This window comes from Colobus angolensis, unplaced genomic scaffold, assembly GCF_000951035.1.
Source record: "Colobus angolensis palliatus isolate OR3802 unplaced genomic scaffold, Cang.pa_1.0 Scaffold332, whole genome shotgun sequence".
NCBI classification, from domain to species: Eukaryota; Metazoa; Chordata; class Mammalia; order Primates; family Cercopithecidae; genus Colobus; species Colobus angolensis.
In genome coordinates, this window is record NW_012116622.1 from 1,322,812 (window position 1) to 1,394,900 (window position 72,089).

Below are 72,089 nucleotides of genomic sequence, written 5' to 3' on the forward strand. Positions count from 1 at the left end.
TGCTCTTGAAGTTCCAATTTTATTAACAGCTTGATTTTTTTTCCCCGATACAAAACTCAAGAGACAACTATACTAGACACAGAAGGAAATAATGATTTTCATACTTTCTGAATTAATCTCATTAATTCAATTGTTCGTGAAATTTTAATAGTCAATTTTTATCCTTATCTTTAAAATATAGTGGTTTCAGACATGTTCAAGCAGCAGAGCACTTAGAGAAATAACATTCTGCGAGCAGAATATTATGACACATATTAGACCTAATCCTATTTATCTCTAAAATAAGAGATAGAATGTATTTGAGTTTAAATGAATATCTTCATATGGAAGATTCTAATGTAGGTAAGCAGGAGCATGTGCCAAATATTTAACAAAAAATGTATTATTGGGAACATTTTATCAATTAAAACATTTCAAAGTTATCATTTGTTAAATTTGGAACATGACCATTCTTAGATTGGAGTTATTGGAAAAGCTTAGTGTCACCTGCATCCTTCAGAACACATCATGAGATACTTTTTTGTACTACATCCCATGTGTATATTAAACATAAGTGAAAGGGAAAATGTGCCATCTAGAATTAACTTCTTAATTATATTATAAATCATGACTTAATCCTTTCAATTGCCGAGTTTCTGACATCAACAGCCATTTCCTAAAGATCATTCATGTGTTATTACATTAGTTAGTTGAGAAAATAGAAGCAGATAACACTTCACTGGATAGTGGCAGAGAAACTGACCTGTTAAATTTCATTTCAGAGCTACTGCACTCAGTCAAAAATAGCTTAGACTAAGTGATTCTCAAATGCACCAATCTATGTTGGGTATTTCCCTTTATATTGCATAATGCCTTAGCCCATTTGAGGTGCATCCAAGCAGAGTCAAAGGGAAACTTAAAGTTTGCAAGCCAAGAGTCACTGAAATAAGATAGGAAATGCATCTGTTGATCCATCGTACTCTGCTGCTACATTACTACTAGCCAGCCTTACACACCTCACAGTCATAAGGAATTACTGTGATTTTGGTACAAAATTTTTAAAATTTAAAATTTAAAATTTTGGTACAAAGTTTTAAAGTTCAGCTCCACTTCACCATTTTTCTAAATTTCAGTTCTACTTCACTATTTCTTATTATGAACATTTATTAATATTCCAAAACTCCAAAACATTGCTTAAGCAGGATAAAATGAAAGAATTTCAGGATGCAAGACTCACCTGAATAGAGCATTTAAGAGAGGTAGACTTAAATACAATAGTTTCTTCACCAAGTTACAGTGATCTTTATACCCAAACTAAAGGTTCTTACATTTTCCTTCAGAAACAATGATCTCTTTATTTTACTTGCATATTTCATAAAGATGCAAGATATATGCATATTTCAGAAGCAAAATAGTGGCATAGCAACAAATACAGGGTTTGGAAACTCAATTACTTCATTTACAGGTGAGAAAACTATAGCTTATAAAGTCAAAGAATACACCTACAGTGATACTATTGCTTAGTGTTGGAACTAGAATCAAATCAAGCTCACTTTAAGTCCATTTCAGTTTTCAAGGAGAACTTAAATAAGTTAATGCTCTTAAAGTGTGGTCTCCAGACGGGCAGCATACGTGTCACCTGAAAACGTGTTGGAAATGCAAATTCTAAGGCCCACCCCAGAAACGCTTCGGGTGGTGATGTTTCCTGATAATTTATTTTAAGCCCTTCAAATGATTCCAACATAAGCTAAAGTTGAAAACTCCTGAAATAGTCTCCGGATTCTGTGAAAGTATAAATACACACACACACACACACACACACACACACACACACACACACACACATATAAAGTTGTCAAATGCTTTTCATAGTTGATATTGGGTTTATATGATTATTATATTCTTGACAAATAAGGGAGAAAATATAGTAAGGTTAAGTGGCTCACCAAAGATCATTTAAAATTAATTTAATCACAGTGGGTAGGACTAGATCATGTTATCTGGTTAATTATGCTCAATAAACATGTTTCCTTCTTCTCCACAGACAATGATAATATAAACAGAATGGTTAAAGGATTTAAGAAGTGTTTGGGAAGTAAAATCAACAGGAGTGACTGACTGATGAGTTGAGAAAAGTAAAGGAGATGATGTCAGCAATAGGAAGAATGAGTAGCTTGGGGATGGAGATGAAGGAACTTTTAGTTTTTTGAATTTTGTTGTTTGGGGATGGAGCGTATCTCAAATTTAAGAGTTTCTTGACAGACATACAGAGCATACCTTCCAGTCAGCCCTCGGAAATGTCAGTCTGCCTTCCATTGTCCTAATTTCTGCTCTCATTGCCTCTCATTGGTCTGGACTAGCTTTCTCGCTAGTGTTCCTGCCTCCAGTTTTTATCCTGTGAGATGTGGCCTGTATATAATTTCAGATTAGCTTTTCTGACACATAAACCTAATCACATCACCATCCCCCTCTGAAAATTCTTCCATCACATCCCTCCCCTAGCAGGCAAATTGTTCAAACTACATTTGAAACCCTCTACTGTTTGGACATTTTTCACCTCCTAGCCATATCTCTTTCAACAATATAATGTGAGTTGTCTATTCTATGAAAATGATTGTAACTCAAATATATTTTTTTCCTTAAATAAAGCCTATAGAGGAAGACAATGACTGGGATCAGTAATTGCTGTTGAAAATCAAAAGCTCAATAAGTGATAATGAACAGGAGAGAGGCAGAATCTTAGATCCTGGGATAGATATTCACATCAAGGGTCATCATTTTTCGGGTGTCAATGTGTCTGCTGATGTTGGGTGGTGCTGCCTAAACCCTACTGGGTGATTCTACTCCTTATTTCGTGTTTTTAAAATTAATTATTAAAAAATTTTCAACTTTTCTTTTAGTTTCAGAGGGTACATATGCAGGTTTGTTGCATGGATATATTGTATGATGCTGAGGTTTGGGATTCACATGATCCCATAGCCCAAGTAGTGACCATAATACACAAAAGGCAGTTTTTCAGCCCACATACCTTTTCTTTCTTCCCACATCCAGTAGTCCTCCAGTGTCTATTTTTCTCATCTTTATGTCCAAGTGTACTCAATATCTAGTTCCCATTTATAAGTGAGAACATGCAGTATTTGGATTTTTGTTACTGTGTTATTTCACTTGAGATAATGGGCTCTACCTGCATCCATGCTGCTGCAAAAGACATGATTCCACTTTTATGGCTGCATAGTATTCTATGGTGTATATATATCATTTTAAATCCAATCTACCATTGACACACACCTAGGTTGATTCTATGTCTTTGCTACCCTGAATAGTGCATCTGAGTACATGTTGTCTTTTTGGTAGACTAAATTATTTTCCTTTGCATATGTATCTATTAATGGGATTTCTGGGTTGAATGGTGGCTCCATTTTAAGTATTTTGAGAAATCTTCAAGTAACTTTCTAAAGTGGCTGAACTAATTTGCATTCCCATCAAGAATAAATAAGCATTTCCTTTTCTCTGCATCCTCGCCAGCATCTGTTGTTTTTTGACTTTTTAGTAAGAGCCATTCTGACTGGTGTGAGATGACATCCCATTGTGGTTTTTATTTGCATTTCCCTGATGATTAGTGATTATGAGGTTTTTTCAAATATTTGTTGGCTGCTTGTATGTCTTCTTTTGAGAAGTATCTATTTATATCCTTTCCCTTTTTTTTTTTTTTTTTTGAGACAGTCTTGCTCAGTCGCCCAGTCTGGAGTGCAGTGGTGCGATCTCGGCTCACTGCAAGCTCCGCCTCCCGGGTTCCCGCCATTCTCCTGCCTCAGCCTCCCAAGTAGCTGGGACTACAGGCGCCCGCTGCCACGCCCGGCTAATTTTTTGCATGTTTAGTAGAGATGGGGTTTCACCGTGTTAGCCAGGATGGTCTCGATCTCCTGACCTCGTGATCCGCCCGCCTCGGCCTCCCAAAGTGCTGGGATTACAGGCGTGAGCCACCGCGCCCGGCCTGCCCATTTTTTTTCAAAGAGGTAATTTGTTTTATACTAGCAGAATTGTTTAAGTTCCTTATAGATTCTGGATATTAGACCTTTGCCAGATGTATTTTTTGCAAATATTATCTCCCACTCTGTAGGCTGTCTGTTTACTCTGTTTTTTTTTTTTTTAATTTGTTTTTTATTTTTTATTTTTTTGCTTTGCAAAAGCTCTTTAGTTTACTTAGGTCCCACTTGTCGATTTTGTTTTTGTGGCAATTGTTTTTGGGAACTTAGCCATAACTTCTTAGGAATTCTTGACATTTGCCAAGGCTGATGTAAAGAAGGGTATTTTCTTGGTTTTCTTCCAGAATTTTATAGTTTGAAATCTTACATTTAAATATTTAATTCATCTCTAGTTAATTTTTGTTAACCATGAAAGGTAAGGGTCTAGTTTTATCCCTCTGCATTAGCCAGTTGTCCCAGCACAATTGATTGTATATGGAATTCTTACCCCATTGCTTAATTTTGTCAACTTTGTCAAAGATGGTTGAAGGTGTGTGGCTTTATGTCTGGGTTCTCTATTTTGTTCCATTGGTGTATGCAAATATTTTTGTACCAGTACCATGCTGTTTTGTTTACTGTAGCCTTCTAGTATAATTTGAAGTAAGGTAATGTGATACGTCTCCTGGCTTTGTTCTTTTGTTTAGGATTGTTTTGGCTATTTGGGCTACTGTTTTTGTTCCACAGGAATTTTAGAAAGTTTTGTTTGTTTGTTTGTTTGTTTGTTTTAATTCAGTAAAGAATGATGTTGGCAGTTTGATAGAAATAGCATTTAATCTGTAAATTGCTTTTAGATGTATGGCCATTTTAACAACTTTGATTCTTCTGATCTATGAGTATGAGTGTTTCTTTTCCAGGATAAGATACAATAATAGCTCAATTCTAAAATAAAAGTTATTGTAGGTAAGACCATGACATTTCCTAATATTTGATTTTAATACCTTGTGGTAATTTTCTAAAACAACTCAGAGGAACACATATTTACATTAGGCAGAGTATTTATGAAAAAATCTGGCATCAGATATATATATATATACACACACACACACATATATATGTATATGTATATGTGTGTGTGTATGTGTGTGGTATGTGGTGTGTATATATATGTGTGTGTGTATGTATCTCAAGATTATATGAACTAAGAAACAGATTGTATATCTTAATAGTAGTACTAGAGTGCAGAGTTTCAGGTTTGGATTTATAAATGATTTTCAAGGTGTGGGGTTTGGAAAAGGAGCAGACATTACCTTGTTTTCAAAACCTGAAGTTGTTCTCAGGACTGAAGTCAGAATCATAACTGCCACGGAGGGAAAAGGGAAGCTTTTCCCACTTTAATTGTTCATCTGTGTCAGAAAGTCCAGGATTCCTGAGATAGGAACCACTCTAGTAAGGTAGTAAACAGGTTTCTCCTAAAGGAAGATTGTTGCTGAATTATGCCTACTGCCCTGATCATCAGGCATATACTTTGCATCTTCAAACCTGATGCTTGGAAGCACCAAGATATTTCAGTAATGGTTCATCATAAACCCAACATTCTCCATCTTTATGAAATAACCTTTTCTCCCACTGCATTTCCTTATCTTTCCTTTCTTGGGATTCTGCTCTTTTATTCAAACCTGTGCTTGCTTCAGTTGCTGATTTTTAAGTTGAAAGTGACATCCTTCCAAAGGCTGCAGGATTCATATTTGTTTTGATCTTCTAGCTTTCTCACTTTCTTCTTGATTACAGGCAACTTCTTGGTATCTACAAAGGATGTATTTTCCCCTGTTGCATATTTTGCATACATCACACTATTCCATTCCCCTTCGTTGAGCAAAAAGACTTCTTGTCATTAGGAGAAAATATCTCAGCAGTAATTTTGTGCTTCTTACCCATATAGAAGGGTTTAGTGTGGAAGATGATATTTGCACTCTAGCATGTTTGGAACAATTAATATAACATTCTCCTCTTAATTCCACCCAGGATACTGTAAGGATAGACCTTCCATAGCCATTGGGGAATGTGAGAACATAATATTCATCATAGTCTAGACATGAGACACAGCCCTGCCCTATGTTGTGCACCTCAATCGGCATCCCGAGGAATTTTAATTTGGTCCAGACATGAGCACTGAACTTTATATTCTTGTTAAAATACTCAGCATAAAAGGCTGAAGTGGGTGGATGATGGGAAACCTGCTCAGCCATGAATGTTACACAGTTTTTGTAATCCCAGGGAACTAGTCCTTCTGAAACTAGTTTTGTGTTCTCTTCGGCATCATTTGGTAGTGTCCAGTGACATTGAAAAATCTCGCCCAAAATGGGATAGTATGGCTTTTTGTCAACTGATCCTTTCCTTCTTGCATGAAAGGTGGAGAGGTACCATTTCACAACCAGAACCATTCAATCCTTGTGATCCTTCTAGTCATTAATGGACACAAACAGGTCCCAGTCTGCATAAATTTCTAAAAGAGATCTTCTTTCAAGAATAAACCTTGGAAGAACTACCTTAGTAAGATCCATCCCAAGCCTAACCTGTGAAAAGAGATGCATAATAATGCTTTTGTGCTCCTCCATGAACCCTGCCTCCGCATCATCATCTCTACTATCATATGAATTGAAAACGTCAGCATCACTTGTTCCACTGGACATGGAAGAATTAAGTGATTCTGTGGTATCTGGACGTTTTAGACTATTTCCTGAGCTGCTGCTGATGTGATTACTTATAAATCTTAATTGAACAATTAAAGTTTTTTGATGACAAGCTTCAAAACTGCAAAGAAGATGAACAGAGAAAGAAAATGGAAACTCTCAAAGAAACAACAAATAGCATGGTAGAATCAATTAAACACTGCATTGTGTTACTGCAGATTGCTGAAGACGAGAGTAATGCAGAGAAGCATGCAGATGGAATGATAAGTACTATTAATTCTGTAGATACAATCTATCAACCTAGTCCTTTGGAACCTGTGATCAGCACAATGCCTTCCCAGATTGTGTTACTTCCAGAACCTGTTGTGTAAGTCAAGACAGCAGCGTCCATCTTCCCTACCAATAGGACCTGTGTTGGCTACCTTGGGACAGCATCAGACTGTTACACCAAATAGTACAGGCAGTGGCCATTCACCACCGAGTAGCATTCTAACTTCTCCAAGCCAAGTGAACTTGTCTCCAAATACAGTCCCAGAGTTCTCTTACTCCAGCAGTGAAAATGAGTTTTATGATGACAGTGAATTCCATCAAACTGGCTCATCCCCAATGTGCTGGATAGATTCTTCTGAATCTGCCTCAGTCCTGACACAAAGGAGCTTGGATGTTTCTTCTTAAATTTGTATCTTTTTTTATTTATTTCAGTGGAATTATGTAGTTCTCCTTGTATTGATCTTTAACCTCCTTGGTTAGCGGTATTTCTAAGTATTTCATTTTTTTCTCTCTATTGTAAATAGGGCTGTGTTATTCATTTGACTCTTAGCTAGAATATTATTGGTATATAGAAATTCAACCAATTTTGTACATTAGTTTTTTATCCTGAAACTTTGCTGAATGTGTTTATTAGTTCTAGAACTGTTTTGCAGAGTTTTTAGGATTTTCTAGATATACTATAGAATCATATCATCAGTGAAGAGAGATAGTTTGACTTATCATATTTGGATGTCTCTTATTTATCTTGCCTGATTGTTATGGAGACCTAGACAGCCACAAAATAATAGTTAGAGGCTTCAAGACTCCACAGACAGTGTTAGACAGCATTGAGGCAGAAACCTAACAAATAAGTCCTGGACTTAAATTTGACACTCAACCAATTAGACCTGATGCTACTTTTCTTCCACCTATTATATGGAATCAGTCTACCTCAGCTATGGTACAAATTTTGGTGAGCTTACCAATCTTTTTCTAGTTGTAAGATTGACAACAAAAGCCTGCCAACGTCCTCAACCATTTATTTCAGAAGACACAGACCACACAGTGCTTATATTAGAAATCATGCCCAGGAAATGATTTCTGAAAAATAATATTTTGATCAGATACATGTAAACAGATGATATGCAGAGCTGGCATGACTGGATCACAGAAGGCTGGAACAGTTGCAGAGGAAGTTAAATCAAAGTAAAATAATCAATTATTTATGTTAGTGTTGAATGGAATTAACAGTATTAGAATTAAAGTTTTTCTCTTCATATTATATACAGATTGAGCAGTAGCTGACCGATAGTCTTAACCAATGAGTCAATTAATTGGGGATATTTATTCACACATTTTCAACTAAAACTTGTTGAATATCTCTCATACGTCAGAGGCAGTGTAGGCAGTAAGATATAGAGGTAATTAAGAACTAGTCATCTCTGTTTCGAGAACATGAATTCCTAGGGAAAAAATCAGATAGATTACAATTCAAGGTGAAATGTGTGAAAGTGAAGAACTGTACAAATTCTGTGTGTGCACACAGCAAAGGGGAAATTAACTGCATGAAGTCAGAAAGGAGTTCACAGAGAAGGCAGCATTTTAACCCAGCCCTATATAAATTGGCTTAGTGAAAGATAATGGGAGGTAGAGTTGAAGAGAATGGCAAAGGAGGAAAAAAATAGATGTTCTAGTCTTAGAGAATAGCATGTACAAAAGCGTAGGGTGAGATAATTATAGGTTTTTTAGTGATAAATAGTAGTTTTCAGATACAAATATAACTTGTCTTTCAGTTGAAATTGGAATTATAGGTGACTTGTTTTATCTTTTTATTTTCCCCTCTCTTTTTAAATATTGACATGAACTACCTACACAGTATGAATAGCCTTCCAAATCAGGCTCTAATCTACTTATGCAAACTTATATCTCTCCTTATCTGTTCTGAAATTACAGAGACACAGGCTCAAGCTGCATTTATCAAGCATAAATGACTCTGTACCTCTCCTTTTCTGAGCTCATGATGAGGAGAGAGGCTCTTTTATACCCTAATGCCATTGCTCTATTACTGATCTGGTTTCCCTCTTTGCATCAATTGATAACCTCTTGCTACTCCAACAACACATCTCTTGAAGTCTACTTATTCCTACTACTAGGTAAAATAGCTGTCTCCTATGAACGTAGATTTTTTGTAATATTGGTTGCCCATTGAATTTCTTGGCACACATAAAATATCAATTGACTATAAATATATTGGTTTATTTCTATAAAACATTTCATAAATGGCAACATTGCTATCCATATCTATTCTAATTTCAATACCACAGTTGGGTTCCTCTAGTTTTTGTAGTAAGTTTTGAAATTGGAAAGAAGTCTTCCAAATTTGTTCTTTTTCAAGATTATTATAGTCACTTTGGTTTCTTTGCATTTTCATATGAATTTGATAATAAGCTAGTCAATCCTTTTTAAAAAAAGTCAGGAGGATTTCTTATGCACAGTTCATGGGAGTGTAAATAAATATAGCCATTATGAAAAACAGTATGGAGCATTCTTCAAAAAGTTGAAAATAGAATTACCATATGATCGAGAAATCACATTACTCCATATATATCCAAAGAAAATGAAATCAGTATGTGGAAGATATACCTGAACTCCCAAGTTTACTGCAATGCAATTCACAATAGCCAAGATATGAAATCAATCTAAATGCCCATCTATAGATGGATAAAGAAAATGTAATACATGTATACACACACATACACACCATGTGAATACTGAATTTAATACTGCTCATTCATAAAACAGAAGGAAATCAGGTCATTTGCAAAAATGTAGATAAAGCTAGAGGACATTAATGTCAAGTGAAAAAAGTCAAAGTCAGGCAGAGAAAGACAAACAACCTCACTCATACGTGGAATCTAAAAGAGTTAGTGTCATAGAATTAGAGAATAGAATAGTTATCAGAGTCTGCAGAAGGGTGGGGGAACCAGGAGAGTGGGGTCAACAGGTACAAAGTTACAGTTGAATAGGAAGAATATGTTTTGGTGTTCTATATTGCACAATAAGGTAACTACAGCTAATAACAGTGCTATGTATATATCAACATAGCTAGAAAAGAAGATTTTGAATATTATCATCACAGAGAAATGATACATTTACAAAGTAATGGATATAATTATGCTGATTTAATCATTATAAAATGTATACATGAATTGAAACATCACACTCTCCCTCCATAATATGTGCAATTATCTGTCAATTATAAAGGAATCATATTAATTTTAAAAATAAGGTGATATTTTAGTAAGGACTGTGATTGATTAGAGGATTAATTTGGGGATAATTGCCATCTTTAATTTCTTTCAATGTGTTTTGTAGTTTGCATTGTACATATCTTGCACTTCTTTTGTTAAATTTTCTAGGTATTTTATTTACTTTGATTCTACTGTAAGTAACATTGTTTTATAGTTTTTATTTTTAAATTAGTTATTGCTAGTGCAAAGAAATTCACTATACACAATTAATTTTTTACATACTGAGCTTATATATAGCAACCATTTCAAATTATTTATTATACTTAACAGTCATTTGTTTGGGGTTGGGGGGAGGGTTTCTTTGGATGATGTTGCCATGAAAGTCTCTGATTGATTAGCTTAGTAATCAGCTAATGATTGAAAAGACATTTTCTTGAATGCCTAGAACCAATAAGTTTCCCAATCTTTTGCTAAGGGACCCTGTGATGGGCATGACTTCAAGACCCAACCAGACAATTGAGAAGTGTCCTTTATTCTTCACCTTCTGCTTCCACCGAGGCTCTAGGTAAGCCAGAAGTGAGAACTTAGTGCCTTCTCTGTTACTTCTTCATAGCATGCAGAAAGTCCTGAGCATGCATGCAGTCATACAAATATATATGGCCTTCTTTGTTTCCAGGAACATCTCAGAGCTTGCTCAAAGACAATATGACACGTCATTTCCCAACTTTCCTCATCAAGTGTTTTGAATAGCCTGTTGTTGCCCCCAACTGTTATCCATTGCCCCAGGAAGCCAGAAATGTAAACAACTTATTCTCATTATTTTTGAAATATATTCCTGAGTAAAAAGGATTTTTGTAGTATGTGAGATCATAGATCAAATAAAGACAGTCTTTTTTTTTTTTTTTTTTTTTTTGAGACGGAGTCTTGCTCTGTCGCCCGGGCTGGAGTGCAGTGGCCGGATCTCAGCTCACTGCAAGCTCCGCCTCCCGGGTTTACGCCATTCTCCTGCCTCAGCTTCCCAAGTAGCTGGGACTACAGGCGCCCGCCACCTCGCCCGGCTAGTTTTTTGTATTTTTTAGTAGAGACGGGGTTTCACCGTGTTAGCCAGGATGGTCTCGATCTCCTGACCTCGTGATCCGCCCGTCTCGGCCTCCCAAAGTGCTGGGATTACAGGCTTGAGCCACCGCGCCCGGCCAAGACAGTCTTTTAAGTGGAGTTTTGTGAAGAGCTATAAAAGTGTCAGAGAATGACAATTATCTGAGAGTGAGACATTAAAAGATTTCCAGCCCCCTTTTATGCTCTCTGGAGGCTGCCATTGTGCTGGTTTGCAATTCTCACTATGATGGTGGGCTGTTGATTTTCAAGGCTACAGTGGAGCTGGAGATATGAGAATGAGAGTATTTCAAGTTAAATGCCGTAAAACTCACTGTTCTTACCAAGTTTCAGTATTTTTCTTAATTAAATACTTCCTTAATTGCTGCAAGCCTTTGGTTAACTCCCAGAGTTCTTAAAATGTTTATCCTAATAATTTTGCAAAAATTCTCCTTTATATGATATTATCTCCCTGATTTTTAAATATATTCTTTTGCTTGGATTCCTTTTGCTCTTTATGTATGTGTGTACATGTTTAGGTAATGTTTGACAAATAAGAATCTTTAGTCATGTTTCTTGAGTTTACTTTGGGAGAAAATTTGCAAATTATTTCATAAAAAGTAAATTCCATTTACATTTTGTGTATGACACATATGCTTGATTTAATTCTATTATATTGCTTTTATATCTGTCCTAATAATTTTTTTTTGCATATTTTACTGTGATAAAATATATGTGCCAAAATATTCATCACTTTAACCATTTGTAAGTATAAAATTCTGTTCATTAAATATCTTCACAATGCTGTGTAATCTTCACTATTTATACCCAAAAGATTTTCATCATTCCCCACAAAATCTTTGTAACCATTAAACAATCACTTTCTCTCTGGTTTCATAATGACTTTTCTATTTTCTGTCACTATGACTTTGACTACTCTAGGTAAGTCATACAAGAAGATTCATACAATATTTGTTATTTTTGTCTGGATTATTCCACTAAGCATAATGTTTTCAAAGTATATCCATGTTGTTGCATATATCAAAATTTTATTCATTTTTGTAGCTCAATAATATTCCATTGTATGTATATACATGTATTTTGTTTATCCATTAATATATTGCTGGACTCTTCGGTGATTTCCACTTTTTGACTATTGTTAAGAATGCTGGTATGAACTTGGGAATACAAATATGTTTGAGTTCCTTCTTTCAATACTTTTGGATACATATATTGAACTGGAATTGCAGGAATATATGTATTTCTGTATTTAATCTTTTGAGAAACCACCAAACTGCTTTCTGTTGTGGCGGTATCATTTCAAGTTTTCCTCAGGAAAACATGAGTATTCTCATTTCTTCACATCCTTGCCAACAGTTGCTATTTTTCATTTTTCAAAATTATTATTATCTTCATAATAGATATGAAATGGTATTTCATTATGATTTTAATTTGGATTTCCCTAATGACTAATGGTGCTGGGCTAATTTTTATTCATTTATTGGCCATTTGTATATCTTTGGTAAAATGTTTGTTAAAGTCCTTTACATGTTTGTTTAGTTTTACTTTAATTGATAAATAATGACTGTATGTATTTATGGAATGCAATATAATGTTTTAGTGCATGTATACATTATGGAATGATTAAGTCAGTCTGTAAACATAGTCATCAAGTCACATACTTTTTTAAAATGGTGTGAAGCGACAATTTAAAATCTACTACTCTCTTATCAGTTTTGAAATACACATGATATTATTATTAACTAAAGCCACCATGCTGTTCAATAGACCTCAAACACCTATTCCTTCTGTATGACTGAAAATATATATCCCTTCATCCATATCTCTCCATTCCCCACTCTTCACCTCCATCCTCTGGTAATGATCATTCTAGTCTTTACCTCTATGAGTTCAAAATTTTTTAGATTACACATATAAGTGGGATCATGCGGTATTTCTCATTCCATGCTCAGTTTATTTCAATTAGCATAATGTCCCCCAGGTTCAGTCATACTGTTCCAAATAACAAAATTTCCTTCTTTTTTAAGGCTGAATACTATTCCATTGTGTATAGATACAACATTTTATTCACTCACTTGTTGATGAACACTTAGATTGATTCCATATCTTGACTATTATGAATTATATATACATTTTTCCTTTTTTTTTTTTTAGATGGAATTTTGCTCTTGTTGCCCAGGCTGGAGTGCAATGGTGTGATCCTGGCTCACCATAACCTCCGCTTCCTGGGGTCAAGCGATTCTCAATCTCCCAAGTAGCTGGGATTACAGGCATGTGCCACCACACCTGGCTAATTTTGTATTTTTAGTAGAGACACGGTTTCACCATGTTGACCATGCTAGTCTCAAACTCCTGACTTCAGGTGATCCACCTACCTCGACCTCCCAAGGTGCTGGGATTACAGGTGTGAGCCACTGCACCCAGCCCTTATGAATTATATTGTAATACACATAGCAGTGCAGATATCTCTTCAACATGCTGATTTCAATATTTTTGAATTGCTGGATCAAATGTTAATATTATTTTCAGTTGTTTTTTTCTAAATCTCTGTACTGCTTTTCATAATGGCTGTACTAATTTACATTGCCATCAACGATGTACAAGGTTTCCTTTTTTCCACATCTTCAACACTTATCTGTTGTCTTTTTGGTAATAGCCATTCTAACAGATATGAGATGATACTACATTATTCTTTTAATTTGTAATTTCCTGATACTTTGTGATGTAGAGACTTTTTATGTTTCTGTCAATCATTTGCATGTCTCCTTTTGAAATATGTCTATTCAAGTTCTTTTCCCACTTTTTAATCAGTTTATTTCTTTCCTTACTATTGAGTTTCTTAGGCTTTTGCTTGTTTGTTTGTTTTTAATATTAGGCCCTTATCAGATATATGGTTGTCAAATATATTCTCTCAATTTAGGGGTCTTTTTCTTCACTCTTAATTGCTTCGTTTGCTGTGCTAAGACATTTTTAGTTTGATGTAATCCCATTTGTTGAGTTTGCTTCTGCTTCCATGATTTTAATGTTACATCAAAAAATAATTGCCTAGACTAATGTCATAGAGCATTTTCCCTGTTTTCTTCTACTAGCTGTATGTTGTCAGGTCTTACTAAGTATTTAATTCATTTTCAGTTTATTTTAGTATGTGGTGTCACATAAGGATCCAATTTCATTTTTTGCATGTGGATATCCAATTTCTCTAACATTATTGAAAAGATCATCTATCTCTTCTTTGTGTTATTTATAGTCATGTCAAAAAATTTATTATCTACAAATGTATAGGTTTATTTCTAGACTCTCTGTTACATCAGTCTATTTGTTTTTATGTCAATATCATACTGTTTTGTTTATTATAGCTTTGTCTTATATTTTGACCTCAAATAGTGTGATGCCTCTAGCTTTCTTCTTTTAGCTCTAGGTTGTGTATAGGGTCTTTTATGGTTGTAAATTTTAAGATTGTTTTTCCATTTCTGTGAAAAGTGTCATAGAAACTTGATAGATATTCCATTAAATCTGTATATCACTTTGAGTAGTATGAATATTTTGATAATATTAATACTTCAAATCCATGAACACAGTATATTTTTCCACTTATTTGTGTCTTCAATTTCTTTTATCAATATTATATAGTTTTCAAATACATAGGTCTTTCACTTCATTGGTTATATTTCTTCCTAAGTATTTTAATATTTTTGATGCTATTGTAAATGGAATCACTTTCTTAATTTTTGTCAGATAGTTTATTGTTAGTATATAGAAATGCTACTGAATTTTGTATGATTTTGTATCCTGCAACTTTACTGAATTAATCAATTATAAATAGTTTTTTGGTGGAGTCATTGGTGTTTTCTATATATTAGATCATGCCATCAGCTAAAGGAAGACAACTTCCTTTTTTATTCTTGATGATTTTTTTTTCTTTTTTTGCCTAATCACTCTGACTGTAACTTCCACTACAATGTTGAATTACAGTGGAAAATGTGGGCATCCTTGTCTTGTCTCACACTTGAATGAAAAGCTTTCAGGTTTTCACTGTAGAATATGTTAGCTGTGGATTTGTCATATGTAGCCTTTGTGATGTTGATATACTTAATTTGTTTTGAGTTACACCATGAAAGGGTGTTGAATTTTGTCAAATGTTTTATTTGCATCTGTTAGAATAAACACATAGTTTTAGTCTTTAGTTTTATTAATATATTGTATCACATTTATAGGCTTATGTGTTACTTTAAAAAAATAGATAAATTAAGTTAAGAGTTTAATTGAGCAAAGGGTGATTTGTAAATCAGGCAGCCACCAGAACTAGAACAGTTCCAGAGCAACTCTGGGGCTACCAGATGGTTGAATAACATTTACAAACACAAAGGGAAAGTGATATACCAAAAATGGAAATGAGGCACAGTGGCCGTGACTGGCTGAAACTCAGCTGCTGTGATTAGCCGAGATTCCACTCCTTGTTACAAGAATAGTTTGAAGTCTCTTTACACACCCAGTTATGTTATAGTTAAATATGTATGAAGAAGCCCTCTGACCAAATGCATACGTAAGGAGGCAGCTTTAGGCTCAACTTAATTTAACAGTTGTCGAGTCACCTTTGCATTCCAGGGATAAATCCTATTATATCATTGTGAATTTTTATGTGGTATTGAATTAATTTTTCTAGTATTTTGTTGAGAATTTTTGCATGGATGTTTATTAGGGACATTGGCCTGTAATTTTCTTTTCTTGCAGTGTCCTTCCCTCATTTTGGTATCAGGGTAATGCTGGCCTTGTAAAATGAATTTGGAAGTATTCTATTTTCTTGAATCATTAGAAGAGTTTGATAGGTACTTGTGTTTTTTAAATATTTGGTAGCATTTAGAATTTGGTAGAATTTTAAATATTTGGTAGAATTTAGGCATGATATCATCTGGTCCTGAACTTTGCTTTGATAACAGACTTTTTAATTACTGATTCAATTTCCTTACTCATTATTGATTTGTTCAGATTTTATATATCTTCACTGTCTTCATGATTCAGTTGTTTTTTGTCGTTGTTGTTGTTGTTTTTAAAGACAGGTTTTCACTCTGTCGCCCAGGCTGGATTGCAGTGGCCTAATCTCGGCTCACTGCAACCTCTGCCCCCCAGGTTCAAGTGATTCTCCTACCTCAGCCTCCCAGGTAGCTGGAATTACAGGCATGTGCTGCCACACCTAGCTAAGTTTTTGTATTTTTAGTAGAGTTGGGTTTCACCATGTTGGCCAGGCTGGTCTCAGAGTCCTGACCTCAAGTGATCTGCCCACCTTGGCCTCCCAAAGTGCTAGGATCACAGGCGTGAGCCACCACACCCCAGCCTCATGATTCAGTCTTGATAGGTTATGCTTCTAGGAATGTATCATTTTCCTCTAGGTTATCCGGTTTGCAGCTATAATTGTCCATTTTAGCCTCTTATATTTTGTGTTTTCGTGGTAGCAATCTTTGTCCATTTTGACTGGGTCATTTGTTCTGTTTCTGTTGTTGAGTTGTAGGACATTGTTATATATTCTGGGTGTTAAATGCTTATCAAATAAATAATTTGCAAATATTTTCTCACATGTAGTCTGTAGGTAGGCAGTCTTCATTTTTATGATAGTGTATTCTAATGCATAAAAGTTTTTATTTTTGATAAAGTCTAATTTGCCTATTTGTGAATTTGTTGGTTTGTCTGTGCTTTTTGGTGTCATATTCACATATATAGTTTCAGTTCTAAAGTTTAGGTCTTGGATCCATTTTTAGTTACATGGCAGTCAGTGTGCTTGACATCAGCAATTAGAAGCATCAATTCACAAGCAGAACATGGGGCCCTGAGATTTGGAGGACAACATCTGTTATTTCTCACCCTGGCTCCATCAAGCCATGGCAAATATGTGATTGCCATCCCCACAGCTGCCTTCCAAAGGGATAAAGGATGAAGGATGGATAGCCATCATGTTAATGGTAGAAATGGACTGAAATTAACAGCAATGTGTAAGCAATGCTTTCCCCTGGAAGCTGCAAGTGTTCAAATAAATTCCAGAGCTCCAAAATAGTCACTTTAGAAAAGTTCTGCCAATATGATTATTGGCCAGGTGGAAATACAGATTCCTGATACTTGCTACTATACCAGCTTCACTGACTTATTGTATATGTATTTGTGATGCATTTTTACTAAATATTCTGGATTTATTTTAACTGAAAATTTCTGTGGATATATCTGAGACCAGCCTACTGTGTATTCTTGTATTAATTTTGTGGGTTGTGTGTACAACTCTCCCTGGAAAATAGCATTTCCTTTCAGTTATTTAAGTTCAGTTTTATGATTTTAAAAATTACTATAATTTATTTTTCTACTTTTTTTTTCTTCTGGAGTATTCCAGTATTACATATGTCATATCTCCAATGGCTATTTTTGCTTTTTTGTCATTCTATTTTCCTTCATTTGTTCATTTCATATGCAATCTCTATCTCCCTACCATGTTTTCTGTTGTACTTATTTTCCATTGAAATTCTTATATTTCATCTTTGTTTCTAAGAGGGCTTTTTTCCCTTTTATTTCTTATTTAAGTTTTCTCAGTTTCTGATTCACCTTTTTTTCCTGTCAGTTCTCACATTAGGATGTCGGATGGTTTCTTCACTCAAGTTCTTGTATTTACTTTTGTGTTCTCCATTAAGAGCTGCAATTGATGATTTATACTTATTCACATTGACTGAAATTTTCCTCTGCTTTATAGCAACATTTTTCCTAACTATAAAGCAAAGGGAAAATACAGATATAGATCTGTAAGTATACGGAATATTTTGGTGTTTTATCACATATATTTTATCTTCTCTGGATTTCATCCTTTGATATTAATAATTACTTAACATATGTTTCTTCTGTTTAGACAGGGCTCCTCTGCCTCTCAGAAACTTGCCAAGCATAGGAGGACTTCAGCCTCTAGTCCAGAGTTCTTCTGATCACCACCATCAAAATATATGTCTGTTTTTCAGGATGCCCTTACCTTAAGGTTCAAGATACCTCACTTTAAGGAGGATTTCTTGTACTGTTTTGGGCACCTTTTATCTTTCCACATTTTTTTCTTTGCTGTTTCTTCTCCTCCTCTACACCTGCACTCAGTGTCAATAATCTTAATTATATCAATTCATCCTTCTAGCACCCTAGGTCTCTCTCTCTCTCACTCTTTCTTTCCCCCTTTTTTATTTGGCCACAAGATTCACTGACTCCTCTGTTCTCCAGAGTAATTGCTCTCTAATCCAAATTAGCTTCCTTACTTTCCTAGGTATTCAAGAAACCTCAAATTTCTGTCAATAACAGAACCCTCTTACAAGGTGATTGGCAACCATCTAATGTTACTTCAGCACAGTCTGTTGAGTTCCCAATATCCCTAGTTCTAAGAAATCAATGAGGAGTTGAACTAAACAGACATTACTCTCCGTAAAAGTTTTTTTACAGATATCAAGTATTTCGTGTTTTCCTACATTTTTATATTTTGACACAATATAGTAAAACAAAGATAAAATTAGAATAAAAATAGACTTAAAAATAAAGTTTTTTACATTTAGAATTTATCAACAAACTTAAGGAAACAGATCGACACAAAAATTTAAACACTGGAATTTTAAGCACGTGACTTAACACAAAATTATTTGAATTAGTAACAAATTGAAAACAAAATGGAAGACTAATAATGTAGGAAAGAACTTATGATGTATTGTTATGGGAAAATAATAGATTACAAAACAATATACATAATAGCCTCAGAATTTTATTAAATATATGCATCTTGAGTAATATATAAAAGTAAAAATGGTCCAAGATTACAGATGATTTTTATTTTCTTCCCTATATTTTCTAAGTTTTATAATACATATATATCCCTCTTAAAAAACCTGAAAAATAATATTAAATATAAAAACTACAATTATTTAAAGAACAATTTTTAAAATACTATCATTATAGGCATCATGAAAAAAGACTGATATCTTGAATAGAACGAGAAAACATAGGCTATTTAGAGTCACGTTTTCATTTATTATTTCATTTAAAAACAGGAGGCACTGGGGAAAAACACTAATTTTCATATTCTCAGTTTACTCCATGGATAATGTACATATACATTTCCATAATGTAGAAATGGTAATAGCAATATGGAAATGGTTATATAAAACATGCCTGTCTTTTATATTTTAGGTAGAGATATTATTTCCTTTCCTGTTCTTCATACATTTATACTTCCTTTCATTTATGTAGTATCCTGGCATAAAGTACATTGGGAGTTACTGCTGAAAGGCACATTCACCCTTAGGTGTTGTAAAGAGAGGCAAAGTAGGCACCAGATTGCAGATGCAGAGCAAAGCTACATAAAAGAGCAAAACGTGTGATTATGGTGTGCTGTTTAAAAGACTGGAGAGGAAATTCCATCTGGAGAATGGCAACCTGAAGATGCTATAGAAAGGGCAATCCCATGAGCTCAGCCCACTGTAAAATGTAAGACTTGAAAAGAGAAAACTACATATGAGCTTAACCAATTTAACTACAGAATCATATAAAATGAGGGTAGCGTGTTATATTTTCAAAAGGGCTTGATGAATACTGTCTTTCTCTTTATTTATGTGAGAAAAAAATTTCAAACTCTAAAGAGCAGTTTCAGCATCTCTTCAGGAGGCTATTGTAGTAAGGAGCAGTGCTAAAGATGCTTGCTAGAAAAACAAATTATAATCAATGCAAAAAGCTTAATGGAGTGGGAAATAAATAGAGCAAAAAGCCTTTCCTCAAAAGTATCTTTTGATAATTTTAAAAGGAATAAGGATTTCAGTAGAAATTTTTTTCCAGTACAGACACTGAGCAGGCTTTTAGTGACAGTTGCAATATTCAACGATGATCCTAAACATGCTGTGAAGATAAATTTCTCATCCCATAAAAAGTGCAATTCTCCCTGTGCTAGAGGTTTTATGATAATATTACACTACAGTCCAACATCTATGCATAGAGTTCAGTAGCTCGAATATGAATACTATTGCACTTATTAAAAAATAGTGACAGTTATTACAAAGGAATATGTTTTAAACAATACTTTGAATGTTGCCTATAGGGTATTCACAACAATTTCCTGCTGGTTTCTGGTTTCAGGACAATTTCCTGGAGGTTTCAATTTTTTTAGCAGTTTCCAGATTCCATTTCTTTGGGCAAAGGGAGAAATGGGGGAGAAAAATGATACTTATTACAAGAGCAATCTTGAATGCTCAGCTACAATTGAAAACCCTAGTATGAAACAAGACTCTATGATTGTGTCAAAGTAAGGTAAGATTTATGTGTTGTTGAAGCTCTTGGTTAAGTACTAGATGCAGTATTATGATGTATTTCAGTCTCTTGTAAATTGCATGATCTACCACACGAGCTTTCTGTCAGCACAACTTTTATTTATTGACCACAATGTAAGAACTGTCACATGAGGCAAAAAGTCATCCACAACAAATAATGATTACATTTTTCTAAAAATGATACAAATATTAACTCTTGGTTGAATCATGATGCTAGGTTTCTTCTCATTCCAGTTTTCCTCCTCTTTTTAAACAGACAACTAAGTCAATTTCATCCTTTCTTCCTTCTGCTGCAACAACTAGGATAAATGCTTATTTCACTCATTCTACGTAAGGTTTCACAAAAGGTTTCTATCTAGTTCCAGTAAAGAATATGTTAGATTTCTTTATATCCCTCATATATTGCACTATTTAACAAGCCAGAGAAGCCAGTGTACTAGCCTCTTACGTTCATAACACTAAGGAAAGCCTGCATTTCATAAGCAAAGAGATATAGGGCTAGTGAATAAGAAAGCAGAGCTCTCTAGCCACTTTTTACAAGTCATACCCAGTGTTACCTTGACATGTTTGTTACTATCCTCAAATTTCATTTTTCTAATTTTTGAAGGGAGATGGTTTAGTAAACTATTTCTAAGGTCCCTGATAGTTTTAGGATCTTTTATTTTAATTTTATTGATTATTTTATTTATTAATAGAGTAGATTAAGGAATATTAGTTTTTTTTAGCTATCATTACAAGCATATTTTCATTGTCATAAGACAGCTTATCTTTCTGAGAAAAATGAAAATTACAATATCCCTGTTAGTTATTATTCATTAGGGATAATAAGCAGCAAAAAGAAAAAATGAATAATTTTAGATCTTTAAATTTGGCTTTAGAGTACATTTACCTTTTGATCTGTTCATACTGCAAATAAGAAGGAAGATAAAAAATTCAAAATCTCTTTCACCTGGCTAAAATTATCTTTAAATTTTTATTTGGGTTATATCATAATGTAACATATCTTTTGTTATTTGAAATTTTAAAAATCAAAGACTGGATAAAACTCTCCTCTTTATTCTATTTAAAGACCTGTTTGTTTTTTTCTTTTTGGTGGATTTTTTTTTTGGACATTATGAGAAATAAAACAGCTGCATGAATGCTACTGCTCATTTGCGGAGGAGTTATCAGAATATCAGAATACAGTTACGAGGCATAATCAGGCCTAGTACACGGCATCCTGTACACTATGCTTGTTGCCCTACTTCTGGATCTGGGTGATTTCTATTGACTATCAGTCCCTTGTTCTTAGGAAGCAAAAATTCTAAAAAAAACCTGAAGATTACCTCTCCTTTAAAATATGCCTGACTTCAAATCTGCTTCATTATTTCCAGAAGGGCTGATGAACTGCCCTATAATACAGTATTTGAAACAAGACACATATTCAAGGGCTTGATGTTCATATGCTTCAAAATGTTGCAGCTGACAAGAGTCTTTGCAGGGAAATGGGACTCTCTTTGAATGACTAAGATTCTGATTCTTCGTGCCGCTCACCGATTGATGTTGCTTCCTCTTTTGTAGCCTATAAAAGACATTGGTCTCATGTTTGGAAAAATAAATAAACAAATCCATTCATCAACTTGTGTCAGGGGATAAAACAAATAGAAACCCAAGCAAACGTTGAGTTTCCAGAAGTCTGAGGCTGGCACATCCCAGTCCTGAACTGCTCCTAGTAGGACCCAACCTACTTCACCATATTTCCTTAGAACGGAGCTCAAAAAAAAAAAAAAAAAAAAAGGTGTTATTTATTCTTTCCAATTCCCTCCTCATATTCTTTCTTAAATCCATTCAAATAAAGCTTTAGTTCCAAATATCCATCCCAAACTGCTCTTTTCAAGCTTCCTGTTTTTAAAACTAATGGCTAGTTCTCTGTCCTCATCTTACTTAGACTGAACCATGAGCAGCTGCTGATTTTGACCATGTTAGACCTACAATGACGGAAATTCCACCTGGTCCAATCTTATTTAACCTAAAAAACGCATTTGGTTTAGTGGCACCTCCCACTTTCTTGAGATATTTTCTTTACTTGGTTTCCAAAGCACCACATTCTCCCGGTTTTTCTCCTACCTAATTACATTCCTTCTTAGTCTTTTTTTCCAGTGTACTTTAATCTCTCCGACCTCTAATCATTGCATGCCAAGACTCAAACCATAAATGTATTGTCATCTTTATTTGCACATTCTGCATTGGTGTTCTCATCTGGTCTTCTGTCTTTAAATATCACCTCTATCCTGATAATTCCTAGTTCAGCTCTCGCCTCGAAGTTGAGATTTGTACAGACAATCGAGGAATCTATTTGTATTGTTATATATATATCGAATTTACATGTTCAAAACTGTAGTTCTAACCTTATGCCCCAACACAAGCTGCTAAACCTGCCCTTCCTTCCACCAAAGCTTCCTACGTTAGGTAATAACAATTCAATTTCTCTAATTTTCAAGTCAAAATTCTTAATCATCCTCCATCCCCATCATTAAACTTTTTCACTTGCACTTTATATGCAGTTAATCAACAAATACCATTAATTTTGCCTTCCAAATATATCCAATGTGATTATGTTCTATCACCTTTCCTGCTCCTACCTTGTTCCTAGTTACTATCTCTGTACTGAATTATAACAACTCTCTAAATTGATCTCTCTTTTCCCACAATTTTTCCTTTTACTTCTTCTCTGCACAGCAGCCACAATAATCCTGTTTCAGCATAAATCAAAACGTGTCTGCTCAGAGTCCTTTGGGGCTTTTCCCCCGCTTACTTCTTTAAAAGCCCTGAATTGTCAAAGACCTACCTGATAAAACCCCTTTACAGTTTCAGATCTCGGTCCCTAATCCCCTCAGCTCCAGCTACACATCATAAATATATAATTATCTACAGTCACACCCTCTAACTAAACAACTGGTTCTCAGATTATATATCAGAATCACCTAAAGAGTATTTAAAATGTGTTGGTGTTAATCGAACATGCAATGTCCAACCTAACTTCAGGGCCTTTGAACTTAGGGTTCTCTCTATCCCAGATAGTCACATACCTTGCTCCCTTATCTCCTTCAGGCTTTCTCTAGAATCACATTCTCCATGAGGCCATTTTAACCATCTGTTTTTTCCTCATTGGCCATTCTAAATATGAGTACATTCCGTATTGCTATTGCATGCTTTATATTGCTCATACTACTGATCACAGCACAACCTTCCAAGTATTCTACTTTTATTTCTGCCTATATCCTACAGTAGTAGATGGTGTTAGAGCATTGCCCATACCTCCTCAACACTCCTTGTTCTTGCCCATACCTGCAGCATCCTACTAAAACACCCGCAGTTCCTTGTCTGAAGGTTTCTTTTCAACCTTACATGACCAGCAGTACTGGGAGTTGGTAAAGCTGGAGAATGAATACTCTGGCACTTTTGAGTGGGGATAACACTTAACTGTATTCTATACTATCTCCCAATTTTCCCCCATGGAATCAGGTCTCGGCTTCATGCATGATAACCTGCACCCATGACTGACTGACTTTCTCTGCCTCATTCCTCATTCTCCTGCAATTGCTTTCTGAGATTATTTCCCAAATAAACTACTTTACGCAAATCCTTGTCTCGGGGTGAGTTTCTGGGAAAATCTTATCCAGGACACATTCCAATAATTCCTGGTCCTTTAAAGTAAAAAGTTTTCTGTCTGTTTAATTTTTACTGGTCTATCTCCAATAACTAGGACAGAACCTGGCGGGTAGTAGAGACTTCATACATATTTGTTGGATCAGCAAACCTCTATTATTAAACATTTCTTAACCCTAATCTGAGCACAGGGAAGGCAATCACCTAATTTACAACTAACATCCTCATACTAAAATATATTTCTTTCTTGTTTCAACTTTCAGTGCTGCTGCTTCTGAAAAAGAAGTGAAGATTTTGTGAAATCAGTAAGTTAAGTTTAGGGCAAAAAGAGAAATTTATTTTTAAAACAGGAATTACTTGCTACAGTGATTTCTAAATTTGGATACTTTGAATCCTGTGGCTGTAGTTTGTTTCTGATTTGTGGATCCTAGTTTTCCTGAATCTAGACTCAACTGACTTGGAGTAATCCCATAAATATATTTTTAATGTTCTGTTGATGGTTCTGATATACAGCCCAGTTTTGGAACCACTTGCTCAGCTAGAGAATGCCACTTTATCAAGTATTTATACAATATGATACTTCAGAGGAGAAATATATACTCCTCAAATATCCACAGTTGTATTTAAATAAGAATCACAAACCTCTATTTAAAAAACAAGCTAATATTTAAAATGTCTATGAAAGTAATTTTTCAATATATGAAATATGTATTACCTTCCTTTCAAGTTGCAGTCACTTTTACTTCCTTTAGCTTAAGAAGGAGAAAGAGAAACTACTAAATATATGCACAAAGAAACACTGTTCATGTGCATATGTGATTTATGATATGAATCATCCATACAAATACAGAAAAGGGAACACCATTAAAATTATTCTGAGTAGTCTACATGTTATATTTTTAAATTATAGATTACAAAAACTAGATTCTATTATGTACCTGCCAAATACAAATAAAAGAAATAAAAATCGTACACATTTTACACATTATATATTGACCACTTTTTGTTGCATTTTTAAGCACTAGTGTAATTGTCATATTAAGGGTTAATTCACTTGCCTCTTACTGGACTGGAACAAGAAAAAAAAGGTAAGCAAGATAACTTTGTCTTCTCTCAAATTCTTCAGTGTAATTATCCCAACTCCCAAACAAAGGAAAGTGGATTAGAGAACCATCTGTCATTGGTAGCAAATTAATGCTCATATAGAAGTGACAAAGACTTTACTCCTTTTGGGTCACCTCTTTCACAAATTAAAAAAAAAATCTATGTGAAAGTACAGACTAGGCTGCCCAGTAGTGACCCTTCAAGAAGGCTATGTTTTGAATCCTAATTATAAAAAATGTCATCAATACACTGATCTAGGGATTTTCTGTAATGAGACATTTAGGTCATTCTCTCGTATCAGAGGGCAGTTGTTTCCCAGGAGAAGAATTGTTTGAGGTTTTCCTAAGAGTATATTTCTTAGTCAGTAGAGTGTCAATCTGTATATATACATAAAAGATATAAGATACTTCTGATACACACACAAACAGACACACACACACACGCCTTCAGAAAAGGCTTAAGGTATCTTAATTCACTTTGTTATTTCATGTAGTGAAACTTTGCTAGGAGGGCAGATAAGAACATGTGATGAAAATGGTCCACCTCATGGTTCTATGGTAAAAAATAAAATGCTTCTGGAAATGTAACTTCCTTTCTCACCTCTATGATCATGCATAATAGAAAGAATACAAGACAGAGAAACAGGTATCTTGGGTTAGGCTCCCTACTTTTGGTATGAATTACATGACTTTAGTTACTTACCTATCTTATATGTCATTCATTCATTCTTGAAATAAGGGACAGATATTTGCTAGGAACTGTGTTAAAGAATATTTAAAAAATGGGAAAAGACATGGTCTCTAGATTTGGGGAGTCTTTAATCAGAAAATTACCCAAATACAAAATTACAAAAGCATAATTATGTGATCACAAAAAAAAAAAAGTGTTTTTAAGAATTTCTTCAGTAGGGAGAGACAGAAGTCCAACACAAAGTGGCTTAAACAATGAAGAGAATTACTTGCTTCTAATAATTTATAAGTCTAATGACATAGCATTGGCTGGATTTAGATGAATACATGTCATAAAGACAGTTTAACTCTCATCACTTCTCAGTTTTTTCTTCCGCTCTGATAGATCCACACTTAGGTGAGATTGCTGCTCTCAGTTTCAAGTCTGTAAACTATCTAAGAAAAATACAGAGATAAATTCTCTCTGTTATAGAAAGTGGAGAAGAGTAGTTACTCATGAAGAATTGCAGTGCTGTTTCTAGAGAAGGAGAGAAAATGACGCTTAGGCAGGAAAAAATACATAAAAGAGATGTCTACCTACATATGAGTTTGAACAAACTGTAGTGGAAGCATAATAGAAGAAGCACCAAGATTTATTTGGGCACAATAGTTGAGTAACAGTTGAAAAGAGGTAAACTGTGGATATAAAGATGCAATTCTCATCACGCTCATGGTGCTAAAATCAGTTTAAAGCTGGGTATAGGTGTTAGGCACAGTGGCTCATGCCTGTAATCCCAGCACTTTGGGAAGCTGAACCAGGTGGATCATCTGAGGTTAGGAGTTCGAGACCAACCTGATCAACATGGTAAAACCCCATCTCTACTAAAATACAAAAATTAGCCGGTTGTGGTGGCGCATGCCTGTAATCACTGTTACTCTGGAGGCTATTATGGGAGGATCACTAGAGCCCAGGAGGTTGGAGTGAGCTGAGATATGCCACTGCACTCTATCCTGGGTGACAGAGCAAGACCTAATCCCCCCCACACACCCCACCCCCCCAAAAAAAATAGATGGGGATAGCATTTCCCTAATGGTTTTCCACAAACCCTCAAAACACACAAAATTCATATTTCCTGCCAACTCATACCATGAAATGCAATCCTTCAATCATGTAATCTGTTCTCCCATCACCTGGTGATTGTGTAGGTCAGGTCTTTACCATTTATTTCTTAAACCAGTGGCATCACACTTAAAATATTTGTCATATTTTCTGGCAGCCTGGTATCTTTGAGGCACTCCTCATATGTTTGGGAAATGTCATATTTTTTATTGGCATCTTCTTACAGTAAAAATCACAACTTACTGGACTTCGTTCATACTACAAGTGGGCATATGATAAAGGTTGGCCAATCATACACATCCCCAAAAAAGGAAATGATTCCTGCAAACACTCAAGTGCTACAAGGACCATGTTTTCTGTGAGATGAGAGTGTACATACTTGAATATTTGGAGGATCACTGCTGGAGATTCAGGAAAGCAGGAATTAGACTAGAAGTTAACAAAACATACATCTTTAAAATCCTCACATACTGGAAATTAAATAATATGCCTAAAATGGCCTGTGATTCAAAGAGGAACTCATGAGGGAAAATTGAACCTATTTTGTATTGTATAGGAATAAAATTAAGACATATCAGTGTTTACTTCCTACTGATGAAATAGTTCTTAGGAGGAAATTTACAGCACTAATTACTTCTATTTGAAGAAAAGTATTGAAACAATTATCTAAACTTCTGCTTTACAAGACAGTAAAGATGATAGCAAATCAAATGAGAAGGATACAAGAGTTAAAAATAATTCATAGAAATCAGTGAAATAGAATTTAGAAAACACAATAGAGAACATCAATACAATGAAAAAAGGTTTTCTTTGAAACACTGATATATTTCCAGCCATGCAGGTAAAAATAAACATTTTCCAAATCTGGTAATATGGTGTGGGGGAATCATAAAGTTATTAAGGCAACCGAAAGGTATTAAAAAGTTATGTTAGGCGAGGCGCCATGGCTCACTCCTATAATCCCAGCACTTCGGGAGGACCAGGTAGGTGGATCACGAGGTCAGGAGATCCAGACCATCCTGGCTAACATAGTGAAACCCCGTCTCTATAAAAAATACAAAAAAATAGCTGGGCATGGTGGCAGGCACCTGTAGTCCCAGCTACTCAGGAGGCTGGAGGCTAAGGCAGGAGAATCGCTTGAACCCCAGGAGGCAGAGGTTGCAGTGAGCCAAGATCACGCCACTGCACTCCGGCCTGTACAGAGCAAGAAAAAAAAAAAAAAAAAAAAAAAACAGGAAAAACAGGAATTATGTCAATTACATATACATATATTTGACAACTTTGATGAAATAAAGACAGTTCTTGAATGGAACAACTACCAAAAGTCACTCCAATAGAACAATAGAAATAGACAACCAGAAGGGTCTTACATCAAGTGATATAAATGCATTCATACAAGCATTTTATCAAAGTAATCTACAGTTCATGTATCTTCACTATTTTTCCAAACACGTAAGAAAAGATAGCAATGCTATCCAAAATCTTCTAAAATTCAAAAGAAGACAATGCCCTACCTAATTTATTGAAGTCATCATTACCCTTTTACCAATAATAGGCTAACATATAAGAAGGAAAAAACAGCTAAAAGCCAATATGCCTAATAAATATACCTGTTAGAGTTTTCAACTATTACTAGAAAATCTAATTTAGCAATATATAAAATATTTAAACTAACATGATCAAATAAATTTTATTCTGGCGATACAACAATGGTTCAGCATTTAAAGTCAATTACACTTGAAGAAATGTTACTCATAGAGAGACTAAATAATAAAAACAATATAATCTTCTAAATAGATACAGTAAAATTATTTGGCAAAATTCAGCATCCATTCTTAATAAATCTCTAGACAGATTATACATAAATAAGTAATAAATAAAATAGATTATAGACAAATAAATCTCTAAATAGATTAGGAAAGAAAGGAACTTCTTCAACCTAATAAAAGGTGTACAAAAAAAAACCTAGAGATAGTATTGTACTTACTAGTGAAAGGTTAAATTTTTTCCCCCAATGACTAGAGACAAGGAAAATATATCTAGCCTTATTATTCATATTCAACATCATGATAAGTATTGTAGCCAATATAATAAAGCAAGAAAAAGTATCAAGATTGAAAAGGAAGAACTAAAACCAAAGACTACTAAATAAAAACACTGTTGAAATCAATAAGTGAATTAAGCAAGGTGATAAAAGATCTATATAAAAATTCAATAATATCTCCATATATTAAGAGACAATTTAAAATTAAAATAAAAAGTGTTACTGATACTAGTACCAAAAATGCAATACATATAGAACTATTACAAAAATCTATATTGAGGAAGCAACAAAATATTGACAAATAATTTTTTAAAATAAAGATATATACCATGTTCATAAATTTGAACTTGTTAAGATGCGACTACCTCTAACTCCCTGAACTGATTTATAGACACAATGTAATCCCAATCAATATCACACCAGGATTCTTTTTTTTTTTTTAAGAAATTGACAAGTTAGTTCTAAATTTAGGAAATGTAACAGAAAGTAGAAGAGCAAAATTGGAAGAATCACACTACTTAATTTCAAGACTTTTTATAAAGCTGCAATATTCAGTACATTATGTTATGTGTGAATGCAGACATATAAACCAACAGAACAGAGTCCAGATGCAGACCCAAATATACATGGTCCATTAATTTTCAACAAGATTCAAAGGTAATTTAATGATAAACAGTCTTTTTGAAAAATGGTGCTAGACAATGGGACTCATACATGCTAAAAAATGAACTTGGTTCTTGTGGTAGGCAGAATTTTGACCCTTTGTCTTTACCTTCTGGTGTTATGCCTGTAAATACCTTCCATTACATGGGCAAAAGGAAATTAATTTTGCAAATGGAATAAAGCTCACTGTTCAATTGGGCTTAAAATATGAAGATTACTGTAGATTATCCAGGTGAGATCAATGTAATTACATGAACTCTTAAAAGTGGAAGAGGAAGCCTTAAAAGTGGAAGAGGATATTCCAACGGAAAGATGCTATGATAGGAGAGAAGGTAGAAACAATGGAAGTGTCAAAAAAAGAAGGAAGGAAGGATGGAAGGACAGACGGACAGACGGGAGGAAGGGCGGAAGAGGAAGAAAGAAAGAAATCTAACAAAGCATAAGATGAGAGAGGAAAGACAGCAAATATATATGCCTAGTACCACCAGATCCCAATGTCAGGTTACTGTTATCTCTTAAACAAAGGTATTTGAATCTTGAGTACTAAAATTTAGTAAAATACCATTCAGTTCTAATATGTGTATAATGCATTATGTAATTATAATAATTTTGTATTTTAGATGAAAATTAACATCTGTGTCATACAATGAAAAATATACGCATTTAAAATAGTTATCTAAATATTCTAAGAAAATTATAGATAATACGAATTAAATTTTTAAAAAATTTATTTTGCATTTTGGGTAACAAATGTATTTTTGAGTCACCTTCTTTCAGCAGTTATTACCAGTGTTATCAGACCACCTATTTGTTCTCATATCTTGTTCTCTATGCATTCACATACATAATATTTAACATAAATGGATCTCTATTGAATATATTATTTTCCAACTTTTTAAACTTGAAACTATTCTGAAAATCTCTTATGTTCATATGATTAGATCTTTTTAATCTTAGTGCAAATTACTAATGTACAGGCATACCTCAGAGATATTGTGGGCTCAGTTTCAGATCACTTCAACAAAATACATATCACAATAGTGGGTCACACAATTTTTTTGGTTTCTCAGTGCCTATAAAATTATGTTTAGATCTTACTGGAGTGTATTTATTGTGCAATATCATTGTGTCTAAAAATTCATTTAAAATAATTTAAAACTACTTTATTATTAAAAATTGCTAACTATCATCTGAGCTTTCAGCTAGATGTAATCTTTTTACTGGTGGAAGGTCTTGCCTTGATGTTGATGGCTGCTGACTGATCAGAGTGGTGGCTGTTAAAGATTGGGGTGGCTGTTGAAGTTTCTAAAGACAATGAAGTTTATTGCGTTGGTTGACTTTTTCTTTCATGAAAGATTTATCTGTAGTATGCAATGCTGATTGGTGTCATTTTGCCCACAGTATAACTTCTTTCAAAATTGGAGTTAGTTCTCTTAAATCATGCTGCTGCTTTATCAATAAGTTTATCTAATATTCTAAGTTTTCAGATTTCATTCCAACAATATTCATAGCACCTTACACAGAAGTAGGTTCCATCTCATAAAACCACTGCCTTTGCCTATTTGTAAGAATCAACTCCCCATTTGCATTATTATGAGATTAAAGCAATTCCATGACATTTTCAGACTCCACTTGTAGTTCTCTTGCTATTTCTACCTTATCTTCAGTTACTTCCACCACTGAAATCTTGAACAGTTCAAAGTCACCCAGGAAGGTTGGATCAGCTTCTTCCAAACTACTGTTACTTCAATATTTTAACATTCTCACATGAATCATGAATGTTCCTAATGGCATCTAAAAGAGTAAATCCCTTCAAAATGGTTTTCAATTTACTTTGATGAGATCCATTAGGGGAATCACTGTGTGGCAGCTATAGCCTTATGAGATGTATTTCTGAAATAAGATTTGAAAACCATAATTACTGCTTGATCCATGGATTGCAGAATGGATATTGTATTACAAGACATGAAAACCACATTAATTTTCTTATATGTCTCCATCAGAGCTCTTGGGTAACCAGGTACATTGTCAATAAGCAATAATATTTTGAAAGAAAACTTTTTATAGAGTAGATCTCAACAGTGGGTTTAAAATATTCAGTAAACCATGCTATAAACAGATTTGATGCTTCCATCAACAGATTTGTTGTTTCCAGGTTTCATTGTTCTATTTGCAGAGCACAGACAGAGTAAATTTTGCAAAGCTCTTCAGGGCCTTAAGATTGTTGGGATAATAAATGAACATTGGTTTTAACTTAACGTCACCAGCTTCATTACCCCTAACAAGAGAGTCAGCCTGTCCTTTCAAGCTCTGAAGCCAGGCATAGAATTTATGAAGGTCCTAGATGGTATCTTTTCCCAATATAATGCTGTTTCATCTACATTTAAAATTTGTTGTTTAGTGTAGCCATTTTCATCTTCTGGATAACTTCCTGCATCTTCTACATTAGCACTTGCTGCTTCACCTTACATTTTTATATTATGAAGTTGGCTTCTTTCCTTAAACTTCATGAATAAATCTCTGTTAGCTTCAAACTTTCCTTCTGAGCTTCCTCACCTTTCTCAGTCTTCATAGAATTGAAGAGAATTAGGGCCTTTTTCTGAATGACATTGCTGTTAGACAACTTCCCCATCATTCTGTAGGCCATATTTCCAGCAAATTCCCACAACACAACTTGTCAGGAGCTTTAATTGTCATCCTGGAAGCCAAAGCCATGCTGTTTCCTGCAAGGACTGTATCTCATTGCAAATGGGAGGATGACATTTTCCTTAGCAGGTTTTACCATAGCACTAGAGGTTGCTTGTTATGTTTGACTATCTTTGCATTCTTTAACATTCACTTTACTTCTTACTAGTTAATCCTCATTACTCCAATGCATTTTACACTTCACAATCTTTATATCAAATACTCCCCTTTCAAATTACTATGCAGTTTTTGTCTTCTCTCTGGGTTGGACCCTGACTGGTATTCTCCTATAAACTATTACAGAGTATCGTAGTATGAATGTAACATAGCTTAATCATTCCTTCATTAATGGACATTCAGGTTGTCTCCAATTTTTAATTGATCCTATTTATGATTTTTGGGGCCATGTGCAATTATTTCTAGAGGATAGATATCTAAAAGTAGACACACCATAGTAAACAATGTGCTATATAAATGAGCTATGGCTGCTGGAGACTAAACTCTAACCTTTATTTTTCTCTTGCCCAGATTCCTAACTAATGGGCCTGTGGAGTCACACCCTGCAAACTATACCATCTCATTAGATGGATTTTTATTAATTTTGTATAATGTGGTTTACTTTCTAAATGGACTGTGGTATAGCATCAATGACAGAGAACAGGTCTTGAAGGAAATGAAAATATTTTAACCCAAAATATATACCTTTGACATATTTAGAAATTGCCGCCACAGGGCCAAGAGATTGAAATGGCATGGCAAAGACCTGTTTTGTTGGGGATATTTGCATCCGCAGAGAATCACCATTAATGCAGCCAAGCCTTCTCTTTCTATACCTTTCCTGGATACAGGAGAGATTAACTGAGACTCAGACACCTTTAAGGTCTGAAAAGACACATTGACCATCTATCCTCTGTGAGGGCTGCTATTTGTGAGACTTCATAGACATAACAACAACCTTGGCCTTCACCACCCCTTTATTTTAACTCAAGCATTCCTTTCTACTGACTTTAAGTCTTCAAACAATAGCTTTACTCTCTCAATCAACTGTCAACTAAAGAATCCCTAAAACCCACCTATGATTTGTAAGCACCCCTACCAATTCCCCTACATTTGGAGAAATCCTGCCTTTTCCACCATAACCAATGTATACCTTCCACATATTGATTTACTGATTGTATTAGTCTGTTCTCACACTGCTAATAAAGACATATGCAAGATTGAGTAATTTATAAAGGGAAGATGTTTAATTGGCTTCACATGGCTGGGGGGGCCTCATAATTGTGGCAGAAGGAAAGGAGGAGCAGAGTCACATATTACATGGTGGCAGGAAAGAGAGTTTGTGCAGGGGAACTCCCATTTATAAAACCATCAGATCTCATGAGACTTATTCACTACCATGAGGACAGTATGGGGGAATCTGCCCCCAATTATTCAATTATCTCCACCTGACCTCACCCTAGACACATGGGGATTAAAGCAATTTAAAGGGAGATTTGGGTGGGGACATAACCAAATGATATCATTGATGTATGATTTTACTTAAATTCCTATATCCCTGAAATGTTTAATATCAAACTGTAACCACCATGTCAGGTACACTTTCTCAGGACCTTTTGAGATTGTCACCCTGGGCCAGTCACTCATATTGGCTCAGAATAAACCTCTTTAAATATATTTTGGCAGAATTTGTTTTTTTCTATCATCACTGCCATAACAGCATACCACAAACTGGGTAGCTTGAATAACAAAAACATACGGTCTCACAATTCTGGAGATTAAATGCCTGTGATCAAGGTATTGACAGGTCTAGTGTCATCTGAGCTCTCCTTGGTTTGTAGACAGCTACCATCATACAAAGTCCTCACAGTCTCTTTATGGTCTCTCTTTCTTTCCGTATATTCTAATCTCCTTTCTTTTAACACCAATCATATTGCAGTAGGGCCTACCCTAAGTGCTGCGTTCCAATGTAATTACTTCTTTAAAGATCTTGTCTCCAAATATAGTCACATTTTGAGGAACCAGGGGTTAGGACTTTAACATGTGAAATTTGACCAGATGCAATTCAGTTGATAACATGCTTTAAAAAAAAAAAAAAAATTGTGATATAATTCCAAACTGCATGGTCAACAAGAGCCAATTTATGTACTCATTAAAAGAGTCAAGTTGGTAATGTTCTCACATTTTCACCAATACTGCCTATTTCCAGCCCTTCAATTTTCTGGCTCTTTTTTTCATGTGGATTGTTGTAATCCTCAGACAGGAATAGCTAAGGGAATTCAATATGTCTCATTCATTTTTTTTCTCACATTTTTACTATTATCTTTCCTGAGTCCAGCTGTAATCTAGGGTAAGATATTATGTCTTTATTTCAGGACTTTATGACTCTTCCTTGAAAAGTGTATCTACTAGCTATTATTCAAAATTCATTTTAGGTTCAATACGTATCACCTATATTACTGAGCAATGTTTGCTTTCCTTTAAAGTACACTGAAATATATTTGCTTCTATTCACTTACTTCTAAGAAAGAGTATCTCGTATCAGTTATAATACATCCCAGCTCTACTCTTCATAGTTGTGTTTAAGCAGTCTCCTGTGTGTTCTGCCTGTGATTCAGGTTTTACATTCTTTCTTCTTTGTGAGCCACATATTGATCCAAGCTAAACAGATACTGCATTGTGAAGGCATATACACACTCAGATTTCTTGCATAAGACTATTACAAATCTTTCCTGGTTGCAACTTAGTAACTTTATTTTTTTATAATTTGAGGACCACAAAAAGTACATACCTCCACGTGATCTAAAAACTAAATCTTTGGTCTTCTCAAAGAAAAACATCTTCACAGACTCTATATGACATTATTTTCAGACCTCTCAATACTTTATTTTACTTTGGGATACATCATATTTAAACAATCCTCAATAAATTTTTGAAGACCAGTTTCTTGCTGTCATAATCACTGACCTGGTTTCTTTCTTAATTTCTTCATTTATCAATTAGATTTTTACAATGACTTTACTTCAGAATTTCCAATAATATACCCATACTCATTTTCCTCTATTTGATAAAGTTTTGCCAAATTTGTCTTTAAAAGAGGTGTGACCATTTTATGTGCCTGCATTTAAAATTATTAGGTTCCACCCAGACCCCAAGTCTTGAGGTCATCCCAACTGGTACTAACTATTTTCTCCAAGTTCACCTTGAAATATCACTCCTTCCCTTATCTCTAGTACCATGAGATGAGTTTATGGCTTCCATAATATGACCTTTGAAATGATACATTATTTATTTTAAAAACCCCACTTACAGAAAGTAATTTTCTAAGAAATTTATATTCATTCTTCCAGACCCAAATCAAATATCACCTTACATCATAAACTCAAGGAAAATTAAGTCCTGCCTCTTCCGTGTTTCCACAGTGTCCTCTTTCTCTATTTATAATATTTATTACCTATCTTTCCATGGGCGTATATGTATATATACATGTATATATGTATTATATATACACATATAGATGTATACGTACACATATACATCTATATACATACAGATGTGTATATACACATACATCTACATGTGTATATACTATACATACATATGTATATACATGTGACATGTATGTGTATATACACATCTGTATGCATACATGTATATACATACATGTATACATATATGGTATATAAGTATATACATATGTATACATGTATACATGCATATAAGTAAATATACACACATATACCTTTTTTAAATTTATCATATATTTTTCCAAGTCAAAGACCATGATGTATTTCCAGTACTGGTCACAGAGTAAGTACTCAGTGAGTGTTGAATTGATGAATAATATGGTCCAACTAATATTAAATATACCAAACTTCTCTCAAATATGTAAGCCTTAGAGACTGCTTGCCTTTAACTTACAAGTTTCCTACTATTCTGATTAAATAAGGCTGTCTCCTGATTTTCTATAGGTCTTTGTGAGCATATTCTCTTTACCAGTAATTAAATAAAAGCATAAAACACCTCTGTCCTCATAGAACAATACTTGCCATTCCTCAACTGGTAATGTAGTAGAAAAAAATTATAAAAGATTTCTAGGAAATAACTTCTTGAGTTCAACTCGATGTTTTTCCTAATAATGCAACTATCTATAGATAGCTACATCATGGTATTTAAGAGAAACATACAGCATATAAGATTTTGAAAACAGCTACGTTAATGACAGAGCATCAAAAATTAAAATTTGTTTTTAAGACACATACATATCTTGGGAAAAATATATTTGCAATTTTTGTGAATTATTAGGAAAAATATAAAATTTTACAAAATAAATTTGTGAAAGTGTATCAACACATAAAGATGTAACATCTCATTGAGTTTACAAACAAAAAAAAAATGTAGATTTATCATTGGCAATTGAGGAAATCATTTAGTTATGCCATGAATACATGGTTTCAATTCTCATCCTACTAAGACATGAACATGTAAATTCAGGAATTTATTATGTGTGACTAACTTTCTTACTTCAGAGTACTTTTTTCTTTTTGCTGACACAGTCCTATTTTTAGCCACAAAACTGAAATTTTATAAAGCTGGAATTTGATTAGTTCTATGTGACAGTTAACTAGGTGGGCAAATACAGTATATAAGATTAACCATTTGTAAAAGAACAAAGTTATGAAAATTAGATACATCTTTCTGAACAGTAGAAACCTAAGTGAATTGAAAGGAGCCGTAGACTTTTATGGTTCATTTTAAGGTAGTTGTTTCCAAACTTTTATGTTCCATGAACTACTTACAGACTTTTCTTTAGGATCAGTTGAAAGATAAAAGAAGAGTCTTACAAATTGAGATACAAATAATCACCTTTATTATTGATAACACTAATAGTACTGGAAAATGTGACTGATTTTTTGCCTAAGTTGACCTGACAGTACTTTATCCATAAGATAGACTTACTCATTCAACTAGACAGTATAGATCACAAGTTTTGCCATTGAAGAAATGGTACATTTGAAGTCACAGCAAAAGGAAATTGTGTGCAATGTGTGTTTCTTGAGGATCAAGTGGTTCCCCAAACAGAGATGAAGTGGCATGCCCAGGTCCTCCTTTCAAACCCAAAAAGACATCTCTTCTTAACTGGAGTAGAGAAAGTGAAGAGGTTGAGAGATCAGAGAGGTGTTGCTCTAGGGAAGTTCTATCCACATATAAGCCAGATAACTAAAGACAGGTATTCCACACTAACCTTTATTTTTTTGTGTGTTTCTAAACATACTGAGAAGACCACAACAATCTACTGTTCATATCACTTTACAATTTTTGGAGAAGGAGTCCTAGCATCTGGTTCCTGAGATGCCTTCTGAGACCATCCCAGGTTCTGCAGATCCACCTTTTGCTATACTTGGCCATGTACCCTATGCTAGCACCTGCCATTCACATCTGCATCTCCCTCCTTTCCCCAACTACCTCAAGTCACCTGGATTTCCCCAGGGGTGCAGGTTGAACTCTAATCCAGAAGATTTCAAACAATCTGTGATGAAGCATGTGGGATTTTTTTTTTAATTCTGTTTTTTACCTGATTAATTTTGTGAAGTGCAATGGAAATGAATGACCAGAAAAATGATAGAATACTCAAATGTCACATCAGTTTCAAAATACTATACTAGTTTCTAAACTTTTATTTTCAATTTCTGTCATTCACTACTTGTGTTTCAGTACTGATTATGTGACCTTATTTTAACAAGCACTGGCCTAAGCCTTGCATCTTTACCCAGCATTTGGCTAAGTTGCTCACCTTCCAGAATCTGTAATAATGGCACAATATTCATTTCTATAGCAGCCCTACAGCGGTTATGATACTTGACACTCAGAATGTCTTCCATGATTAGAACATAAAGAAGCAAATGAGTTGACCAAATGTAGGGGGTTTTATTTCTCATTCTTTTTCTCTGCTTTGACTTTCTCTCAAATATTTCTAATCTTTCTAGCAGATTATGAGATTTTTATTAAAGGACTTTGGATATTTTCTATTCTATATCTCGATAGATGATGTGCTAACCCTATTGCTCTGAAGTTTCTTCATATCAAATTATATTTTAAAAAGTATTCTACATAAAGTTTTATATTTGAGCACCTAATGGTGTATCCATTATCGTAGTATCATATAGAATAATTTCTCCATCCTAAAAATACTCTGCACTCTACCTATTAATTCCTCCTTCCTTCCTACCTTCTGGCAATCACTGTTGTTTTTACAGTGGTTATGTAGCTGGAATCATATAGTTTGCAACCCTTTTTAAAATGGGCTTCCTTCACTTAGTAATATGCACTTAACTTTCTTCCATGACCTTTCATGGCTTGATTGTTCATTTTTTAGCACTGAAAAATATTTCATTGTCTAGATGTATCACAGTTTATTTATCCATTCACCTATAGATGGACATCTAGATTACTGCTAAGTTTTGGAAATTATAAAAAAAAAGCTACTACTAACATCCATATGCAATTTTTTTTTTTTTTGCATGTGTGCACATAAGTTTTTAACTACTTTGGGTTGATATTAAAAGGTACAATTGCTGGGTAATATGGTAAGAGCATGTTTAGTTTTACAAGAAATGGCAAAACTGTCTTCCAAAGTGTCTGTAGCATTCTGAGTTCGAGTTGCTCCATATTCTTGTCAGCATTTTATATTATCAGTGTTTTGGATTTCTGTCATTCTAATAGGAATGTAGTTTTATGTCATTGTTATCTTAATTTGCATTTCTCTAATGATATAGGATGTGGGCCTTTTTTTTCATTTGGCATTCCGTATCTTCTTTGATGAGGTGTCTCATAAAGTATTTACCTCTTTTTTTTTTTTTTGAGACAGAGTGTCACCTGTTGCCTGGGCTGGAGTGCATTGGTGCAATCTCGGCTCACTGCAACCTCTGCCTCCTGCGTTCAAAGTAATTCTCCTGCCTCAGCCTCCTGAGTAGCTGGGATTACAGGCGTCCGCCACCACACCTGGCTAATTTTTTTTATATTTTTAGTAGAGATGGGGTTTCACCACGTTGGTCAGGCTGGTCTTGAATTCCTGACCTCATGATCTGCTGGCCTTGGCCTCCCAAAGTGCTGGGATTACAGGCATGAGCCACCACAGTCAGCCATATCTCATTTTTAAATTGTGTCATTTGTTCTCTTATTAAGTTTTAAGTGCTCTATGTATAGTTTGGATAGCAGTCATTATCAGATATGACTGTGGCTTGTCATTTCATTCTCTTGATAATGTCTTTTGCAAAAAATGTAAGCTTAATAAAGTCCAGTTTATCAATTTTTATTACTTGTGCCTTTAGTGTTATATTTAAAAAGTCATCACCAAACTCAAGGTCATCTAAATTTTCTTCTGTACCACTTTCTAGTAATTTCATATTTGTGTGTTTTACATTGAGGTCTATGATTCCTTTTAAATTAATTTTGGTCAGATATATAAGGCCTGTGTCTTGATTATCTTTTTCTTTCGTGTAATAATGTCCAGTTGGTCCAGCAGCATATATTGCAATGACTACGTCTTAGACGAATTTCCTTTGCTTCTTTGTCAAATAGTAGTTGACTATAGCTAGGTGGCTCATTTCTGCTTTCTCCACCGTTTCATTTATCTGTCTATTCTTTCACCGGTTTTACCCTAATTTAATCACATATATTTACAATAACTTTTGAAGTCAGATAATGTCAGTCCACAAACTTTGTTCTTCTTTTAATTATTTGTTAGTATGAAGTGCCGGTTTCCAGATTTTCATTTTCCACTGTGTGTTTTCAGATACAAAATGAGTTTCTACAGATAGATATAGTTGGATCTTGTTTTTCAAAAATATATTCTGCCAATATATTTTTTTTAAATGTGGAATTTAATCCATTTATTTTAAAATAGTTACTGAAAGAGAAATATTTCACTTTGTTATTTTTTAATTGGGTTTTGTTTGTCTTATAGCATTTCTGTCTTTCATTTGCACCTTTATTGACGTTCTTTGTATTTAGTCTATTTATTGTATGGACATATTTGAACTCATTTCTCTTTTCCTCTTGTATGTATTCTACAAATATTCCTTTGTCGATTCCATGAAGATTGTATTAGCTCATTCTCTTATTGTTATGAAAGTGGGTAATTTATAAAGAAAAGAGGTTTCATTGCTTCACAGTTCTTCAGGATGTACAGGAAACATGACTATGCAGGAAATTTTCCATCATTAATGGAAATAGAAGCAGGCATATCTTAGATTTCTGAAGCAGAAAGAATAAAGGGGGAGGTGCTATACACTTTTAAACAACCAGATATTGTAAGAACTCACTCTCTATCACGAGAATAACTAGGGGAAAACTGCCCCCATGATCTAATTACCTCCCACCAGGCCCCTCCTCCAACATTGGGGATTATAATTCTATATGAGATTTGGGCAAGGACAAAAATGCAAACTATATCATTCCTCTCCAGCCACTGCCAAATATCACATCCTTCTCATTTTGCAAAATACATTCACCCCTTCTCAACAGTCCCAAGTCTTAACTCATTTCAGCATTAACTTAAAATCCCACAGTCTAAAGTCTCATTTGATACAAGGCAAGTCCTATCTGCCTATGAGCTTGTAAAATCAAGAACAAATTATTTACTTCCAATATACAATGGGGGAACAGGCATTAGGTAAATAGGCCTGTTCCAAAGAGGAGAAATCATCCAAAATAGAGGGGTTATAGTTCCTATGCAATTTTGAAACACAGCAGGGTAGTCATAAATATTAAAATTCCAAAAGTATCTCCTTTGACTCCATGTCTCACATCCAGGCAACACTGATGCAAGGAGTGGGCTCCCAAGGCCTTGGGCATATTCACTCCTGTGACTCTGCAGGGCACAGACCTTGTGGCTACTTTCACAGGCTAGTGTTGAGTGCCTGTGGCTTTTCCAGGCACACAGTGCAAGTTGTCAGTGGATATACCATTCTGGGGTCTGGAGGATAGTGGCATTCTTCTCACAACTCCAGTAGGCAGTGCCCTAGTGGGGACTGTGTGTGGGGACTCCAACCCCACATTTCCCCTCTACTCTGCCCTACTACAGGTTTTCCATGAGGGCTCCACTCCTGCAGCAGACTTCTATCTGGACATTCAGGCTTTTGTATACATGCTCTGAATCTAGGTGGAGGATCCAAAACTTCAACTCTCACCCTCTGCAAATGTGCAGGATTAACACCACAGAGAGGCTGCCAAGGCTTACAGCCTGAACTCTCTGAGACATCTCTGGAACCCTTTTAGCCACAGCTAGAGCTGGAGCCACTAGGATGCAAGGGGCAGTGTCCCTGGGTTTCACAGGGCAGCAGGGACCTGGGCCCTGCCCATGAAACCATTCTTCCCTCCCTAGGCCTCTTGGTCTGTAATGGGAAGGGCTGCCACAAAGCTCTTTAAAATGTCATTGAGAAATTTTCCCCATTGTACTAGCTACTAACCTCAGCTCCTCTTTACTTATGCAAATTTCTGCATCAGGCTTGAATTCTTCCCCCAAAAATGGGTTTTTCTGCTCTACCACATGGACAGGGTGCAGATTTTCCAAACTTTATGTTCTGCTTCCCTTTTAAATACAAGTTCTACTTTTAGCTCATTCCTTTCCTCATGCATATGAGCATATGCTGTTAGAAACAGCCAGGTCAACAACTGAACACTGTTGCTTGGAAATTTCTTCCATCAGATACCCTCAACCATCACTGTCAAGTTCAGAGTTCCCAATAAGTTCCTCATATCCATCTGAAACCTCATCAGTCTGAATGAAAAACTGTTAAAGCAGCAAGAGAAAAATGACTCAATACATAGAAAAGTCCTCAAAAAGATTATTAGTAAGTTCTTAGCTGAAAACCTCCAAGTCAGAAGGAAGTAGAATGATATATTGAAAGTTCTTAAGCAAAATAAAACAAACAACAAAAATCTCTTGTAAATTAAGAATTTTAAGACACAGAGAACTAATCAAAAAGCATACAAACAAGTTAGAACACTATAAATTAGGTTCACTTTGCTCCGTAAGGCTTATGAAAGGACTTTAAGGACAAGCCCAATGCTTTTAATCTACTCCATGACGTATAAGGAGGGAGGAAGGTATGAATGAGCAAAATTCCACATGATTTCCCACCAGAGTGTGACCCTTCCTTGATTGGATTTTCACTTGGCCACTGAAATCACTGATTGATTTTCAGAACTTCTAAAAAGTTACATCAGCCAGTCTCTAATTGTTTCTTGTTTCTTTGGAGAAAACAAGAGCTTAGAGGTTTCTAGTCCACCATGTCTTTAACACCTGTATCCACAGTGCCTAGCACCGTAAGAAACAAATACCAAGTAATTATCACCTGAAATGTAAGGAAGTTACAAACATTTAGTATCAGGACTAGAGTAACTGATCTATTGAGTATTTGCTTCCCAGTAGATTGCCATGTTGGCCAAGGTCCATAATGAAAACTTACCTAACAAGAGTTATGATTTTATTAAGAATACAACTCAAATGGTGATAAATGATTGCTACTGACATCCTCCTTAAAATTTCCAAGGACTGGAGTATTCAGAAAATATACTTATTTTCTTCTGAAAGGTAACTATTTTTTAACATCAAATGTTTTAGTAATCTAGTTGGAAATTTAGATTTTATTACTAAATGGAAAGGTGTATGTGTTATCCCTTTCCATAAAACAAAGCAATAAGAGTAGCTGCTTCTTTCTCTTATTGGTAAATTTGTTCAAGGAAACTGGAGACAATTAGTTGTAGAGATTCGTCTGCATCATAAATACAAATGAAAGTCTCAGGATAAGCAAGGGGTTCTCTTTCTGCTCCTGCTCTCTCAGATTAAGCTAGTATGTTGTCATGAGTGTAATCAGTGATGCCATTTACTACTTATAACAAAAAAATCTGTGGTCACTAATGGAAAGTATTCTTTAATTTGCCATGATTAACTTTATAAAATTAATCTTAAAACAGGAATATATGACTGTGAATTAAAAGAATGTTGTTTATGGATCATTACTTCTTGCAAGTTAAAATCTTCATATTTCTCCTCAAAGCTTGTAGTTCAATGCTAGTTTTTATCCTGGGAGAATAGAAACAACAGGGGCAATTATATAACTGTCTGGATCAATACAATAGTCAACACCATATAATTCATCCAAAGATAAACAGAATTTTTAAACCAATTGCTCCTCAAATACAATGAGATTTTCATGCACCATTATCTATATTATGGGTTTACAATGGTAAATAATATATAATTATATATATACACACATATATATATGGTTGGTGCAAAAGTAATTGTGATTTTTCCCATTAGAAGTACTATATGTTATATGTATTTGTATGTGTCTGTATTATATAGCATACATGTAACATGATATATGGTCATACATAGGTGTATGTGTGTGTATACGTGTGTGTGTGTGTGTGTGTGTGTGTGTGTGTATGGCAGAATAAATAGGAGTAATATTTAAAATATTTCACAAGTTCATTGGATATGTACCAATTAAAACAAACACCTATTCTATAATAGCATTGAAGAAGGATTATACAGGACACCTGCTCACTAACTCTTTCTCCTTACAATGATGAATTCTTCTGGGGAATGTTGAGGAGGGAGCAGGGAAGCACATAAGGGGCTTGAAGGCAGTTTAAATATAGAGACATTTCAATATTTAAAAAAATAAGTCCAGCCAAACTGAATATTGACTAAATATCTCCACATAATCATTTCCATTAACATAATTGTACAAATGCTAAAAATATTGTATGTATTGATACAGAGTAATATGCCACATGTTTTCAACAACTTGTTAAGTTGGCAACTAGGCCTTTGAATTTCTATGTTACAGATAGAGAAACTAAGTCTCAGAGATAAAACCATTTACATTTCAAAGCATGATCACAGTTGTAGGAAGTAGCCTTTTTGTACCTGCATTGTGGGAAAGTCTATTAACCATTCCTAAAGTTTGGTTAATTCAGCCAAACTCCAAAGATAGTTTAATTTTGTAAAATTACCATTGCTTCAAGAATCAGAAAATCTTGATGCTAGTCTTTTCCTGTTACACATTATCTGTTTACTGTTATTAAATATTTTGACCACTTTGAAACTCAGCTTTGGCATTTACCAGAACAATTGTATTAGATTTTATCACAAGGGTTTCTCATTATTTGCAAAGTAATCTTCACAAAAGACAGGGGAAAGACAAAAGACAAAGCTTTCTCTCTTTTTTTTTTTTTTTTTTACAAAAGGCTACTAAGGAGAATGACATCTCTCCCAACCCCTGGCAGTTAAAAAGATATGATCAATTAGATATTCCCTCTAAAATTTTAAATTTGAGGATTTGATACAAAGACATAGGGTTCTACAAAGGATTATTTCTAATGACATGTAGGGCACAATTGAAAATCTAGTGACATGGTGATCTAAGCCCAGGTTCAGCAGGGCGCACCATTGCACCAAATGCTGTATTGAAAGCTGTAGATAGTGCTATGTTGGAACCCTAAGGTGAATGTTCATATGACAATACTGTGCTCCCCTTAGTCTCTGCCTAAACCAATTCTTCAAACGTCTAATTCATTCCACCAGGTACCTGATAACATTTCATCTGTTTAAGTTACAAAAAGAAACTCTTTAAGCTGCCAAGAATAGCTTAGTAGACCAGAAATGATTACTAAAAGACATCAGTATCAGTACCAGGAGAACCAAATTTCAGGAAAATGATCAAGTCTGAGATTAGTTATTTGGTCTACTTAGGAAGAAAGCAGTGGAAGTTGAGATAGCTCTAAGTGAGTCATCCCTGTGTGTGCAATGGCAGAAGAGTAAAATTATCAACTGTGTACACCAGAAATAAGTACTCGGTGAAGTGAAAACTTCAGAAGAAAATAACTTTTTTTTTTTGAGATGGAGTCTTGCTCTGTCGCCCAGGCTGGTGTGCAAGTGGTGCAATCTCGGCTCACTTCAAGCTCCACCTCCTGGGTTCACACCATTCTCCTGCCTCAGCCTCCAGAGTAGCTGGGACTATGGGAGCCTGCCACCACGCCTGGCTAACTTTTTGCATTTTTTTTTTTTTTTTTTTTTAGTAGAGATGGGGTTTCACCGTGTTAGCCAGGATGGTCTCAATCTCCTGACCTCGTGATCCTCCCGCCTAGGCTTCCCAAAGTGCTGGGATTACAGGCATGAGCCACCGCACCTAGCTGAAAATAATTCTTAAAGGGCATGAGAAAAATAAGCACTGTGGTGGTAGTGGGTGAGAGGTGAGTGGTATGTATTTTTAATGGTATCTAGATAGCTTAGAAGGAATAATACACATATTTTTAAATGCACAGTACATTAAAGTGTATAGACTTTCAGTGATTGTACTGACACATTTTTATATCCTATAGTGACGTAGTTAAGAAAATTGAAAACTGAATGCGAAGTTTGACCCTGTACATGAACAACTTAAAATTGCAATCCTCTTCCAAGATATTTACTATGTAAAAGAAGACCATTTTTTAAAGTCCATTCATACTTCTCTTCATTTGACACAGACATATTCCTAGAGTACAATTCTAGTAAGTCTTAGAATCTGATTAAACAGTGAACCCTGGAGATAATGATTTATACAACAAAATAAAGATTTTTTTATTTGTATGTAGTAAAATCTGGAGATTATAAAAAAAAGACTTACATTATTTTATACTAATAAAGAACGTCAATTCAGATTTGATGAAATTTTTGATACGTATGCACATTAAACAATTCAGACATTGATGGCAGAGCTTGAAAGCCTGAGCAGTTTTCAGTTGTTTATTCCTTGGTAGATGGGCTGAAATTTGCCTCAGTGTTAACCTGTGCTACATAAATTTGGATGTGCAAAGTCTCTTCATAAAATGTATAGTAAGAAACTAATTTAATATGTATTTATTAAATGACTTCTCTGTGACTGGCACTCTTTAGGTGCTGGCAAAACTGCAGTGAACAGAGCACTTATCTCTGTTCTCATGGAGCTCAGATTTTTTTTAGGTAGAGGACAAAAACAGACTCAAGTAAAAACATATTGAGCAATGATAAATTGTGACAAATGAACACTGGAAAAAGGCTTAGGGAGTTCTGGAAGGTTGTATTATTACTTACATTTTAATATTAGGAAATTAAGAAATCAAGGTCCTGAAAGTAGGTGTCTTGCCTAAAACTGAATATAAGGCCAATGTAAAAAAAAAAAAAAAAAAATCATGTGTAAATTATAGGTTCTCAGTTTCCTATGCAAACTATTTTTCATTCGGTATCTGGCTGCCTTACAGGTTATTATTTATTTATTTATTTATTTTATTTTATTTTATTTTTTTTTTTTGGAGACGGAGTCTTGCTCTGTCGCCCGGGCTGGAGTGCAGTGGCCGGATCTCAGCTCACTGCAAGCTCCGCCTCCCAGGTTTACGCCATTCTCCTGCCTCAGCCTCTCCAGTAGCTGGGACTACAGGCGCCTGCCACCTCGCCCGGCTAGTTTTTTGTATTTTTTTAGTAGAGACGGGGTTTCACCGTGTTAGCCAGGATGGTCTCGATCTCCTGACCTCGTGATCCGCCCGTCTCGGCCTCCCAAAGTGCTGGGATTACAGGCTTGAGCCACCGCGCCCGGTCTATCATTTATTTTATAAAGTCTAATTAGCCAGAACATTTTAATGTACAAACACACATATGCACACACAGACACACACAAACACACTACATAGATAAATATATTACTAGAGCAAGGACTGTTTATTAAGACACACATCCAGTAGGTAGGTGTCCTGACTATAGCTCATGGTATTATAACCACATATTCACTTATATTATAATACCACCAATACAACTATCTGAATGAATAATTGAAAACATTTTCATATAATGGAAGTTATCAGTCATCCTGATAATGTAGGTCTTTCTTGAAAAGTTAATATTGCCAAAGCTTCTCTATTAGGAGTGAAAACACATGCATTCCAATCTTCAGGCTGATACTTTAGTTAAAAAGCTGATAAATTCAAGTTTTTACAAATGGCTATGTAATTACCTACTGTAAAAAGGAGTGACCTCATGATCATCCATTGATTTAGCCTATATTCCATGGAATTTTAAACTTAAATTCTAAATTTTTAAATTAATAGACATGAGAATGCTTCTTCTGAAAGATGTGATTCTAAAAGAAAAAGAAGAAAATATTTTTATGTCTAACTTTTAACCAGGAGTTGTGGGAAGTTTTCAATGTTCAAGAAACTGTTTAAGAAGTTTTATGATCAAAATATGTTCATTCTCTCAATTTCTGAACCAATAATTGGCTTGTCATTATAAAGCATTAACAAAGTTATTGTGAAAAAATATTTTCTGGAAAAATAATGCATCTATTTTTTGACTTCCTGTGGCCCTACTATCCTTGCTTCCCATAACAAAGGTATGGAATGATATAGAACGTTCTGCTCTTTATCTTTTGGGGCCTATATAAAATTGACAAATCCATGAGAGAAGCAGCTGCAAAGGTGATGAGGGACTTGGGCTGCACCACACAGTTCCTCTGTAGCAGATGGTCCTCTTCTGCCTGGCCCATCACTATCAGTTTAACAATAAGGCAACATCAAAACAGTTATTAGAGTGATTGTCAGCTTCAACTCGGTTGCACTTGGCTTACAGGGTGACAGGTAACAACCATATAAAGCAAGTAGGAACTCAGCATTTATTTCTAAATGTTTAGGCTGAAATCAGCACTTTCAATCACTTATGCAAGTTGAACCTTTGCCTCAGCTGACTAGATGTTGAGTCTATTCTAACACAAATAAGATAGAAATCTTAGTGTTCTCTTAAAAAATGTTAAGATTCAGAATACAAGGCCAGAATAGCCATGCCCATACCTGGTAAAGGAAAGCTGTTTTGTTAAATTGATTCCAGATTTCAAGTTACCAAAGAACACTTGTATTAGTGAAAAACCAAAGAGAATCTACATTTAAGGAAGAGATTTTAGATTTATGCACTTACTTGGAAATGCATCTAACACTACTATGCATGTTCTATATGTTTGTTGTTAATTCTTGAAATTGAAGGTATGATAAATCGAAGTAATTAATAATTGCAATATTGTTTCTAATTCAGTCAGGAGTCCCTTACATTGGGGATGCACTCTGAGAAATGCATTCTTAGGTGATTTTGTCATTGTGTGAACATCACAGAGTGTGCTCACACAAACCTAGATGATATAGCCTACTACACACATATGCTATATGGTATGTGACTCCTAAGCTATAAACCCTATAAACCTGCACAGCACATTACTCTACTGAATACTGTAAGCAATTGGGACGCGATAATACTTGTACATTTAAACGTATCTAAACATAGGAAATGTATGGTTAAGAAATGATATAAAAGATTTGAAAAATGATGCACTTGTATAGGACATTTACCATGAATGTAGCTTGCAGGACTGGAAGTGACACTGGATGTGTCACTCGGTGAGTACTGAATGAATGCGAAGCCCTAGGACATTATAGTATTGTAGAATTTAGAAACATTGTACACTGAACCTACACTAAATTTACTTAAAAGATTTGTATTTCTTCAATGATAAGTTAACCTTAGCTTCATAAACTAAGGTTTATGAACTCCTTTTCTTCATAAACTTTTAAATTTCTTTTCACTCTTTTATAAAACTTTTTATGTACAGCTCTCCAAAAAAAATTTTCTTTCTTTTATTCTTAACATATAAGCTTTTTTTCTTTTCATATTTTAATCTTATCGTTTACTTCTTGAACTTTTTTGTTAAAAGCTAAGACACATACACACTGGCCTAGACCTACAACTGGTAGGGGCATCAATATCGCTCTCTTCCACCTCCACATCTTATCTCACTGGAAGGTCTTCAGGAGCAATAACATACACGGAACTGTTATCTCCTATGATAACAGTGTCTTCTTCTGGAATATCCCCTGAAGAACCCTCCTAAGTCTATTTTACGCTTGACTTTTTTTTTTTTTTTTTAAGTAGAAGGAATAAACTCTAATGTAACAATACAAGCACAGTATAGTAAATACACAAACCAGTAACAGTCATTTATTATCATTATCAAGTATTATGTAGTCTACATAATTGTATGTGCCATACTTCATACAACTGGAAGCACAGTTGGTTTATTTATACCAGTATCACTACAAACATATGAGTAAGGCGTTGTGCTATGATGCTACAACAGCTATGATGTCACTAGGTGACAGGAATTTTTAGCTCTTAAAATATTATGAGACTGCTGTTGTATGGTCTTGACTGAAACATCCTTATGTGGTGCATAACTGTATAAAGTACACATTAAAAAATTCACAATATACCCATTATTTATTGAAGAAATACTAATATTTCAGTAATAAATTAGGAATGGAGGTCAAATTCTTCCAAAGAGGTCAGACATGTCCTGGGTGTTTCATCTGAAGATATAGTTTTGACCCAGGACTCCTACTGGTGTTGGTCAGGAAGAATATAAAGAGGGCCTCTCAATTCTGACTCAAGCATCTATCACAGTGATTCTGTTGTTCTGTCCTCCTCACCTAAAATGCAATTAACTCTGGATGGGGGGCTGTGACAGTGGGAATTGGTCAAGAGTTTAGCTCTTAGATGTAGAGAGGCCCTTTGCCTGGGAGTACAAAAAGGAATCAGATGACCACATCTCCTAAGATTATGGAAAACATTCTCCGACCTCAGGACAAAATCTGTCTCTCTCTATTATACAGCCTAAAGGGTGTAAGTGAGGACCCAGTTTTTATAGGGCTGGACCCAACCCTCTTTACTCTTTGTGACTAACCTAACAAAACAGGACACAACAGACGCCTGATAATCTCTCTTTACTTAACATTGCCCTCACACCTGCCACCAAGACCACAAGAGTTAGTGGTTTCTCAGCAAACACTTTGGGCATTCAGGAGTTTCTTTCCATATTTTCATCCTGTAGCCACTTCCCATAAAGTCAGCCTGAAACTGAGAGGGAAGAGAGAAAACTCACCTATGTCTACAATGCCTGTTGTACCCCATTGTCTCACTTTATTTTTATTCTCAAGTTCCAACATGAATGGATCATTATTTTAAGATGGAGTCAGAGGAAAATATTTGAAATTAGCTCATAATTAAATTTAACAGATTGGTTTAAAATCAGAAATAGCTACAGCAGCTAAAGAAATATGTTCAAAGTATTTTCATGTCTCAAAACAATTCCTTTTTAAGAATAATTTAATGGGAATATTTCATTTAAATACCTTGTGATTAAGTTTTCTTCATTTTTGTGTTAATGGTATTATTGAAAAATATTAATTTTGTCTGCTAATTATTTTAAAACATAACCTGTTTACATATGTATTATAAATTGCGTTTTATGTTTATATATTTTGATTTTAAAATTTATTTAGTTTTTCAATTTCATTGATTATAGTAAAAAATAAATAATATTTTAACAAAAGTTATATAGGTATTTGAGAGATATAGCAAATAAATGCAAAAATATCCTTGTGCTACAATATCACAAACTATACTTTTTTAAAAAGTCTAGGATGGTGTGGTGGGAGGTTAAGAAAAAAGATTGTAGAGATAGATCTACATTTGCATTTCAGCATTGTTACTTACAAGCACTGTGACACTGGAGAAATCAACTAACCTTTTTAAACTTTGGCATTTTCATCCGTAAATGAAGATGATAGAACCCATTTTTACAGGATTTTTGCAAGATTAAAGCAAGAAACAGTATTTGAAAAGCTTAGCAGAAATGCAGAGAGCATAAAGAATATACAATAAAAGGAAGCAATTTTTATTAAATTCTGTTAGTGTATGAGGACTCAGTAAGTGAATCTAGGAAGAAAGGGAGTAACATTTACTGAGAGCCTACTAACATAGATGCTTCACACATTGTTTAATTTATCCCCACAACAACTCTATGTAATAGGAATAATTACTAACTCTGTTCAATAAATGAGAAAACCAAGTTCAGATAGATAAATATCTCATCCATTGAGTGTGCTTGACTTGAAAATTCATTCTTTTTCCACAATTACTCCATGCAAAGTGGCTCCAATACACCAGCCATCTTTGTGCACAGTTCTTAAAGAGAGTGAAACTGCAGGTGTGCTTAATTGTCCGTTGTGCAGGACAAGTGATATTTGTATGGATGAATTTGTTATGACTTTCTGTTTTCTATTTCAGAAAGTTCTGTCCTATTAATTTTTGGAGAAATATAATTCCAAAATCTACTTCTCAAATGAAATAAAAAAAGGATATAGATAATCTTTAAGGCCCTCTAACTAGACGGCAGCTACATGGCCTAAACTCTGACAATTTTCGGATTTTATATCTTGAGGTAGGGGGGTTCACATTCTGGGTTTAAAGTTGGTTAATTATCTCAGAGGCAGCAATAGTAGCTGCAGACAGACCAAGTTCATTAGCTGTGAAACAATCATCATGTTCCCCACTTGCTAATTTTTGTCCTTTCCAAGTTCTCCTGCACCCCTCCCCACTGTTGATTCTGTGTTCACCCTCTTATAACCACCCCTTTCTCTTAGCCAATTTCCTTCTCTTGCTTGCAATTAAGAGTCCTAACTAATTCTCCCATACTACTACCACTCATCTATTTCTATTTCTCTATTCCTAGAGTGTTACTACAGAATAGTGTTAAAGACCACAAAGTTTGTAGCCAAATTCCAAGGGTTCAAATCCCACATTCACTGATTACTAATTTCTTTATTGGTATTGACCTCCTAGGGTTGTTACAAAAATTAAAGCAATTATTATTTGCAAGGTTTTTAAAACCACGTCTATCACATAATATATGTATAAATTTGCCATTATAATTTATGTTCTTATTGTGAAGTGAAGAACTTTTAACAGTAAAATTGTAAATCCAAAGAAACTCATTTATTATTCATTCTTCTGTCTCCCACTTTATTCTTCCAAAATTCCAGACACTTCCCAGATAGAGAAAGAACAACTGAAGGCTAAGCACCTGTCTTGCTGAATGATTTATAGGAGAGCAGTGCACCAATCTCACAAATGTGGAATTGCTGTTTGGCAGTGACTCAGTCTTACTTGACAATTACATAGTTGAAACAGCATGAATTTTGTACCTCCCCCCCACGCCATTAGAGCAACATGTACTTTGTACTGCTTATTAGGACATAATTGTAGTAAGCCTTTCTTTCATGAACAAACCTGCCTGATGTCTGTAATTCTTGCTTTGTAGGGCTTCCAGCAGATCATCTCCATCACAGGCAGATTGTTCTGTTCAGGAACATTCAGTGGATTCCACAGCTGTGCACAAATTAAGTTTGTACCCTGCTCTATGCACTGGCTGTCAAGAAAAAGAACAGTCTGACTTTTCCATGACCTTGTTTGGCTTTAAAGTTCCCAGACAGAGGGTTACTCAGTACTGTACTTGTGACTTCAGCCTTGAGCCAGATATGTTGTGCCTGTGAGGTGGGCACTGTTGTGTTTTGGGTCACCAGGCCAGCTGTAGCACTGACTTCAAGACCTTCGGAGCATGACTCTTATTGTCTTCCTTTTTCATTCTTTTATAGCTCAGCTTCTACCACCACCTGCTCATTGTAAACAGTGATTTCCCTTGCTTTTATTTGCCTGCTTGCCCATATATATAGTCTTGACTGGTTTTCTTTTAGATCAGACTTTCCCTTACCTACTATGTTGCTGTTTTATTATTTTTTGCCAGAAGTGTTCTGTCCAGATGTGCTTTGCAGATTAAAATATATCACATGAAAAATAGCATGTTCTAGTCATTCTTTTCAAACAATCATGATCTTTGTTTATAAGGATCTTCACTGAAACTTCCAAATCACATCTCTGGAGTTCTTAAACTAGATTTTAAATGACAATGAACAGACAGAGAAGCAAAATGATGAACGGAGATGCATTTCTTGTATCAAACAAGCAGAGCTGAGTCATCAGTTAAAGCACCCAGTAAAGTGCACAGCACAAAAAAGCACTTCAGCACATATTTGCTGAAAGCAACAGTAACAAAGACTGTGGCTTCTTCTCAGAAACATATGACAGGGTGGTAGAGTCTAAGGCATCCTAGTGTGTATTGTCCTAAATTGTATGTTTGAAACATCATATAATTGCCAGTAATAATAGATACAAGATGCTAATTGCATAAAAATAACCATTGAGGTTGAACAAAGCAAATGATAGACATTTACAATATTTATGAGCAATAGTCTCTGTCTTTATGCTAGAATAACATTGAAAAGGAAAAGGAAAATTGCAAGGTGAAGTATCATTTGGCTACAAGGAAGTCATTTATCATTTTAGTTGAGAATTTAGATTGTCAAAATAAATGAAACGGTCAGTTGATATGACTCCCATCTCTGATGTACAGCATCGATATGTAATGCCTAATTAGGTATTCTCAATGAAATGATTTCTATAAAGTGTATTTTATAGAATGCACAGTGAAATTTTTGCAGCCTCTGTGGATTATTTCAGATTACCCATGGACTTCTTGTTGCAAGCCAAATTTCCAAGGAAGAATCATGAAATGCTGAATGCTTTAGCAAAATGAACTTTGCCCCATGAAAGATGGTGTTAGGTATGCTATAAATCTTACAGAGTTACCACATTTGAGAGCGTTTCGGGAGATAACAAAGAAAGTATGCCTTGGGATACAACATTTATCCCTTTTCAAGTAGTGACCTTTATAGTGCATTTTAAGCATGACCACTGCCTTTTGATACTGCTCGGTGTTGCATACAGATACTTCTCCCTGCACTGTATTCTGAACAGGGAGATGTAAGGAATATTCAGTGTTAGCTCATAAACATGGACCATATGGTATAAAACATGGTGGAATAAATAAAAGTGATCATGGTCACTTTTATTTTTGAAGAGGCTTTTATACAAATTTGTTAAGTCTACTATGTATAAATTCAAATGTCATATGTAAGACTGGTGTATCTTTCAATAACCGGTTTTATATTTTAGATGGTGCCCTTTTAAAATATGGATTTTTACACTCAAACTCCAAATCACTCTAATACCTAAGTAGGAGATACAAGAAAAAGTGTGAAGAAAGTAACAGAAAAAATCTATGTAATATATTCTCAATTTGAATTCAATTTCATATATTAAAGCAATTCATTTAAGGAGTGAAAACATTCAGTATACAAAGTTCCACTTATGAACCTAATGAATTTTAGTGACTATATATCCTTGTAAATAAAATCTCAATAAAAGCTAGCATAAACTTTGCTATTCTTTGGTCTAGAGCATTAATAGCTAATGACAATAAGGTCAAAGTTGAAGTTCTAGGCATTATCACAAGTCAAATTCCAAGGCAAATTATTCATTTGGTGACATATGATCCAACTTAAAATTCAACTGTAACTAAGGATTTCAGGGTAGAACTGTCATTCAGAATATGCAAATTACATGTATGTCAAATGATTTCACATCTGTATCCCCTTTCAAAAAATATCCTATTGAATCAAATATTATGGATTCTTTACTAGTATTAATCAAAGGTAGTATGGGATTTGTAAAATGCAATTATAATATTAAGTCATTATGATTAGATTCTGTATATTTTGAGGGCAAGACCATGCACACATAAATGTGACATTTTATTGTACAGAGAATATAGTATGAAAGCAGGGTGATGAATTTTAAAAAGTCAAAATATCTGAATTCAGATACAGATGGTGTTACTTATTAGATTGATCATTGTGAATGAGGCATTTACTTTGAGACCTTGATCTATACTTCTAAAGTAATATAATATTTCCTACAAGAGAGTATTGTCAGAATTAAATAAGGCAGTATTACCTTTCTTATAATGAATGCCAAGTGATTAAGTTCCCATAAAGTAAGATATTGATATCTTTCATTAGTAAAAATGTTAAGTGCTTTTTACTCCTTATAATACCCAAAAAAGTTTAAATAAGCTCCAAAATTCCCTTGGATTAAACAAAATCTTATTTTACAAAAAGAGTAATTAATCTGAAAAGTTTCAGCTAAATAACATTCTAAGGTAGTCTTTACTTTCACTTATAAAATGTTTTTCTATATACAGGTCTCCAACTCAGACAAATAATAGTCTCTGCAAAGTGGAACTCAAAATATCAACAAGCCATTGCAAGAAAGAACACAGAGTAAAGGCAATTTGGATGGGATTGCAAGTAAAATCAATGAAGTCGATCCAAACATAGATCCTGGAGGTAATGGTATAGCTATCATACTTAATCATTTTAATATATCTTTATTGACTCATTGGTCTGTGTTTATTCTGTACTACATTTCTGCCAGAAAGTCCCTTTTTTTTTTCAGACCACATAATTATTCTAATATGTAAGTATGAAGAGTTATTTCTTTGTGCTATATTAGCTTGGGACCTAAACTGAATAATGAAGAAAATGTTAATGCATCCATGTCTCAGAAGCAAAATCCAAAATAAAAATATCTCTTTCACTGTTATAGGAATACAATCTGTATCTCTTACATCAAGAGAGATTTAGTAAAGTCCTCTCCAAGAATGCCATTTTATGTCAAGGTCAAACTGGAGGATCCAAGTCTTTATATGTGACTTAGGAAACAGGAAGAAGCAACCAAACCAATCTAAGTGAGGCTTCATTAAGGAACCCCACTCTCATTATGTTATGAGCCCTGATTTAGTCGCTGGTGAGTTTTATAGAACTCAGCTATATTGTTACTTATGTACTCTATTTTCATTAAATCAACACATCTTTCAGATAATAGGGGGAAGCATAAAACAGAGTCCTTATTCTCAAAGAGTTATAATCTAGTTGGATAATAAGCATAGTTAGGAAACATCAAGCCAAATTTATTAGATTAAAAAGATGGGAAGAATGATACTGCAATTCAGTGGTTAATCATATCATGAAGTCATTAATTAGTTAAAAAAATTTGAAAGTCTACACTGTGACAGGGAGTTGGTAAAATAAAAAAGCCAGCTGAGAGTGTTTAGCTATAGAAACAGATATTTTATAGAGAGACTGGAAGTACATGCTCTGCTATATTGAGATACAAGACATATATCTACATACGATGTTTGAACCTAAAAAACAAACAGAAGAAAATAGGAAGCATTCAGTGATTAAATTTAGTTAAAAAATGGCAAAGAGATGGTAAAATAATGGCAATAGTAGCTTCAGTATATTGAATGACTATATTAAAACTAATGTTTAGTGAGTATTCACCATGTGCCAGGCATTATTCTCAGCACGTTCATATGAATTATTTAATCCATTTATAATTTTTAAAGTAGATACTATTTTTAACCCAAATATAATCATTGAGAAAATCAAAATATAAACATGTGAATAAGTTCCTTAATTCAAACAGTTTATAAGTAGTAAAATCGGGATTTGAATTCAGCAAATTGGACACCAGGGCTCAGAGTCACCTCCACCAGGTATAGTGATTTCCTCACAAGTAAACACAAGGTTTAATAAAGGTTTTTTTTTTTTTATTATACTTTAAGTTCTAGGGTACATGTGCATAACGTGCAGGTTTGTTACATATGTATACTTGTGCCATGTTGGTGTGCTGCAACCATCAACTCATCAGCACCCATCAATTCATCATTTATATCAGGTATAACTCCCAATGCAATCCCTCCCCCCTCCCCCCACCCCCTCCCCATGATAGGCCCCAGTGTGTGATGTTCCCCTTCCCGAGTCCAAGTGATCTCATTGTTCAGTTCCCACCTATGAGTGAGAACATGCGGTGTTTGGTTTTCTCTTCTTGTGATAGTTTGCTAAGAATGATGGTTTCCAGCTGCGTCCATGTCCCTACAAAGGATGCAAACTCATCCTTTTTTATGGCTGCATAGTATTCCATGGTGTATATGTGCCACATTTTCTTAATCCAGTCTGTCACAGATGGACATTTGGGTTGATTCCAAGTCTTTGCTATTGTGAATAGTGCCGCAATAAACATACATGTGCATGTGTCTTTATAGCAGCATGATTTATAATCCTTTGGGTATATACCCAGTAGTGGGATGGCTGGGTCATATGGTACATCTAGTTCTAGATCCTTGAGGAATTGCCATACTGTTTTCCATAATGGTTGAACTAGTTTACAATCCCACCAACAGTGTAAAAGTGTTCCTATTTCCCCACATCCTCTCCAACACCTGTTGTAAGATTCTTATTTTATCAGACTCAAGGTACTTTTTATGAATGGAAAATACTGCCTCATTTATTTATGTTTAGTACCTTTTGTTGACTAATTCATAATCTCTTCCATGTTCTCACAACAGTGACAACAGCCCATATCACAAATTGGTTGTAAAATGTTGTGCTAACCCTTGTATTATTTCAGATCATCTGTATTCATAAGACATTATTATAGAAAAACTGGAAGAAGTTGAGAGAAGGATGCTGCTTCCAGAGAATATAGAGGAAGGGAGGAGGTAAAAGACTCAGAAAAAACAAAAAAGACAGAATCATTTGAAATGTGAAATCACCAGAGCATAATTAGTGCTAGAATCTTTAAAAATGTAACAGTAAGCACTATACCTAATTTACTTTATGGTCAATAATTATGATCTATACTAATCTATGGAAACTATTATACATTTACATGCATATGCATGTATATAATTGTAGATTGAATAAAAAGGCTTTTCTACTCATCTCTTTTTCTTCCACAGTAACCTCAACATATCATGAGAAAAACAACAGGCATGTTACAGCTGATGCTATTTCAGTGATGATATCCCAAAAGGGGCCACTTACTCAGGGAAGTAACTCCAAAGTCAATAGAAATATATAGCATATAATCAGAGTGCTGGAAGGCTTAGGGTTCACTTATTCTGTCAAGATTTCAGGCATTCTTGGTTAAGGGTTTGATCTCTCTTTTAAGCCACATTGTTGCAGATCTTTCTAAGGGATTGACACTGCCACTTACAGACTTTTCAGAAAGTGTTCCAGTAAACACCATTTGGTATATATAATAGCCTTTTCTTGTCACTAAACACCACCTTAAGTTACTTCTCTGTTGTCTTTCAAGGCTTTTTGTCTGCTCTCCCTTCCATCACCAATTAAGAGCTTAACAGGAAAGTAGACAAATAGGAAGAGTTGTAGGAGTTTTTTTTTCCTTTTTTGATAACAATATATTTTTTTCAATGTTATATTGTTTATTAGAATCTGAAGTTCATGATGGAAGAAAGTTTACAATTAACTACGACCCACTTACAATTTACTTAGAAACCATGTTTAACCTATGTTTTCAGAGTCACGCAAAGTGGTTCATGGAGTATATTCATGGATAACCAATGTAGCAGTGCTTTGAAATTCTTACAGATGATTGGAAATATAGTGGGAATAACTAAAAGTTTATAATAACACATAACGTTTTTATAGAAGCATTAAAACATAGCAGGTGCATCACAAAATATATTTGCTGTAAGCATATGTGGGAAATCAGACAACAGAGAATGAAAGGGTTTGATTTTTTGAACTGATAATCAGTAAAAAAAGACTAGGGAAGTTTGAATTCTAATATGTCAGCATGAGAAACTCCATAAACCCATTCAGTTTCAGTGGTCTTCATCTTTCCTGCTTGCTGGCTTTAAAGAGCCTAGGCAATCTGGACAAGGAGGATTCCATAGCACAGTGCAACAGCTTTACTAAGAAACTTCCTTAAACAGGTCCCTGATCCCATGCTTCCTGATTGGGTGAGACTTCCCAAAAGGGGTTTCCAGAAACCTCATACAGGAGAGTTGTGGCAGGCATCAGATAGGTGCCCCTCTGGGTGAAGTTTCTAGAGGAAAGAGCAGGCAGCAATCTTTGCTGTTCTGCAGCCTCCACTTGTAATACTCACACAGACAGAGTCTGGAGTGGACCCTCAGCAAACTGCAGCAGACCTACAGAAGAGAGGCCTGACTGTTAGAAGAAAAACAAACAGAAAGCAAAAACAACACCACCAACAATAGAGAACCCACAAAAACCCCATCCAAAGGTCAACAGCCTCAAAGGTCAAGGGTAGATAAATCCACAAAGATGAGGAAAAACCATCACAAAAACACTAAAAATTCCAAAAGCCAGGATGTCTCTTCTCCTCTAAATGATCACTACACTTTTCTGGCAAGGGCACAGAATGGGACTGAAATTGAGATGAATGAAATGACAAAAGTAGGCTTCAGAAAGTGGGTAATAGCAAACTTCACTGAGCTAAAGGATTATGTTCTATCCCAATACAAAAAAGCTAAGAACCATAATAAAAGATAACAGGAGATGTTAACTAGAATAACCAGTTTTGAGAGAAGCCTAAATGACCCAATGGAGCTGAAAAACACAGCAGGAGAACTTCATGATGCAAACACAACTATCAATAGCTGTATCAAACAAGCAAAAGAGAAAATATCAGAGCTTGACGACTATCTTGCTGAAACAAGGCAGGCAGACAAGATTAGAGAAGAAAGAATTAAAAGGAATGAAGAAAATCTCCAAGAACTATGGGACTATGTAAAAAGACTGGATCTATGACTGACTGGAGTACCTGAAAGAGATAGGGAGAATGGAACCAAGCTGTAAAACACACTTCACGATATCATCCTGGAGAACTTCTCCAAACTAGCAAGACAGGCCAACATTCAAGTTCCGGAAATCCAGAGTACCCTATTAGATACTCCATGAGAGGATCTATCCCAAGACATATAATTATCAGATTCTCCAAGGTCAAAATGAAGGAAAAAATATTAAGTCAGACAGAAATTCCAGGTCACCTACAATGGAAAGCCCATCAGATTAACAAGAGACTTCTCAACAGAGACCCTGATGTTGTGGGAAGTCAGGGACTCTGAATGGGGGGACCAGCTGGAACCATGGCAGAACATAAATTGTGAAGATTTCATGGACATTTATCACTTCCCTAATAATACTCTTATAATTTCTTATGCCTGTCTTTAATCTCTTAATCCCGTTATCTTCATAAGCTGAGAATGTACATCACCTCAGGACCACTACTGTACAAATTGATTGTAAAACATGTGTGTTTGAGAAATACGAAAGCTGTGCACCTTGAAAAAGAACAGAATAATAGTGATTTTCAGGGAAAAAGGGAAGATAACCATAAGGACTGACTGCCTGCGGGGTTGCGCAGAATAGAGCCATATTTTTCTTCTTGCAGAGAGCCTATAAACAGACGTGCAAGTGAGAGAGATATCGCTGAATTCTTTTCCCAGCAAGGAATACCCTGGGGAAGGAATGCATTCCTGGGGGGAGGTCTATAAACAGCCATTCTGGGAGTGTCTGTCTTATGCGGTTGAGATAAGGACTGAAATATGCCCAGGTCTCCTGCAGTACCCTCAGGCTTACTAGAATTGGGAAATTCCAGCCTGGTAAATTTTGGTCAGACCAGTTCTCTGCTCTTGAACCCTATTTTCTGTTAAGATGTTTATCAAGACAATACATGCACAGTGGGATATAGACCCTTCTAAGTCATTCTAGTCTTGCCTTTGCCTTGTGATCTTTATTGCACTTTGAAGCATGTGATCTTTGTGGCCTACTCCCTGTTCGTACACTCCCTCCCCTTTTAAAATCCCTAATAAAAACTTGCTGGTTTTGTGGCTCAGGGGACATCACACACCTACCAATATGTGATGTCACTCCCGGAGGCCCAGTTGTAAAATTCCTCTTTTTGTTCTCTTTCTCTCTGTTTCTCAGACTGGCTGACACTTACAGAAAATAGAAAGGACTTACATTGAAATATTGGGGGCTGGTTCCCCTGATACCCTACAAGCCAAAAGTGATTGGGGACCAATATTTAACATTCTTAAAAAAAAAAAAAAAAAAAAAAAGAATTTCCAACCCAGAATTTCCTATCTGGCCAAACTAGGCTTCATAAACAAAGAAGAAATAAAATCCTTTCCAGGCAAGAAAATGCTGAGGAATTTCATCACCACTAGGCCTGCCTTGCAAGTGCTCTTGAAGGAAGCATTAAACATGGAAAGGAAAAACCATTACCAGTCACTAGAAAAACACACTGAAGTACACAGACCAATGAGATTATGAAGCAACTACATTAACAAGTCTGAAAAATTCACCAGCCAGCATCATGACAACAAAATCAAATTCATACATAACAATATTAACACTAAATATAAATAGGCTAAATTTCCCAATTAAAAGACAGAATGGCAAGTTGGATAAAGACAAGAATGGCTGCGTACAGTGGCTCATGCCTGTAATCCCAGCACTTTGGGAGTCCGAGGCAGGTGAATCACAAGGTCAGGAGCTTGAGACCAGCCTGACCAATACGGTGAAATCCCATCTGTACTAAAAATACAAAAATTAGCCAGGCATGACGGCACATGCCTGTAGTCCCAGCTGCACTGGAGGCTGAGTGAGGAGAATCACTTGAATCCAGGAGGTAGAGGTTGCAGTGAGCAACAATCGCACCACTGCACTTCAGCCTGAGCAACAGAGGGAGACTTCTTCTAAAAAAAAAAAAAAAAAAAAAAAAAAAAGAAAGAAAAAGAAAAAGAAAAAGACCCATTAGTGTGCTGTGTTCAAGAGATATATTTCATATACAATGGCACACATAAGCTTAAAATAAAGGGATGGGGGAAACTTTACCAAGCAAATGGAAAGCAGAAAAAAGCAGGGGTTGAAATCCTATTTTCTGATAAAATAGACTTTAAGTCAACAAAGATCAAAATGACAAAAAGGCATTACATAATGGTAAAGGGATCAATTCAACAAGAAGAGCTCACTACCCTAAATATATATTCACCCAATACAAGAAAACCAAGATCCATAAAGCAAGTTCTTAAAGACCTACAAACAGACTTAGACTCCCATACAATAATAGTGGGAGACTTTAATATCCCACTGTCATCATCAAGGCAGAAATTTAACAAAGATATTCAGGACTTGAACTCAACTCTGGACCATGTGAACCTGATAGATATCTACAGGACTCTCCATGCCAAAACAAGAGAATATACACTTTTCTTGGTGCCACATGGCACTTACTCCAAAATTGATCACATAAGTAGAAGTAAAACACTCCTCAGCAAATGCAAAAGAACTGAAATCATAACAGTCTTCTCAGACCACAGCATAATCAAATTAGAACTCAAAATTAAAAATCCACTCAAAACCACATAACTACATGGAAATTGAACATCCTGCTCATGAATAACTTCTGAGTAAATAATGAAATTGAGGCAGAAATCAAGACATTCTTTGAAACCAATGAGAACAATCAGACAATCTCTGGGACGCAGCTAAAGCAGTGTTAAGAGGGAAATTTATAGCACTAAATGCCAGCTTCAAAAAGCTAGAAAGATCTAAAATCAACATCCTAACATCACAACTAAAAATACTAGAGGACCAAGAACAAACCCCACAGCTAGCAGAAGACAAGAAATAGCCAAGCACAGAGTGGCACTGAAAGAGATAGAGACATGAAAAACCCTTCTAAAAATCAAATCTAGGACCTGGTTTTCTGAAAAAAATCAATAAAACAGATATACAACTATCTATCTGTCTATTGTCTTAGTTTATTTTTGTTGCTGTAACAAATTACCACATTTTGGGGAATTTGTGAAAAAATAGAAATTTATTTCTCACAGTTTTCGATGCTGTGAAATTCAAGACCAAGATGCTAGCAGGTTTGGCATCTGGTGAGGGCCCCGTTTCTGCTTCCAAGATGACTCCTTGTTGCTACATCCTCCAGAGGGAATAAATGCTGTGTCCTCACAAGGTGAAAGGGCAAATGAGGGCTTAAGCTAGTTTTCAAATTATAGTAGATATGCCACTTTTAAATTTTTTAAAGCAAATTTCAGCTTACTCAATGCTTTTCTAAATCATATATCTTTTCTCCTCTCTTAATTATTCTATCAGCCTTATAGCTTATACCACCCTCTGTGTTATTTAAACTATTATCTAAAAATTTATAATGTTCACAAGATACTTTCAGAAGAAAAGTAAACTGTCTAGTAATGTATTTCCTACCTCCTTTGTGGAAAAAAAATCACCCAGAATGTAAATATGTAAATTTGGTAGTTTTACTCTTCCATGCTGTTTTACTTGATCTTCTAGGACACTGAAAAGTATCATTTGATAAATTTTGCCAAAAGCTAAAAACTCATTCTGCTCTCAATCTTTGAGATTATAAAATTTGCATGAGGTTTTTGTGATCTTAACTACATGAATAATCAATTTCATTATGGAGAGTTTTATTTTGTACTTTCTCTGGGGGAAAAACAATTATTTTTATAAAAGAATTCACTTTGTTTTGGGGGAAAAATTAAAGCAGTTGATGACTACATGCCACTATTTTACAACACACTGGGAACTAGAGAAGAATGAATTGATGTTCCCTCAAAATCTATTTTTTTGAATGATTATCTTCCTATTTCCTATACATACCTTTCTAATTATTTAAAATCATGACACTTTTAAATATCATTATCCTCAGGAACAGAAATTCATCCAAATGTCCTCTTATTTACTATTATTACTTTTTTTGAGATGTAATATTTAGGCTTTATTTTCTAATACAATGATAATGATGTGATGATGATATGTTAATTAACCACTTTTAAGCTATTCTTTTCATTTTTATTTTCTGGGAATATAAAAATCATTTCTATCAAAACATTCATGTTTGATAAATGTAAACCACAACATGCTAAAGACATTGGAATATTACATTATAAGCTATTTAATATCAAATAATATTAAATGATCAATTTCTTTCTTTAAAAAAACCCTTAGAAATGTAAAAATCATTAAGAATACTATGGGATGTCTACTAAAATCATAATTAACTTAGCATCTCAAAATTTTTAAATATACTTAAAAATGTTTTCCTCATTGTTTTCCTTTGAAATTACTCATCAAACCACTTGCAGACCCTACAGTGAGAAATACTATGCAATGATATTGTATTAAGTCATTCTTGCATTGCTATAAAGAAATACCTGACACTGAGTAATTCATAAGAAAATATATTTAATTAGTTCATTGTTCTGCAGGCTGTACAGGAAGCATAGCTCTATCTGCTTCTGGGGAGGCCTCAAGACACTTCTGATCATAGCAGAAAGCAAAGGGGAACAGGCACCTCACATGGCTAGTACAGAAGCAACAGCAAGAGAGTGGGAGGGAAGATGCTACACACTTTTAAACAACCAGATCTCTTATTAACTCAGAGCAAGAGCTCACTTATCACCAAGGAGATGATCTAAACCATTCTGAGGGACCCACCCCCATGATCCAAACACCTTCTACCATGCCCCACCTCCAACACTGGTGATTACATCTCAATATGAGATTTAGGCAGGGACAAATATCCAAACAGCATCAGATATAGAGAAAAGAATCAACTTGTATATACACAAGGCTCAAACACTAGAAGAAAACAGATAGAATCAAAAGCAGTCTATATATCAGGTAACTGGGCAGTGACAGCTGGATCAGCATACACACACACAGATGGCAAATACCAGTGTGAGACTCTGAGGAGCCTTGGTGATTTGAAGACAGATGTTGCCCAAAGGGAATAAGAAAATACAATAGGGCAAATAAGAGAAGCTATTGTTTGATTCAGATATCTTCTATCAGCAATTCTTTTGAGGATCTGGCCACTTTAATAAAATTTTATAAGTGTAAAAGATTTGACCTTCTTTGCTGGGCTTCTTATAAAATTTATTTTTGGGGCTCTGTGGACTGGATAAGATTTTTAAAAAGTTACTGGCCTTTTATCAAGGTTATTTGTGGTGGGTTATAATCTCCTATACTGGAACCTGCTATTTCACTGGCTTTGTATGTCCCCACTCACACATTTTACACAAATAACATTTAAGCGCTTTTAAAGACAGTGACTCTGACTTTAGCATTAACATGGTTTCCTCCATGAAAATATCTGTAGAGAAACATTAACAAGTGACATTGTTCTGACAAATGTATTTAATTGAAACTATTAAAGTGCAGTTACATTGTCTATTCAGCACTTGCAAAAATATATTATGAAAAATAAAAGACTTATAAAATGTTCTTCATTAAATAATATAAAGTCCTTGAAGATATTATTGATCTCAGATTTGATAAGCTTTGTTCTAGATTTCAAATGATTTAGGACGAATAACAACATCTGAATAAATTTAGTGTGATTGCCTCTTAGTCTAACTTCTAGTTTCATGTATAATTGTGATGCATGCTTGCATGTGTGCATGCCTATGATAATTTTCATGATTAAATATTCTATGTAATTATAACATGATTTGATTATACAGCAACTAGTTACACAAGTCATTTAATGCCCTTGAAAATCTGTTAAATGTATATTGTTCTGTTTGTAATTTGGTATAAACTAATAATTGTCTTTAAGTTATATTAATGCTCTAAGCTGGACACCTGTAATGAACTTGCTAAATGATAAAATTCTGAAGGTATTCATGGAAAGTAGCACATATTTGTACTTATTTATGAGCAAAACTGATTTTCACTAAAGGAAATATTACTCAAATGACAAAACAGTGTAATAGAAATCTCAAAAATACCCGAACTTATGATTATTATGCTCCCTGACAATATAACTCAGATATAGTTTACAATTTTTCTTTCTTGAAAGATCTGTTAGGAGGACAGAAAGATGTATCATACGTAACTACCTCAAGTTACCAGAGGTAGTTAGGGTTCAGCAACCAAACAGAAGAAAGCTTATCAGTAAACACAAAGCTAGGTCTTAAATAGAAAAGTAGGATAAATCTATAGGAGAGACAACATTTTACCTATCCCTTCAAGGTGTTTCGGCTGGATGTGATAATTAAATTGACATGAGAAAGAAGAACAGGAGAAAAGCACACAAATTTATTTAAAGTAAATTTTATGTGACATAGGGATCTTCCTCAAGTAAATGAAGAAACAAAGATGCAGTTAGAGTTGAAAACTTATCTGCTAAATTGGAGAAATAGTAGTAAACTATGAAAATGTGACAAGGCAAAAGGGATTTGGCTAGGATAATTAATTGAGTGTAGACGTGGCAAGAAAGATATGGCTTAGTTTAATAAGGTTTGTACAGAATTCCCTCAGCCCCAACTTCATGTCCTAGAAGATGAGAATGATACTTTCCTTCTGGTAGAAAAAAGACATTTTCACATGGGAATTACATCTCCTGCTTTTAAGAAATAGCTCAAAGATCATAGTGATCTTCTTGTACCTGCTGGTTTTCAAGTATCTTTAACTCAAAATAGTCCATATGCCAGAGTGGCATATGATGGGGTGGCATATATTTAATTCTTTCAGATACTTTTCTTTTAATATACAATAGAAAGAGAAAGGGAGCCCATGGTAGTGCCATCCTGTTACTTCTAATAAAATATATTTACTTTCTTTTATTCTGGACATTTTCATTCTCAGGATTGGCATTCTTAGGATTCTGCTATTCAATCTATTTTAATTTTCTTTTCATGTTCGGTATCTTCTACAATGCTGACCATTCTTTTAAAATAATCTTTATATCTTTGTCTCTTAATTGTAACTACTAACCTAAGTGAGAAACTTATTAGCACTATCAATCACCATTCAATACAAAACCTAGGATAGAACTAACGTTCAGCAGTCACATTTGGAGTAATCTCAAAGATTAGAAAGTTTTATTTCTCTTCTAACCTCCAGATGCATGTCTTTGGTTAGAGTGATCCATAGGCCAATAAACTGTGGCCAGTGAAGCATAGTTATCTGATGCAAAATGAGAACAACTTTTCTTAGGTGTCAACAACTGCAGCCACTTTTTTGCCAAGGGAAATTAGGAGTGCAGCAGACACTTAACAGTCTCTTCAATCTTTTTCTCCACACAAACAACACTTACCTATAATTGTTCCTCTCCATACTCATGCTCTTTCTTATTTATTCATTCAAAAAAATATATTGAGCAGTGTCTATTTGCCAACACTGAGTTGACTACTGGAGCTATAGTACTAAAGAGTAATGATTCATTCCTTATCCTCATTAAGCTTACATTCTAGCTGGATGAACTGATAAATATATCACTAATAACATAGTAGACTACTGGCTTACATTTATCCTACATTTTATAAAGTAGATATACATAATGTTAAGTTGGTATAAAAAAGAAGGATTACAAGGTGTTTGGAAAAGTATTTTTTTTTTTTTTTTGAGACAGAGTCTCGCTCTGCCCCCAGGCTGGAGTGCAGTGGCTGGATCTCACCTCACTGCAAGCTCCATCTCCCGGGTTCATGCCATTCTCCTGCCTCAGCCTCCTGAGTAGCTGGGACTACAGGCGCCCACCACCTCGCCCGGCTAATTTTTTTGTATTTTTAGTAGAGATGGGGTTTCACGAGTTAGCCAGGATGGTTTCGATCTCCTGACCTCATGATCTGCCCGTCTCGGCCTCCCAAAGTGCTGGGATTACAGGCTTGAGCCACTGCGCCCGGCCGGAAAAGTATTTTTCTATTGAAGAAATTTTTAAGGTGAATGCTGAAGAGTGAATAGGGCTTAGGTAGTAACATTTTTTAATAGAACCAGATAGGAGCACAGGCCCTATATAAGAAAAAACAGTTGAGATACCAAAATCATGAGACATAAAAGATAATGAAGAGAGATAGAGTGCACAAAATATATGTTTGTGTGCTTTGAACAAAGTTAGCATACAAGGTGCTGAGATGAAAGATGCTAGGTAATCAAAAGTCAGAATGCTTGGAGCCATTTAGAACTTGTTAATGTTAAGGTTGGATTTCTTTGAAACCAACAGTAAGCCTTGATAGAACTTCAAATAGGGAAGAGACCTGAACACATGTATACTTTTCAGAAATCACAATAAGAAAATTAAGCATTCATAGATTATTATTACTAATAAACAGTTTGTATTCAAATTGTTGTAATATTTTTTCAGAGATTTTATTTTTGATTATTATCTAACCCAGGAACAGACATTGTTCTTACTAGCCATATCTTTATATTATCTTTTAATTTGGAACAATTCCTCAGAATTTCTTCCTTTGCCAATGGTATTTTTGAAAAGCACAGACCAGTTATTTCTTAGAATGTCCTTCAATTTTGGTTTGCTTCATGTTTTCTCATGCTTGGATTTAGGCAATGAGTTTTTGACAAAATTGGTATTTTCTTCTTAGTGTTTTATTTCAAGAGACACATGGTGGTAGGCTCTCTGGGTATTGGATGATGATGATGATTTGGTTATTTAAACTATGAGAAGAGTAAAAAATGTCTATAAATAAAGATTATTTTAAAACTTAATATATTCCTTTATATTTGTCCACAGACTTACCATTTAACTCCTTTCTGTAGATCTATCTTTTCATTCTAAGGAATATTATAATGCTTTATTTACAGTGCAGATCAGCTGGTGACTAATTCCCTTAGTTTATGTCAGTTGAAATTATTTATTTCTTGCTCATGTTTATGAAATATAATAATGCTGGACAGAAAATTATAGGTTGACAGATCTTTGGATTTCTTTTGACACTTTAAAGATGCACTTATATCATGCTGTGGCCTACATGGTCACTGCTGAGTCAGCTCTCAGTGTGTTATTATTCCTCTCTATGTATATCGCTTCTCTGGTTGTTTTCTCAGTTTTTCTTTTTTAATTTTTAACTATAATATGTGTGTGTGTTATCTTTCTTCCTGCATATTGTTGTATTTATTTTGTTTGACATTTGCTAAAATTCTTGAACCCTTAAGTGTATATGGGGAGGAAGGAGGAGTGTGTAAATCAAATTTGAGAAAATTTCCCACATTATTTCTTCAAATATTTATTTCTGACCTAATATTTTTTTATTTTACTTCAGTTACAGCTGTAAGTATAACTACATACAATAGAGAGGGGATTTTTTCCTCCTAATTACTGAGACTCTTTATCTTTTCAAAAAATGTATCTGCATTTCAGATTGGTAATTTTTATTGAACTGTCTTCAAGTTACCTAGTCCTTTCTTCTGCCATTTCAGATTTTCTATAAAGTCTAGCTAGCTATCTTTTAAATTTTAGATATTGTACTTTTTAAATCTAAAACTCTATCATTATGTTTTCAAAATATGAGCTAAGTTTTTGTTTCTATTGAATGATTTTCTTTTGATGACAGGCTACTTTTCTGGTTATTGCAAATAATTGCTATTTTATTATTTTATTCTGGACAATGCTTTAATACGTTCTAGGACATGTGGAATCTTCTATCTTTCTCTGAAGAATGTTGTTTTTGCTGATGCCATCCTCTCAGTGAGCAGTTAACTTGGCTGGACTCAAACTTTATACTCTGTCCCCCCTAGATGTTACTTTCTACCAGGCTCCTAGGAGTTTTTCTATGAATGCATTTTGGGATTGTCCTCGTATTTAGTTGGAGGATTATTCAAGTATTTAGCTGGAGAATATACATAGCTTAGGAGGCTGCCCACTCTATGGCTCCTTTCTTTTTGCATTCTGTCTCTTTCTAGATTCTCCAGAAACCCCAAACTCTGTTGTCTGACTACTTGAGCCACAGTCCCTGATGGGTATTAGTTGAATTCTAGCACCCCTGCTTGTCCTAGCACTCCACTTGCTCTTTTGACTTGAGTTCTAGCAAAGAACTTGTTTTAGGGTGTGTTCCAATGTAAAATGTCAATAAACAGATATCTTATTGAGTGCAGGTACTTCTTTCAGTGGTTGGTTGCTTTCAGCTTTTTTCCTGCTTTTGGAAGTCCACCATTTTTAAAGTCATTTTTAATATTTTGTTTATAGTTTTTGTCATACTTATCTGCAAGTAAGTCTGATGCAAGCTGTTCTACAATTACTTGTAGCAGAACTGCAGATTTAAACCTTCAAAAAATCCCATCTAACTGTGATGTGGTAGATTTCAAAGGGGACTGTTAGTCAATACTGAAAGATGTTAGGAGACTACTGAAATAATCAATAAGAGAAGTGTCAGTAGCTTGGGCTAAAATTGTAGAATGCAGAATAAGAAGTAGACAGAATTCAAATATGTTTATTACACATCATTTACAAGATTATTTCCCTCACATACATAAATGAATTGATTCAGTTAACATTTGCAGAAATGAAAGGACTAGACACATTCTATAAAGAAAGTCCTAGTTTTTGCAAAGTTTTAATCTTTGAAGAAAATATGTTACCTAAGATCTATAATGGTATAAAATTTTAATATGCAACACTGCATCCTATCCCACTCTAAAACAGAGAAAATAGATCATTGCCAACTGAACTTTAAGATGACATTGATTTTAAGTTGCATCTCAACTTTAGAGGTATTAAAAGTTGTAGGGAGAAAAATATCTCCTGGAATCAAGAAAATCCTGTATTTTACACAATCTATTCTATAAAGGTTCATGAAGATATTAACTTCTCTTTTTTCCTAACAGAACTTTAGTTTTGTTCCAAAAACTTAAATTATGCATCCATATGACTCAGGAAAAGCTGATGCTGTTCATTTTATGTTAACTATGGTGATTTAATTTCTCTTTCCAGGGAATGAAGCTTAATCTAGTGAATGTAAAACATTTCTCTGGAAACGCCTACTGATTTGGGGAATGGCTTGTATTAAACTGAACCAATAAACTTAAATGGAGACTAGTTTTTGATTGGCAGAGGAGTGTCACATCAGTTGAATATGAGCTAGGAATTATATTGCTCCAGTTGTAGCTAGTTAGCCATTTTGCAACCAGAAGGCAAACTGTTCTGAGGATCAAGTAAACACACATAGACAGGCAGAGCACAGAGAATCACAAAGAAATGGAGTCAGTATCCTGACCATACCAATACCTGAAGACTACCAGACTTCTGGGTTTATTGACAGTATGTTTCTTTATTTTTAAGCCAGTTTTACTTAGAATTTTAATTATTGGCATCTGAAAGCACCCTAGCACATATACCATCGAAGCCAAAATCCAACACCTCTATGTTCGTGAATCATTGGTTTCTGAAATGTTTAACTGATACAGTATCTTTTCTCTTAGTTTATCATTTCAGAAGTTGAATCTGTCCTTTGCTTTCCTACTAACTGTACCCAAACCTCATCCCAAATTTGCTACTGCCACTCTCCATTCTCCAACTAACTTTCCGTGACTGTAGCTGATTTATTGTCTTCTTCTGTTTCTCTGCTCATTGTTGACAATTTACTACTACCTTTCCTGGGTGTTGGTCTAGACAGGATTGTTCCACTGAAGTTATTGTTTATATACTGGCCATATATCATATTAATTATAAAAGATAAAAACCAGGTGAAGAATGACAGTGTGTTCCCATAGTTCCTTTTCTTTCTCTAGGGCTAGGTCCAGCAATTTAATATTCTTTGTGAGAAGAATACCTTCAGATAATATTTTCAGGACCTTTAGAAAACATTTATCAATATTAAAACTTCTTTGTCAAAGCTCTATTCCCTTTACTTACTCCACAATAGCATTTATTTCTGACTTAATTTCATTATTCACCCAAAAGTCACTCAGGAGCAGGTTATTTAGTTTTTATGTAATTGTACGGTTTTGAGTGAATTTCTTAGTCTTGATTTTGAATTTGATTGTGCTGTGGTCCAAGAGACTGTTATGATTTCAGTTCTTTTGCATTTGCTGAGGAGTGTTTTCTTCTGTTTATGCAC

General features: G+C 34.8%; 1 pseudogene; it reads right to left on the reverse strand.

The window, feature by feature from the left end:
* Positions 1-5,477: 5,477 nt before the first annotated feature.
* On the reverse strand, positions 5,478-38,375 carry LOC105518941 (annotated as a pseudogene).
* Positions 38,376-72,089: the final 33,714 nt, after the last annotated feature.